The sequence below is a fragment of the Homarus americanus genome, unplaced genomic scaffold (assembly GCF_018991925.1).
Source record: "Homarus americanus isolate GMGI-L3 unplaced genomic scaffold, GMGI_Hamer_2.0 scaffold40856, whole genome shotgun sequence".
Taxonomy (NCBI): Eukaryota; Metazoa; Arthropoda; class Malacostraca; order Decapoda; family Nephropidae; genus Homarus; species Homarus americanus.
In genome coordinates, this window is record NW_024734615.1 from 5,446,701 (window position 1) to 5,518,789 (window position 72,089).

The 72,089-nt window shown below is 41.3% G+C and overlaps 1 protein-coding gene across 4 annotated transcripts; it reads left to right on the plus strand.

Annotated features, from left to right (window-relative positions):
• The first annotated feature begins 12,659 nt into the window (after window positions 1-12,659).
• LOC121870392 lies at window positions 12,660-55,241 on the plus strand. 4 transcript variants are annotated; one of them, XR_006089703.1, is made up of 6 exons: window positions 12,666-12,781; window positions 25,982-27,221; window positions 33,433-33,646; window positions 39,402-39,540; window positions 40,585-40,814; window positions 53,124-53,196. XR_006089703.1 is itself a non-coding variant. In XM_042372218.1 (5 exons), the coding sequence occupies exons 2-5, from the start codon at window positions 25,988-25,990 to the stop codon at window positions 53,292-53,294; spliced, it is 1,758 nt and encodes a 585-aa protein (XP_042228152.1). In that variant the 5' UTR covers window positions 12,660-12,743; window positions 25,982-25,987; the 3' UTR covers window positions 53,295-55,241. The 4 variants fall into 4 exon arrangements, 3 of the variants coding, with proteins under 3 accessions (XP_042228152.1, XP_042228150.1, XP_042228151.1); XM_042372218.1 differs by lacking the exon at window positions 40,585-40,814 and having other exon boundaries at window positions 12,660-12,743; window positions 53,124-55,241; XM_042372216.1 differs by lacking the exon at window positions 40,585-40,814 and having other exon boundaries at window positions 53,124-55,241.
• The last annotated feature ends 16,848 nt before the right edge of the window (window positions 55,242-72,089 follow it).

Consider the following 72,089-nt stretch of genomic DNA (forward strand, 5'->3'; position numbering starts at 1 on the left):
ACGTATCCTGTGGGTAGCCTAGACCGTTCGTGCCTCACGTCCACCGCCGCGCTGTTTTCGACCGCATCCGTGGTCTCAGCCATCCGGGCGTGCGGGCCTCCCAGCGCCTCCTCACGCAACGTGTCGTCTGGCCCGGCATCAAGTCTGATACTAAGAAATGGGCTGCCCAGTGCCTGGCCTGCCAGTCCTCCAAAATACATCGTCACATACGGGCCCCCTTAGGAACCTTCCCTATTCCCAAAGGACGTTTTCAAGTAGTACACCTCGACATCGTGGGACCTCTTCCATCATCCTACGGTAGCACCTAAATCTTCACCTGCATCGACCGTTTCACCAGGTGGACAGAAGCCATTCCCATGCCCAATGCTACAGCAGAGACTACCGTCCGCGCCTTCATGTCCTGTTGGGTTTCCCATTTTGGCCCCCCCGCAACCGTAATCACTGACCGAGGAGCCCAGTTTGAGTCACAACTCTGGCAGCACCTCCTACAGCTCCTCGGCACGTCTAGGCAACGCACTACAGCATACCACCCTCAAGGCAACGGCATGGTAGAGCGGTTTCACCGGCAGCTGAAGGACGCACTCAAGGCACAGCACGACCCTTACAGCTGGACTGATGCACTTCCCTTAGTGCTCCTCGGCATCCGTGGGTCACACAAGGAGGATATGGACTGTAGCCCAGCAGATCTTACACTAAGCGAGCCCCTTCGCCTACCCGGGGATTTCTCACTCCCTCCTGACCTCCACCAAACCACTCCTGCCGTTTGTCACCACTTACTCCAAAAGCTACGACAAGCAGTTTCTGCATTCAGAGCTACTGCTCCACCCCAGCCTCCTCAGCGCCCTGAACAAATCCCTCCTGCACTACTCATAGCCGAGTATGTTTTCGTCAGGCATGATGCTCACCGCAACCCACTACAACGCCCCTACGATGGACCCTTCCAGGTGGTTACCCGTTCAGCAAAGTTCCTGACGATTATCCGGAATGGCAGACACGACACCGTCAGCATAGACCGAGTCAAACTGGCCACCTTACCCGTTGGGCCCCCAGCCCAGCAGCACCACCAGCAAATTACGCCTGCACCAGTCTACCCGCAGTTACCACCGGCAGCAACACCACGCCCACGACATTTCTGGGCACCCTCTTTTCACCCTCAGGTACCCCCTGTTCCTATCCTGAACCCTGCTGCTGTTGTAGAACCTGCTCCTATCATAGACCCTCCTCCTGCCATAGAACCTGCTCCTGCCATAGACCCTCCTCCTGTCATAGAACCTGCACCTGTAATGGACCCTCCTCCTGACGTAGACCCCCCTCGTGTCATAGAACCTGCTCCTGCCATGGACCCTCCTCCTGACGCAGCCCCTGCAGCAACAGGAGCACAACAACCATTGCTTGTACAACCTCCTCTAATCCCAAACCCTCTTTCTCCCCTAATTCTCCCACAGGTTTTGTGTCACTAGACGGAGTTATTACACGTAGCGGCCGAGTCGTACGTACGCCTGCCCGGTATGTGTTATGTGTGGGACACAACCCGTACAACATCCAGCCTCCCGCCGCGCCGGGAGGGGAGGGGGAATATTGTAGTGGCTCCTCTCCCCTACAACTTCCAACTGAGCTCCGGCCGCGCGCCTACCAGCCAATCAGCGTACAGGCAGCTACGCCGAGAGACTAGGTTTATGCAGTGGACGTAGGGGTAAGATCGCCGACCTAGTCTCGACCTTCAACCTCCAGCTCAGGATCAGAGCGTTTCACACCTTAGGCTTAAGCCGCTGTGATTGGCCTTCTCGCTACGCTCACCCCAAATCCTGATCCTCGTAAATTGTATATATACGGCCATGCCTGGCCAGGGAGACTTTTTTTTTTGTTTCTTTTTTACCACTCTCTAACCCTCTCTCACCATGAACGGTTACGAGTTTGATAACGTGGCACGGATACGTCCGGATACACCGACCTGCCCCAAGAAATTAAACCTCCTAGTTCTCAAGAAGTTCTTCGAAACTAATGAGATCATGGGGGTCACCAAAGTGGAACGACTGAAGCTCCATGGTGACATCAAGATCACCTTCGCCGAGAAGGGTATGCCTGTACAGGCATCAACGGCATTCCATTTAAAATGATTGCCTACAAGTGGGACAACCTGAAGCTGGGTGTAATCTCCCACGCCGATATTGCCCACGTGGACCAAGCAGAGCTGAGTGAGCTCCTCAAGGGGCAACTCCAAGTTGTGAAGAAGCTGTCCGACACCACTGCCCTCATCTGACACCATACAACCTTACCCAAGGAGGCTCAACTGGCGTGGGTAACTGTGCCAGTCAAGCCCTACTGCAGACCGAAACGCTGTTACAAATGCCAGCACTGAGGACACACTGTCAACAAGTGTGAGGCGCAGAAGGACACCTACTCCCTGTGCGGCAGACCCGGACACCGCTACACGGTCTGCCCCTACACAGTAAAAAAATGCGCTGCCTGTGGCGGCCCACATTCCTCCGCCGATCGGACCTGCCCGAAATGGAAGGAGGAATGTAGGATAGCCAAGGCTCGATTCGACAAGAAACTGAGCTACAAAGAGGCCCTCCTTGCTGTACGCTCCCAAGACAAGAAAAAACCAGCAGAAAAGAAAAACCAAGAAAAGAAAACCCAAGAAAAGAAAACTCAAGAAAAGACACCCGCCACACAGAATCAAGAACACCACGAGGCCCGTGGAGCTGAAGCCCACGTGGTCAACCTCACTGTCTCCCACACCTATGAGGACATAAGACACGAGGAAGACGAACAACAAGACCCAAACACGAATGAATGGACACTTCAAGAGAGCAAGAAGAGAATGAGAGTTAGAAGAAAATCTACATCAAGCTAAGAAGAATACCAAGACATTTCCTCCACACAAGAAAACAACACACACAATCTAGCCGACCAAGCACTGAGAATCCATGGCCCAACCCAACACGCACCTGACGCTTGACCTGACGCTAGCCTGACTCTGTCCTGCCGCCTCCTGGCCGCGTCCGGGCGAGTTGCTGCTGCCTCCAACTTATACTCCCTCACGCAAGCGGTGTTTAGCCACTGCACCTATTCTCTTCTCCTAAAATTCACTTCAATCCTCCCTTTATTCTTCCCCTGAACCTCCTTCCCCCCTGTCACTAGCATTTCATGTTCATGTTCAGGGAGACCATTCTACACTCGGCTACTGGACCAGCAACATCTCTCACAGCTCCTCACCACCCAGCTTCCTCAGAAACTTCCTCGCCCTACAGGACCTCTGAGCAAGCTTCTCCACCAAGTCACTCCTAAACACTGCGCTATACAACAATATATATACAAAAAGCACATTGTGAGTTTCTATTCTACCTCATTCCTGAATGTGAGACATCTACATGTATGTACGTTTGTGTGCCCACACTAAGATAATTGACAACTGGCCACATACAGTACTGTAGTGGATTTCTCCCCTACAAACGCTGTTTGTCGCTGAGTAGCCGACCCCACCAATTCCCCAGTGTATGCCACGTGGTCTAGGTCAACCAGCGCCGCCATACATCACGGAGCGGGGGTCAACTACTAAGCCACGCCAACCCCCGCTATTTAAGACCTGACCTCGTGGTGATCTCTCCCTTTTCTACTTACAGCTGCAGCCAGCAACATCTCCTCCTCCTCCGCTTCCTGGCGGCCCTCGCTCCTCCTCCGCCGCTGTCTGGAGGCCCCCGCTCCTCCTCCACCTGCCTGGCGGTCCTCTCTCCCGCCGGCGAGCATGGCGACCCACAAGCTGTCCTTCTCTGAGCGTCCTCACCAACCAGCTCTCTCTACATCACGCTTGTAACCATGCTGCCTTCCCAGCACCAAGCTGCATTGTACATCCAATACAACATGTGTATAGAGAGCACATTGTGAGTTTCCTTTCTCCACCCCATCCTGAGTGAACCAAAACATCCTGAACCCCACAAATGGTGACCCCCGGAGATTCGCACTCACACAGGATGGAGGAGAAACTGATCACGCTCCCAGTCTTCAAGCAACAGGGAAGACTGGCTTATCCACACAGAAGCAGCTCTCATCGGTTCTACAACTACTGTCTCTACACCGCAGGTTAGACACCCTAGAGCAGCACTGCTTCTCTAAGCAGACACCAGCTCCTCTTCTTGCCCCAAGGACCACGTCCTACCGACCCCAGCACACCCGTCCTGCCTCAGACGCCGACCCCGGCCCAGCAGTAACCCCTGCCGCCCCTGACGCGGCCTCCGTTCCTGAGTGCGGACCCACACACCCCTCTTTTCTCCCTCAGGTACTCCCTGCTAATGTCCTGCACCCTGCTGCTGTCGTGGACCCAGCTGCTGTCACGAGCTCTCATCCGCTTCTGCTGATGCAGCCCCTGCTCCTGACCCAGGCCCACACACCCCAGCAGGCGCATCTGACGACTCTGTACCGGCCGTGAGGGAAGCACAACATTCATCGCCTCCACACACCCTTTTTCCCCCTCTCTTCTCCCACAGATAGTGTGTATATAGACAGTTGTATCCAGCGACCGGCTCATCCACGCCATCGCCGTTGTCTCACATGAGGCATGCACCACCCGTTCTGCCTCACATGTCCTAAGCAACCCTGCAGACAACAAGTCTCCTACACCGCCTGGAGGGAAGGGGGGAGTATTGTAGTGGATATCTCCCCTACAAATGCTGTTTGTCGCTGAGTAGCCGACCCCACCAATTCCTCAGTGTATGCCTTGTGGTCTAGGTCAACCAGCGCCGCCATACATCACGGAGCGGGGGTCAACTACTAAGCCACTCCAACCCCCGCTATTTAAGACCTGACCTCGTGGTGATCTCTTCCTTTTCTACCTACAGCCGCAGCCAGCAACACCTCCTCCTCCGCCGCTTCCTGGTGGCCCTCGCTCCTCCCTCGCTCCTCCTCCGCCTGCCTGACGGTCCTCTCTCCCGCCGGCGAGCATGGCGACCCACAAGCTGTCCTTCTCTGAGCATCCTCACCATTCAGCTCTCTCTACATCACGCTTGTAACCATGCTGCCTTCCCAGCACCAAGCTGCATTGTACATCCAATACAACATGTATATAGAGAGCACATTGTGAGTTTCCTTTCTCCACCCCATCCTGAGTGAACCAAAACATCCTGAACCCCACAAATGGTGACCCCCGGAGATTCGCACTCACACAGGATGGAGGAGAAACTGATCACACTCCCAGTCTTCAAGCAACATGGAAGACTGGCTTATCCACACAGAAGCAGCTCTCATCAGCTCTACAACTACTGTCTCTACACTGCAGGTTAGACACCCTAGAGCAGCACTGCTTCTCTAAGCAGACACCAGCTCCTCTTCCTGCCCCAAGCACCACGTCCTACCGACCCCAGAACACCCGTCCTGCCTCAGACGCCGCCCCCGCCCCAACAGTAACCCCTGCCGCCCCTGATGTGGCCTCTGTTCCTGAGTGCGGACCCACACACACCCCTCTTTTCTCCCTCAGGTACTCCCTGCTAATGTCCTGCACCCTGCTGCTGTCGTGGACCCAGCTGCTGTCACGAGCTCTCATCCGCTTCTGCTGACGCAGCCCCTGCTCCTGACCCAGGCCCACACACCCCAGCAGGTGGATCTGACGACTCTGTACCTACCGTGAGGGAAGCACAACATTCATCGCCTCCACACACCCTTTTTCTCCCTCTCTTATCCCACAGATAGTGTGTATATAGACAGTTGTATCCAGCGACCGGCTCATCCACGCCATCGCCGTTGTCTCACATGAGGCATGCACCGCCCGTTCTGCCTCACATGTGCTAAGCAACCCTGCAGACAACAAGTCTCCTACACCACCTGGAGGGAAGGGGGAGTATTGTAGTGGATTTCTCCCCTGCAAACGCTGTTTATCGCTGAGTAGCCGACCCCACCAATTCCCCAGTGTATGCCTCGTGGTCTAGGTCAACCAGCGCCGCCATACATCACGGAGCGGGGGTCAACTACTAAGCCACGCCAACCCCCGCTATTTAAGACCTGACCTCGTGGTGATCTCTCCCTTTTCTACCTACAGCCGCAGCCAGCAACATCTCCTCCTCCGCTGCTTCCTGGTGGCCCTCGCTCTTCCCTCGCTCCTCCTCCGCCTGCCTGGCGGTCCTCTCTCCCGCCGGCGAGCATGGCGACCCACAAGCTGTCCTTCTCTGAGCATCCTCACCATTCAGCTCTCTCTACATCACGCTTGTAACCATGCTGCCTTCCCAGCACCAAGCTGCATTGTAAATCCAATACAACATGTATATAGAGAGCACATTGTGAGTTTCCTTTCTCCACCCCATCCTGAGTGAACCAAAACATCCTGAACCCCACAAATGGTGACCCCCGGAGAATCGCACTCACACAGGATGGAGGAGAAACTGATCACGCTCCCAGTCTTCAAGCAACATGGAAGACTGGCTTATCCACACAAAAGCAGCTCTCATCAGCTCTACAACTCCTGTCTCTACACTGCAGGTTAGACACCCTAGAGCAGCACTGCTTCTCTAAGCAGACACCAGCTCCTCTTCCTGCCCCACGCACCACGTCCTACCGACCCCAGAACACCCGTCCTGCCTCAGACGCCGCCCCCGGCCCAACAGTAACCCCTGCCGCTCCTGATGCGGCCTCTGTTCCTGAGTGCGGACCCACACACACCCCTCTTTTCTCCCTCAGGTACTCCCTGCTAATGTCCTGCACCCTGCTGCTGTCGTGGACCCAGCTGCTGTCACGAGCTCTCATCCGCTTCTGCTGACGCAGCCCCTGCTCCTGACCCAGGCCCACCTACCCCAGCAGGCGCATCTGACGACTCTGTACCTGCCGTGAGGGAAGCGCAACATTCATCGCCTCCACACACCCTTTTTCTCCCTCTCTTCTCCCACAGATAGTGTGTATCTAGACAGTTGTATCCAGCGACAGGCTCATCCACGCCATCGCCGTTGTCTCACATGAGGCATGCACCGCCCGTTCTGCCTCACATGTGCTAAGCAACCCTGCAGACAACAAGTCTCCTACACCGCCTGGAGGAAAGGGGGAGTATTGTAGTGGATTTCTCCCCTACAAACGCTGTTTGTCACTGAGTAGCCGACCCCACCAATTCCCCAGTGTATGCCTCGTGGTCTAGGTCAACCAGCGCTGCCATACATCACGGAGCGGGGGTCAACTACTAAGCCACGCCAACCCCCGCTATTTAAGACATGACCTCGTGGTGACCTGCCTCTTTCTACCTACAGCCGCAACCAGCAACACATCCTCCTCCGCCTGCCTGGCGGTCCTCGCTCCCGCCGGCGAGCATGGCGACCCACAAGCTGTCCTTCTCTGAGCGTCGTCACCAACCAGCTCTCTCTACATCACGCTTGTAACCATTCTGCCTTCCCAGCACCAAGCTGCATTGTACATCCAATACAACATGTATATGGAGAGCACATTGTGAGTTTCTTTTCTCCATCCCATCCTGAGTGTGAACACTGTAGGGGTATCGAGATATTAATGTTGTCTAGCACTCAGGATGAAAGGAAACTCTAATGTGGTTTTCTTATATAATATAAGTTATATGATAGACAGTCTGGTGCTGGAGGTGCCGTGTGGTGAGGGGCTGCTCAGTAGAAGACGTTTGGTGAGGAGCGTGTTGAAGGAGGTAGATGTGCAGGAGCTTCGTTAGAGAAGATGTTGCCTGTTGCTGGCCTCCTGGTTGAATGAATGTTAACAGCGTGGAGCTTGCTGGAGGAGGTGTTGCTTGTTCAGGAAGATGGGCAGAATGAATCTCAATGGAGAGACAGAGCTTATATACCCAGCAGCAGCCGCCAGTCCTCTATGAATCATGTTGGGAAAACCCAGAAAGTTGCCGGTGACTAGTTTCGTTGCTAAGCAACCGTACCATCTGGCGTCAGCTCTCGCTTGGTTGCTAGGAGACGGCACGTCGGAATGCGGTAGCAGGTGGTGGCTGTGGCTACGCAGTTGTAGGCAGTTGTAGTATGAGGGCCTGAGCTTTCACCATTTATGAGGGCCTCTACTGCCACCATTTATGAGGGCCTCTGTGTGCCAGTAACAATTCCTTTTACTCTCATACTTATTACCATTGGTAGCGTGACGATAGGAGGCTCGTGGGTAGGTGTAATGATAGTATCAAGCAATAGGGAAGAAATAACGGTAAATACTGTAGGTAAATAATAGACACAATTATACAAATACAAAGTTTATTTAAACATGAATATGAAATTAGGAGAAAGAATTTATTTGTACCAACCGACGAAATCTAGCACTAGGCCCTCAGGCTCAACATACTCACACCATTACTGGGTGGACATAATAACACTTCCAACCCTACTGGGTGGACATATTCAATAACACAACTATTTTAGTCACTTAGCACCATAAAGACCAGGGCAACTGCCACTACAACACTCAGTCGTCGGGGGTGATACTCAAGCAACAGCCATGGGGTCCAGCCACCATGGAGTACTTTCCGACGAACTCTGGAGATCCCAGTGGATTAATTCCACCACACAAATAGCCCTACTGAGTTGGACACTCATCCACCAATGATGGGGGCTGGTAGTGGTGTGAGGCGTGGTGATCTGGGGCCACCTCGCAGACCGAGCGTTAGGGCCAGACGAGCCAGCTATGGGGGCTATAGGTAGTCTGAAGTGTCTGACGGCCGGGTCTCACGAAGGTAACTGATCCTACTGGACCTCGGACATCTCCCCAGACATAGTGGATACAACATCCACGCTACAGACACGACCTAGGCTGCGTTAGGGACCTGTATGGATGAAGGGACGGGCACTCACTGACTGTGACAACAACATCACGTTTCAGGGGACGTTAAAGACGTAAATATGACTTCACTCAGAGCATATCAACTACGTTACTGTAACACTTGCACAATCAACTATTAATTGGGTCAAATCACTTAAAGAAGGGCAAATTACAACACAGCGTGGAATGGCATTCCTGTATGGATGAAGGGACGGGCACCCACTAACGGTAGAAATGCCCGCGGGGCCCTCACTCAAACCAGACCAGGGAGCCCACCTACTTCTATTCCGATGAATTAATTTACGGTACACTCTGACGTTCAAACTGAGACTATGAACTCATTTTCATTCCCTACTATTATCTTCACTAACAATGCTCTGACTCAGCTGTCAAAAGCAAAATTAAATTGATTACAAAGGGTTGGATGGCAACAGGTCCCAGCATACAGCGTCTGCTACTAAATCCGTGGATTATATTCAAAGTTTCCATAAGACAAAGACGGGGAAACAGAGAAAACGGGGGATGTTTCCACTGGGGGACTCAAGAGGGTTTTGTGGACGTTTGAGCGTAATATGAATCCTTAAGGTTTTCAGGTTAGCCGTCATCACGATCATTACAGTAGGGGAGACGTCCACTACAACACAAACATCTTGAACCCCACAGTACGCTACAACCCCCTCTGAGCACCCTCACCAACCAGGTCTCCCTACTCAAGCTTGTAACCACGTTGCCTCCTCCCAGCACCAGCCACCAAGCTGCATTGTACATCCAATATAATATGTATACAGAGAGCACATTGTGAGTTTCCTTTCTCCATCCCATCCTGGGTGTGAACCAATATCCCGTACCCCACAAGGTCTCCCACTCCTGACCACCCACCTTTACAACGGGCCCGGTTTTTTTATTCTTATTTATTGTTGACTGATTGACTTTTTTTTCATTTTGTATTTCTTTCCATATCTTTTCGTATTGTGTCCAAATAATAGTTCTCCTAATTTTATTTTTTTCTGAAAACTGTATTATACAACAGTTATCCCCGAACTGTGGCCCAATAAATCAAAGGAACTTAAGAACCTTAATAAACAATGCGGCGATGCTCAACCCCAGCCACCTCCTTATCATGGGGGACTTTAACTATGGCGACATCGACTGGAGAAACGAGTCAACCCCGAATGACTTGAATAATCCTGCTACTCTTTTTGTAGAAACTCTGAGAGATAATTTTCTGTTCCAACATGTGAGAGACCCGACACATTACAGAGGGGAGCAAACACCCAAGCCACTTGACCTCATCATAACAAACGAGGAGGGTATGGTGGCCAAACTGGAACACCTTGCCCCAGTTGGCACCAGTCACCATACAGTGTTGTCATTCAGATTTAACTGTTACCTAGTTCAAGATAAGGCCAGGCCAAGGTGCAAATATTACAAGGGAAATTACAATGGGATGAGGGAAGAGATGAGGGGTATCAACTGGCCTGACTTATTAAGGTACAAGATCGCAGACACTACGCTGAATATCATAACTAGTAAAATGACCATTTGATCGATAAATATATACCCAAGACCAAACCCAGTGCTTCTAGGAATACGAGGGGATCCCTACACATGAACCATGCGGCGGTCGACAAAATTAAGAAGAAAACCCAGAAATTCAAGACGTGGGTTGGGTCAAACGATGAGCAAGACAGGAGGATGTATGCAAGAGCCAGAAACCAAGCAAAGATAGAGTGTAGGAGGGCTGAAAAGGAGTTCCAAAGGCTGGTTGCACGCGAGGTCAAGTCAAACCCAAAGGCGTTTTACCGCTATGCAAAGTCGAAATTGAAAACGCGAGTAGGAGTATCAGACCTGAGGCTTGAAGATGGTAGTTACGCAGATTCTGACCAGGATAAAGCTGAGGCATTGAACAGCTTCTTTTCCTCAGTGTTCACAAGAGAGGATGCAACTAACCTTCCTGCGTTTGAGGACAGACGGTTCGACACAGCACTGACCCACATTGTGTTCACAGAAGAGGGTATTAGAAATAAACTGTCCAGGCTAAAGGTCCATAAGAGTCCTGGACCTGACATGGTGCATCCTAGAGTGCTAAGGGAGCTGTGCAACGAGCTTGCAGAGCCCCTGAAGATTCTGTTTTGTAAATGCCTGGATGAACAAATGGTCCCCAGTGAATGGAAAGTGGCTTATGTGAGTCCTATCTTCAAGAAGGGCGATAGGCACTCCACGAACAACTATAGACCGGTGAGCCTGACCAGCATAATATGTAAAGTACTTGAGAGTATTATCAGAGATGCAGCGATGGAACATCTACTACGAAACAACCTTGTAAAAGATTGCCAACACGGTTTTATGCCGGGGCGCTCTTGCTTGACACAATTGCTCAAGGTATTGGATATTTGGACCTATATTCTAGAACGGGGTGGTAATATCGACAATATTTACCTAGATTTTGCCAAGGCTTTCGACAGTGTACCCCACGAAAGGCTGAAAATCAAACTGGAAGGGTACGGAATTCGGGGAAATGTCCTAGCGTGGATAGAAGACTTTCTACATGACCGCAAGCAATGTGTGGTGATTAATGGCACGAAATCGTCATCTGTACCTGTAACAAGTGGGGTACCGCAGGGTAGTGTATTGGGCCCGCTGTTGTTTGTTTGTTTCATAAATGATATGCCTGACGTTGTACACTCCTCCATACAAATGTTTGCCGATGACGCCAAGTTATTTCGGGAAATTAAGAACCAAGCGGACTGTGAAGAGCTGCAGAAGGACCTCTGTGGGCTCCAGGAATGGTCGAAGGAATGGCTGCTGAGATTCAATGTCACGAAGTGTAAGAGGATGCACCTGGGGCGTACCAACGGTAAGGAGGCGTACCATATGTCCCAACGGGATGAAGAAAATGTACTAGTTGAGACTGTGTGTGAGAAGGACCTAGGTGTGTATGTTGACAATGAGCTGAAGTTCTCGGGCCATTGTGAGAAGAAGGTAAATCAGGCAAATAAATTATTGGGTCTTATAAGAAGGTCGTTCAGATATCTAGACGGTCCGTCCCTCGTGACGATCTTCAGGAGTGAAGTGCTTCCCCATCTGGAGTACTGTCACCCCATCTGGTCCCCGAGATATGCTAGGGACTGTCAGTTGGTTGAAAATGTTCAAAGGAGGGCCACCAAACTGGTGCCTGCACTTCGGCATCTCAGCTACCCTGAGAGATTGGAGCGCCTGAACTTGCCTAGCTTATACTACAGACGGGCAAGGGGGGACCTAGTTGAGGTTTATAAGCATCTCAGGGGGCACTACTCAGTTGAGTGTCCTTACTTGGAGCTGGCGGACGCTCGCCCCACAAGGGGTCACAGCTCAAGATTGAAGAAGCCGCAAGTCCAGAAAACTGTGAGGGCAAACTTTTTCGGAGTGAGGGTTGTAAACTCTTGGAACAATCTACCAGAGAGTGTTGTGACGGCACCGAATGTGAGCTCTTTCAAGAGAAGACTTGACCAACACTGGAGCGGGTTCAGGTACATTCAGGAGCTGGTGCACGCCCAGTATTTGCCAACAGTGCGTGACAGAGACGTGACCGATCGCCCAAGCGGCTAACAAGCCGATCAGTGGCGAAGAGGATAAAAGTAAAGTAATGTCGTATTTCTTAATGATAGTCCGGGAAAGCTAACGCGTTAGCTGTTCCGTGCTTCTTAAAACACCTTACAATAAACACCTTATAGCTGTATGTTATGGTGATTGATTGTGATTGGTGGATCTATTTTCCGCTGTATCACTATCAGGATAAATATTAAACAAACCAAAGGAAGCATTTTTATATAAAAAAGCTATTCATCATTATTTAAGATCATGAGAAGTTTCCCAATGTTCGTATATTTGCTTAAATCACGAAGAAAATTATATTTTCGCTCCTGCGATATGGTAACACTGCGTGCAGGGTTACTCCCAGTCGTGTTATGGTAGTTTAGTTGTGTACCTTTTAAGCTTCAGTCACCTGGTGTACAGTACGTGGAGTTGGGTGTGACGACCGTTGGTGATCAAGGTGTAGTATGACTGGACTTTAGAATTATGCATTATGGAAAGTACAGTACCTGAGAGACGCTGCGATTGTTCCAGGTATAATATATATATATATATATATATATATATATATATATATATATATATATATATATATATATATATATATATATATATATATATATATATATATATATATATATATATATATATATATATATATATATATATATATATATATATATATATATATATATATATATATATATATATATATATATATATATATATATATATATATATATATATATATATATATTGCACCCTATCACCATTTCACAAACTTGACACGACAATCAGTAATGTCTGAGAACAGGACTACAACCAGAAGGGGTTGTTCGATTTCGAGTATTTTATTACGGGTCCGACTAATTACCCAAATGTAGCCGCAATGAAGTCAAATAATGGTCCTACATGAATAAATCGGACTGCCAATCACTTCTCGACTGGTATTTGGTGTCACGAAGCCACATAAAATTGGTAAATTTAATTTAATCTGAGTTAATAGATCGAGTGCATGTACCTAACCTAACCTCGACTAGTATTTGGTGTCACGAAGTCACAAAAAATTGGTAAACTTAATTTAATCTGAGTTAATAGATCAAGTGCATGTACCTAACCTAACCTAACCTAACCTAACACAACTCAGATTCAATTAAGTTTACCAATTTTTTGTGACTTTATGACACCAAATAATAATCGAGAAGTGATTCACAGCCTGTTTTATGCTTGTACGACCATCATTTGACTTCATTGCGGCTACATTTGGGTAATTAGTCGGACCGTTTTATTACATGGTGCCCATAATCTGTTTAATCACCACGTGTCGTTTGTTTACAACTGACCTGCTTGGTCTGAGATGGCTCACGTCCACAAAATATGTAAAATTATACCTTTACCCAATAAAGTTGCTTTCATTGGTACCAAATAACAAAATAGGTACTTTATGTCCGCCCCCCAGCTCGGATGTTAGGTAGGTTTCCTTGGTTGATTAGGTCTGGTTCTATTACATTCTCTATTATTTATTTGTGACAGAAATATAGAGAATGAAAGGTACTCAGAATGATGAGATATATCTAGAACTGGACCCCAAAACATTGTGGAACATTATGGGTAAGTTGTAAAAATCTACCCTATTTTATTAATTTTTTTCCAGGTATTATTGCGTTTAAACATTCCCACTTACTACCGCTAATCCGGTCCAACAAATTACCCAAAAGTACCCAAAAGTATATTAAATCAGGGTAAAATCTTAACGAATATATGTTTTACATCAATAAAACCTGATTAATAATGTTTTCATTGAAATGTAGTCAAAATAATGAAATAATAAACAGCGAAAAACGCTAAATTCCAAAGAGTCACCTATCCAAAATGGAGATATAATTACCGATGTTTCTGTTACTTTGGGGTATTTAACATAGCCGTAGGATTTACTTTTCGTTAGGTTAGGTTAACGAAGTGCATCACGATGGATCTGAGTTATCACCCTTGTTCACGAACTCTTTGGAATTTAGTGTTCGCCAATACTGAAAGTTTTTCGCTGTTTATTATTTCATCTTACAAATTATTTTTACAAAATTACACTAAAAATATTATTGGACATGTTTTGTGTATGTATAACAGATATTTGTTAAGATTTTACCCTGATTTAATATACTTGTGGGTACTTTTGGGTACTTTTGGGTAATTCGTTGGACCCCCGCTACTCTATTATCATATTCTGATGAGACGTCTAATTATAAGATCATTTTCATCTATTACAGTACCGCCGGAAATGTATGTTAATGGAGATAGGAAATTCAAAATTTTCTCGATTTTTTCTATAATCTTAAAAATAATAATAATAATAATAATTAACGGTTTATTGAAAAAATTCTGCAGCCCGAAGGCTGAAAATATACATTGGACATAAATGACTTATTACATACATTGGTGGTTTAACAAAAGCCTTCATTAGAGAAAGGTAAAGGAACATACAGTGAACATACAGATTAATGTAGGTGTTGAACAGCAAACTCGTAGTGTAGTAACTCCCTCCCAGATGGTATTAGGAGGAACTCACGTGGTGTAGTAATTCCCTCGCAGATGGTGTTATGAGGGGTCTCACGTGGTGTAGTCATTCCCTCACAGATGGTGTTATGAGGGACCTCACGTGGTGTAGTAATTACTTCACCTTTCACACTGCGTGTTTCTGCGAGTGTCCTACATAAATCATTACGCGCATGCGTTCCCATACACGTCACGTGACCAATCAAAAGCCTTTTTTTTTTTTTTGCAACCAATTAAAATGATTTTGGGTTTAATTTGTGGTATTTTTGGACCAATCAAAATCGATTTTTATTTTGGGTCTCTCAAATTTTGAAATTCAAGTTCAGTTCCGACCATGGAAGTCTGCGATGGGTGTCACTTGAATTATATGGAGCTGATTGCGAGTTTTTGGGGAAAAAACGAAGAAACTATAGCATTTTTTCGATCGCATGGTGTTCTTCCAACTTCAGTAAAGTGTACTAAGAGCAAGAGTGAATGTAAATATCGCAAAGACCAACATATGTGGCATTGTGTAAGAATCTCAGAATCCAATGACGAACAAGAACCTGGTCTCCAGGCCAACTAAAGTAAGGAATAGGTGATTCCATCATATGGTGAGAGTCAGTTAGGTTAAGTTAGGTTAGGTTAGGTTTTTCTAGTGTGTTTTGGTGTATTTTTTATTCACTTAGCGATTAATTTTTTTTTAAAAACGTCTCGAAAAAATTTGATAAAAAAAAATGGCCAATTTCCAGCGGAAGTGAAGGTCATATTCGGTCGAAACACACACAAATACAATAGAAAGATATATTTTTAACTTTGTAACAGATGGGGAGGTGGAAGTGCAAGTTTACCTTTTTCCACAGGTGTTCTTATCATTATAGTAAGTATTTTAAAAGAGGTGACGGTAAATATTTAGAAGTTGCCAACACCGACTTATATATTGAGTCTTATATAGGGAGAAAAAGAAAAACTATTTTGCCGTAACCTACTTTTGCTATTTTACCGTGAGTGCGCTCTGATTGGCGAAGTACTTTCTGTTTAATATGAAGGGTGGTCTGACCTTCGGCTAGGGAGTTAGGTTAGGTAGTTTTTTGGTGGTTGGTTAGGTCAGGTGCTATTAGCTTCTAGTAAATGTTGCCTTTTTTATAATGATAGAACATCTATGGAAAAAATAACCCAAAAATCGGTGAAGGTGTAGAAAAGGGTGACCACCAGAAGTTGTTTCTTGAACATAAGAATGGAGGAAACTGCAGCGGTCTATTGGCCCATACTGGGCAGTCCCATTTACACCCAACTCCTATCGCTCATATATCCAACCAACCTATGTTTGAAGCTATCCAGCGTATTCGAGTTAATGATGATATTTGGTAACTTGTTCCACTCGTCCACTACTCTATTTCCAAACCAATGTTTACCTATTTCATGCTTAAATCTAAATTTGTCTAATTTAAAACCATTGTTACGAGTTCGCTCCTGGTTGGATAGTTTGAGTACCTTTGTAATGTCCCCTTTGTTTAGCCCTGACTTCCATTTATACACCTCGATCATGTCGCCCCTCACTCTACGTCTCTCAAGGGAGTGCAAATTACGATGCTTTAACCTGTCTCTGTACTCAAGGTCCTAATGCCCAGGATTAGTCTTGTCATTCTCCTCTGAATTCTTTCCAAGGATTCTATATCCATTCTGTAATATGGTGACCAGAATTGAACTGCGTAATCCAAGTGAGGTCTCACAAGTGCAAGATATAGTTTTAAGATGACCTCGCTAGTCTTGTAACTAACACTCCTTTGTATGAACCCAAGTACTTTATTAGCTTTGTTTCGAGCAAATACACATTGTTTACTTGGCTTAAGATTCCTACTTATCATTACTCCTAAATCTTTCTTGCAGTTGGATTTCTCAATAACATCGTTGTTCATCTGGTATCTGGTTTCCCTGTTTACATCTCCTATACTGACTACTTTACATTTGTCCACATTGAATTTCATCTGCCATTTTTCAGACCATTCGAAAAATTTGTTTAGATCTTCCTGTAGTTTTGCGGAGTCCTCGTCAGATTTAATTACACGTCCTATTTTAGTGTCATCAGCAAATTTACTTATGTTGCTGTCTATTCCGATACGGGTATCTATGTCGTTTATGTATATAATAAATAATAATGGTCCAAGAACTGAGCCTTGCAGAACTCCACTAGTGGCGTTGCTCTAATGGGATTTAGTGCCGTTAATGCTCACTTGCTGTTTTCTGTCCTGTAACCACGCCTTAATCCATTTTAGAATATCACCTTTAATGCCATGAGCCTCCACTTTTCTTATTAGTCTTTCGTGGGGGATTCCGTCGAAGGCTTTGCTAAAGTCGAGATATACCACATCATAATTGTGCCCCTCGTCCACTGATTCGAAAACTGATGAAAAGAATGTTAATAGATTAGTTAGACATGAACGCCCACTTGTGAAGCCATGTTGGGAATCATTGATCAACTTGTGCTTCTCCAGGTGATTTCGAATAGGTGTTTGAAATGATTGCTTCCAGTAATTTGCCTACAATTGATGTTAGACTGATTGGACGGTAGTTAGAATATAGTGATCTATCTCCCTTCTTAAAAATCGGTATTACATTCTCTATTCTCCAGGATTCTGGTACTACACCTGCTTTTAAGGACATGTTAAACAACTTTGCTAAGGGCATACTAAGCTCTTCCTTACATTCCTTTAATACTCTGGCAAATATCTCATTGGGACCTGGTGACTTATTAGGCTTCAGTTTGTCTGTTTGCTTATTAACACTGTTACTAGTCACTACTATCTCGTTTAATTTATTTTCTTCACTTTCTCTGTATAGAGTCAGAGCTTCGGGTATCATATTTAAATTTTCGGTGGTGAAAACTGTTGAAAAATATTTATTCAGATTATTGCTCATTTCTCCGTCCTTATCAGTTATCTCGCCGGTATCTGACTGTATTGGTTGAATCTTTTCTCGTGTCTTAGTTTGATATACAGCTAGACCCCGACTTACGACGGGGTTAGGGACCCAAATCCAGGTCGTAAGTCCGACATGGTCGTAAGTCCCACATATATAAAAAATAAATAAATAAATAAATAAATAAATAAAAAAAAAATTAAAAATCTACAATGAAATACAGTACACTAAACGTAATAAATAATGAGGAATGGATACAGTACAGTAAAAGTAATAAATACTGAGGAATGGATACAGTGTGACTGAGCACTTACCTTAAATGTAGTCAGCTGAATGCACACAGGGCCCCCATAATTTTCTATGGAGACAATATTAATTGGAAGAAGCAGAAGAGGAGACAGGGCTGGGTGAGTCATCAATGTCGCTTTCTTCAGACAGGTTTATGTGCTGTGAAAACTTGCTGGTTGAAGGTATTGGTTCATCTTGAGGGAGTGAAGAGGCAGCACTGGTGGGGCGTGAGGAGACAGCACTGGGGGACTTCTTGAAATAGATGTCCAATTTAGACTGCACAGTTTGCCTTTCCTTTTCATTATAAATTTCTCTGTAACAAGCAAGTGCATCTTGGATCGTTCTGTCAACTTTGGCATAACGCTCATAATTTTGATCCATGCCATCAAACATTTGCATTGCTTTATTAATTGTAACAAATGCATCTGCCATTTGTTTCACTGAAAACTTTTTGGGGGGTGCAGGTTCTTCTTCTACATTTTGTCTCTCTTCTTCCTCTGCAATTTTCTGTGCATCTAGTTCAATAAGATCCTCGTTACTGAGCTTTTCTGCTACACTTTCAACCAACTGTCCAACATCTTCAGTATCAATTTCTAACTCCAGCTGTTTACCTAACTCCACTATCTTGTTACAAATATCCAAAATATTTTCATACAGTATTCATTAATTCCTTTGAAACTGTGCACATATCTTTTCAGGATTTTCTTCCATATTCCATTCATGCAATGTTTTGTAACCTGATCCCATGCTGTACTAATGTTCTTTATACATGACAAAATGTTGTACTCCTTCCAAAACTGTCTGACCGTTTTCTCACCTTCAGTAGCAGCAACAGCCTGAGCGAAGGTCGTGTGTAAATAATACGCTTTAAAGGCAGCAATAGCACCTTGATCCATGGGTTGGATGATAGAGGTAGTGTTAGATGGAATGTACACTACCTTAACATCAGGGTGCATGTCGTCCAGGAGTGGTGGGTGTCCCGGAGCATTATCCAAAATCAGTAAAATCTTGAATGGAATCTGTTGTTGCAGACAATACTCCTTGGCTCGTGGAATGAAACAAGTCATGAACCAATCCTCAAACAGTACTAGGGTCATCCAGGCTTTCTTGTTACTGCGATAAAACACTGGCAGTGTGTGCTTGCTCCCACTGCAGTCTCCTCCACCCCCGTGCTCATATGTTCCCCTAGCAGTTTAAAGACTTCGACATCTTTTGAACTGCCTTCTTGAGAGACCCAGTCAGGGTTGCCACCCCATCCCTAGACAGATGCATCCCATCCCGAGCATAAAGGTCCCTTCTGCCGTAGAAGTTGTCCCAGTTGTCAATGAATGGGACTGATATTGACTTGCAATATCTGTCAAGACGGCCATTGACACCAAATGCCCTTGACAACCATTCATTGCCAACTCTCCTTCTAGTCAGGACACCACATATGATAGGGATCCCTCCCTTAGACCTAATACGTTCTATAGCAGTCTTGAACTTATCAAGAAGCTCCACACTCCTACACCGGCCAGTATCATTGCCTCCTGCACTAAGGCAGATAATGGGTTTGTTCCCATTACCAGACAAGATATTGTCCATCCTGTCAATTATATTCCCCACCCCAGCTCCTGGGAAACACACCCTCATCCTATTTTTATCTTTACCACAAAAAACTCTGGCCATGTACCGTACCTGGGAGTCGCCAACAATCAAGATTTTCATACCTTCCTTGTCTGCGTTGTCCCTGACTATACTAACGTCCAATTCATCTATCAAGGGACTGAAAGAGTTGGTACACTTAGCTGTTGTTGTCGTTGTTGTCGTATCCTTGGTGTGTTTTTTCACCACCAGTTTGGTCGTCCCTCTCCTCACAACTTCCATTCGCCTGAGTTTTCGTCAGACACCGGCTTTCCATGCCTCGTTTCTTCCTTCATCCTCGCTATCTCTTCCTTTAATTTGAAGATATCTTCCTTGGCCCTCTCTAACTCGGCCCTCTGAAGGGCACAGCCCTGTTCACAAGTAGCACTAGCCATTACTGACAATTGATCCCGGGAGCTAAGCTGCTGTGACCTTTCCTCTAGTGAGGTTTGCTTTACTTATTGTTTTGATGATTTTAAGTATATTAAAATAAAGGACAACTTTCTCTTATGATTTTAAGTATTTTATTTTTTTATTTTTTATGGTAAAATGTTACTTTAGGACAGGAGTCCCTAGGGTTGACCAATATGTTTATCCAGTGTATTTTGGTGTGTTTTAAAAGAATCTGGCCTTCATTTTTGGTGGAAATTGCGAGGTTACCTCCTCCCCCCCGCCCCCCACAATAATGGGGGAGAGCCTGGGGAATCGGGGTTTTCTGGGTGGGGGAGAAAACAAAAATGAGTCATCTGACCTAACAAAACCTAACCTAACTCCTTGCCGGGGGCTCCGCCCCCTGTAGGCCTTGCTTAAACTAACCTAAATGTTTCAGTAGTTAAAAACTTTTGGGCACACCATGTCCGAAAGTTCAATACCTTAGTTAAAAGTGGAAGGACCAGGGATACCTAAGAATTCGATAGAATAATCATATTTTTCGTAAAACTCGGTGATAAACTTAAAATAATCGTAGGAGCACAAACGACAACCAATCTCCACCACGAACATTGTGAAACTGGTCAGTGAAATTAAAATCGTACCCAGGCTGCTTCCTTTGAAAAAATTGATTGTGATTGGTCGAAAATTTTTTTATGCATGATGCACCTATAATATCATCTCACAGATGAAGACTGAAAACTGTCGTTATTATCCATTTCCGCCATGTATATATGGGGCTCAAAATACTCAGAATAGGGAGATCTAAATATTTAACTAGTTTATAACTTTCGGGCGCATTATGTCCTAAAGTATAATAATACCGTTGTTCTTCACGCAGTGTACATTGATTACAGGTATTACACTTTGGACAAATAATGTTGTTCGGTAATACACCGTGTTTTCTAAAAAAAAGAAATTGCCTCACAATTTTTCTGATGAAACTCGGCAATTGACGTAAAATAATCTCTATCACAATGCCGGCACAGCTCTTCCACCTGTTCAGCCATACCTGGTACTGAAAATTCAAATCTCCGCTCCCTACCCACCCACGCAGTGTTTATTGGCTAAGACAAAAACTCTTGCCCAATAATAAGTCTCCTATCGCTATAGCCAATAAGAAACTCCCACACCACCCTCCACATATGCGCTGTAGACGCTTAAGAAGGGAAGACGGGGATAAGGAGCACTGCGTGAGAGGGGGGGGGGGTCAGACCTTCTCCGCAAAAAGTAAACAACACATGGCGACACTTGTGACCGACCAAATCTAACAATATTGAAAAATTAATATCTCGGTTATCCTTAATTTCCGGCAGAAATATCAAAGAAGAAAATTTTTTTAAAATTGTCCAAACATTACAAAATACATATTAATAAGAGCGAGAAAAAAACGGTGCTTTATTATAAATTCACCCTAGCAACTCCTTCTGGTTAGGTATGTGTATAGCTACACAACGATGGACTCACGGCAAAATATATGCCAAATGCCGCCAGAGTCACGGTCACATACAGTTTTCTCTCGTTGTGCGCAAGTAATGGATGATAAGCCAATCAGCGCACTCACAGTAAAATAGTGTTAATAGGAACTTAGCTGGTCAATGCAAAATATCCACTGCCAAAAACTAGGGCTAATATGGAGGACTTTACAGCCGCTTCCCCCCCCATCTCGGTAACAGTAAGTTCGCCCACGGCAGGTGATGTTAGGTGAACTTAACTTTAACTTTTAATTTAACACATTTTAACACATTTCCATAACTATGACAGTGTCCACTATAAAACACAGTGAAATTGCGGTATTTTTAAATTCATTTTCTCTACTTTTACTTCTATTCTTTTCACCACTGTTAGCCACTTGGGCAATCGGTCACATCTCTGTTACACACTGTTGGCAAGTACTGGGCATGCACTGGCTCCTGAATGTATCTGAACCTGCTCCAGTGATGTTCAAGTCTGGTCTTAAAACAGCTCACACTCAGTGCCGTCACAACACTCTGGCAGATTGTTCCAAGAGTTCACAATTCTCTCACCAAAAAAGTTTGCTCTCACAGTTTTCTGGACTTGCGGCTTCTTCAATCTTGAGTTGTGACCCCTTGTGGGAAGAGTGTCCGCCAGCTCCAGGTAAGGATACTTAACTGAGTAGTGCCCTTTGAGATGCTTAAACGGTGTACTACCTCCAACTCAGCCCACCCAGTTAGCCAACTCGGCCCATTTTAAATAACCAACTGGGCCCACACATTACTAATTTGGCCCACCTTGCACACTTCAAACAAGTAGCTGACTAGAGGTTCAGGAATGAGTTTGAGATTTGCTTTTATGTCTCTTTTTGGTTCTCTGAAATATGAAGAGTGTGAATGAGTGAATACTGAGGGTTCAATCAGTATGAAGGACGAATTTTTTGAGATTTTGTTAGTAGAACTTCATCAATGAACCATGATTCACATTCGTAACTTGTGCTTCTCCATGTGATATCAAATAGAGTGTGAAATTATTGCTTCCAGCAATTTGCCTACAATTGATGTTAAACTGATTGGGCAGTAGTTAGAGGATAGTGATCTATCTCTCTTGAAAATCAGTATCACATTTGCTATCTTCCAGGATTCTGGTACTGCACCCATTTTTAATGACATGTTAAACCAATTTGTTAAGGGCATTACTTTTACTTTTATCCTCTTCACCACTGATCGGCTCGTTAGCTGTTTGGGCGATCGGTCATGTCTCTGTTACGCACTGTTAGTAAGTACTGGGCATGCACCGGCTCCTGAATGTACCTGAACCCGCTCCAGTGTTGGTCAAGTCTTGTCTTGAAAGAGCTCACACTCGGTGCCGTCACAACACTTTCTGGTAGATTGTTCCAAGAGTTCACAACTCTCACTCCGAACAAGTTTGCCCTCACAGTTTTCTGGACTTGTGGCTTCTTCAATCTTGAGCTGTGACCCCTTGTGGAGCGAGCGTCCGCCAGCTCCAAGTAAGGACACTCAACTGAGTAGTGCCCCCTGAGATGCTTATAAACCTCAACTAGGTCCCCCCTTGCCCGTCTGTAGTATAAGCTAGGCAAGTTCAGGCACTCCAATCTCTCATCCTTCATGGCTTGCCTACTGAAGGTCATTTATGATCATAGAGAGAGAAAAAATTACAATGAAAATAAAAAGTTGTTGCCTCTTTTAAAATATTTACTATAATGATAAGAAGATCTGTGGTAAAAATTAACAAAATCTAAGAGTTCCTTCTGGTGGTAGTGTTGCTTTACATTTTTATTATAAGTATTTTTGTAAATACAGTACTGTATATATATATACCGGTAATAATAATAATTCATAGGTCTAGGTCGTGTTACTCACGTTTTATCTTTTTTTCATTTTTGTATTTCTTTAATATTATTATTATTATTATTTTATTAATACAGTATTATTGTTATCATTATTATTTTATTTTGGTGTATTTTTTAATTAAAATTTTTATTTACTATGAATAATTATTATTATTATATTTATTATTATTATTATAATTAGTATTACTATTACATTTTTGCCCCCCAGGCCCCGATGTGGATCAGTGATCTATGCCTGGGTGGGCTAATCCCTGTTAAAAAAAAAAAAAAAAAAATGCTCCACAAAAAAACTTTCAGTTTCTAGAGCTTTTCGGTTTTCGGACAAAGGGTTGTCAACCTGTACCAAAAATAAGTTTACCTTGTGTATTTTGCAGTGTTTCAAGCGAATCTGATGTTCATTTCCGTCACAATCAAGCCATTATGGATGTATAGCCCCCAAATACCAACAATATTGGATGTCCAAAGTGGGCAGGGCTTTGAAGTAAAGGGAAAATGTGAGGTAAAATATAAAAAGAAATAAAAAATTAACAAAAAACCCTTTGAAAGCCTTACTTAACCTTTCCTAACCTGTACAAAGGTTAAGTGTTATCGCCGCGGACTTATTATGCTGGTGTCAGTTGCTGACGATCGCTGCCTTGCCCAAACAAACATTGGATCTCTCAACCTGCTGTTGCCTTGTCAGAAATTGGCGGTTGGGGGGAGCGGTGTTTACGGACAAGAGATCCTGAATTTACTGAATGTATAGTTTAGGGTGGCGTGGCTCTCATGACGCAGATCGTCTTCCGAGTAATCCCCGCGACCTGTGACCTCGCCAGACTCGGCACCGCCGGGAGTGTTACCACCGCTGGCGTCAGTACTGACGAGTGAGTACTGGCGTGTGAGTGCTGGCGTCTGCTGCCTTACCCGAACAAAGATTGGGGGGTGGGCAGTGTTTACAGACAAGAGGTCCTGATTCCGCTAAAGGTATGGTTTAAAGGGTGGCATGGCCGCCTGGACTCCAGGAGATCGCTCTCTCGAGTGATGCTGTAAGGAGCAGCCCGCTGCTCGCATTGGTAAACACCGACTCAATCCTGTCCAAGAATTTGTACCGAGACAATTTACGCAGTACTGTTGTCTCTTGGAACACCATACAGTACTGATCTACATTGACCCACACTTGTAAGTACAGCATAAGTGATGACATACCACTCGGTACTGAAATATTGTTAACTAATTACGTCTACTCGTTTCTGCCTAACCTGGAGTAATAAGACAATGCAGAATGAAGTGAAGCTAAGATTAATAGAGTTATGAACTTTGTGTTATGTCTGTATGTGATGATGACCAGACTTGTCCATTATGATGTGGTGAGTGTTGTTTAATTGTTTTGTACTGATACAGTGGTCCCTCGGTTAACGAACGCCTCGGTTAACAAACGCCTCGGTTAACGAATTCCTTACGAATTATCCCAACATGTTTTCGTCTGTTTTCGGCTGTTCACCAGCTGTAGTATTAGTCCGCCAATACAGTAATCGGTTTTAGGGCTTAAAATCGTTACCATTTGGGTAAATATCAAGAAGGTTGTACTATTCAATAATTTTCCAAGTACGGGTATTATATTAAATTTTTTAGTCATTTTAACAATTATTTAACATAATTGAAGTACAGGGAACTAGTTTTTAGTTCGCCAAACAGCCACTTGACTCGCCTAGAATGGCGTCAGTTTGTGTCCCTGCTCAGTGGAGGAAGTATCTTGCTCGAGACTCTTGAACATAAACTATTTTTACGTTTTTACAGTACACTTATTGGTCATTCTGAAGTTTATTTGACATATTGACAATATATAATGCAGTGCAGTGTTGATTTAAAGAAAATAATCTTGAATTACACCAAGTGAACTAAAATTTTATGGGTGAAATGGAGACATGAAGCATGGGGTGACTTCTCTTCCACCCCAATGCCTTCTCTTCTCCCTTCTCCTCCACCTCCATTCTAATTCCCATCATCATCATCATCAACCAGGAGCCTTCTACATGCACACCTCGAAGTAAGTGTACTTTACTGCATTTATTTTTAGTTTGTATGTACCGGTATTTTTCGGTGAGCTGGAACCAATTACCCAAAATCCCATTGAAACAATGGTTTCGGTTAACGAAATTTTTGGCTAACGAACGACCTTCAGGAACGAATTTTGTTCGTTAACCGAGGGACCACTGTAGTAGTATTGTAGGATTTTTTTGTCTGTGATACATGTGTGTTTGGGGACTGGCTGGGAACATATCCCATTGAACCCCATATTTTAATGATCCTGATCTATTATATTTCACTTTGCGATGGGTTTTTCAGGAACGTAACCTAATTGTATCTCGAGGTTTACCTGTAGCAGTAGCAGGAGGAGGAGGAGGATGTGTGTGTGTGAATAACTACGTAATACAATATATTAAGAATAATTACAGTAAATTTATTCAAATTATCAATGACTACCCATTTAAATAACTTATTAAATGTCGAGATATCTTTATCTCCGGCAGAATATCTCGCTATTAACACATGTAATATTTGCAGATTATAATGTTGCTGAGGAACTTTGTGCATACAAGAACCTGGTGGTGCTGCCATCCAAAGCTGAACATTCCCAAGCTCAAGATTTTTAACAGAGGGTGGTGTAGCTCAGACACCCCTTTCAATGAACTTGATCTAGTTGTCACTGTTGAAGATGACACCAGTCAAGAAAATGTTTTTTGTGAATCAGAAATGTTGTATTTTATGGGGGAGTCCTCAGATTATAAAGGGCTGGAACAACTTAAATATGAGGATAAACCTGTACCAATAAAAAAGACTTTGGCCTACACAAATAAAGTGCTTTTTGGCCCTCTCCTAGAAACATCAGCCCAAAAGAAGAGAAGATTAAAAAGAGAAGAACTAGATATTGATGATAAAGATTGTAATGAGAAGGAAAGTTTTAGAACCAAGAAAGAATTGAATGCAAATATAAAGATAAATCCACTTGTATATAAATCAGAAAACTCACATTACCTTGGCATCTTTCCTGTTGGTAGAAATTCTAAGTCATCAGCAAATGACCAAAGAAAATCTAGAATTAGAATAAATTTACACCAACCTGAAGATATTAAGTATACCTCTCAAAACAGTAAAACATTGAAAGCTTTAGAGAGTTTCAACAAAAAACACTTGATTTTTAAAAAGCCTCCACAATACACTAAGAGTTTGAAAAATTATACAGGTAATAAAGTGTTTCAACATGCATGTACCAGACCTCAAAAATTGAAAGTTGCTTCTTGGATTAGTGACAAAGAAAGAGAAGCTGAGGTGAATGCCATAGAAAATACAAGTAATGGAAAAAACACCGTTCTAGAGAATGTAGATAATAATAGTATTTACAATTATTCTCAAGTAAACTTAGCTAAGAAGCAAAAAGATGAAGAATCATTAATTGTTAATGCCTCAGAAAATAATTCAAATTCTTCTTTTATTGTGGTTGATAATTCTAAGTTTTTAGCAGTGCCAGGTTCTCTGGATATGAACATGATCAAGAATTACCCCCTGTTTACTACAAACACATCAGCCAGTTTCATAAGCGAGCATACATCTGTGTCCAAACAACCACCAGCGAAGGAAGATATTGCGACAATTGGAATATTTGATAATGGTTATAAAAAATTACCCAGCGTCAGGAAAATATTGGAAGAAACCATGCCTCTTTCCAATAAGATAGCATTAGAGAAGTGGAAAACAAAGATGATCAAGGAACTTGGAGAAGAGGGATTTCACCATTATCGGAAAGGTAAGAGTTCAGGTTTACGTATCAGAAGAAATGAAGACACTTTTTATCTATACTGTAGTTTAATCAGAGACAGCCAGCAAAATATTTCATAAACTATTAACATACACATATTTATGTCTGAGAGTAGGAGGCTAGTGGCTTATGTATGATCCCTCCATAACAACAATAATGATATTTATTCATTGAAATTGTTGTACAAGTTTACAATTGTAGTACAGTATATAAACTATGTAGTTACAGTATATAGTTCAGCATGAATACAGTATAGACAATCAAGGTACATGTACAGTATATGGTGCATGTAGGCCGTGGGAGTATAGTGATCTCTCCATTAGCCGGAACAGTTGGTGCGTGGCACTTTTGGGGATGAGAGATATCCGAGTAACCGGACGACATTCTTAAATCTGGAATAATTCCTTATCCTTGGAATCTCTTCTGGTTACTGGGAAAATTTTTCTAGTGTCTAAACTACACATCTTGCACAGACAGACACTAGCCCACATCCTCAGAATGTTTCTCGGTGCTTGGGAATGTTTTCAGAGTCTAAACTACCGGAATTCGTAAAAGCAGTTCTAATAAAGTTCATCTAAACGTTTGATGAAATAAGTTTATTTAAAAACTAAAAAGCTAGATGATACAGGCATGAATGAAGCTGTGTGTTACAGCAAAGACTGGTATTTTCCACTCCCATAGAGCTGTGGGGGATTAGTGGGTCTCGTGTACCTGACCTGTCCTGAAGCAATTGTCAGGTGGAGGTAGGGTGGGGGATTAGTGGTCTCATTACTGACCTTCTGATGCAATGTCAGGTCACCCATTGTTGGGTGGGGGTTCAGTGAGTCTCATGAGGTGAAGACGTCTTGAATACAGACGAAAGCTAAAGTATTTTTAAGGGACATTGTGATAAGTGGTGAGAAGGTGATGCATCTATCAGTTTCTATGATAACACTGTGCCTGCAGCACTGCCACACACTATTGAACAGCTGATATCTACCCACAAAATTGAGTGTAAGTATAAATGAGCAACGTTGTATCAACGCTATATATCCCGACCATACTGTACAGTGTGATAGTGACCCCTGCTGTAAGCTGGTCTACTAAAAGCTCTCTCACAAATGCATCTTGAGTAAACAACCTTCTGATACAGCTTATCCTTTTATTTTCAAGTCATGTACCTGTATTTTAAATTGCACATAGTACAGTATTGTATTTTTTCTCTATTACTGAAGATGTTATATTAATCATGAGGAACCATAAGAGGACAATCATATGAGAATATAATACAGGTTGTACCTCTCTAGTCCGGCATTCTGTGGTCCGGAAACTCTCGTGGTCCGGAACGATTTTAGTTTGTCCAATAGGTAGATAGGCAGCTTTTTTTTTTTTTTTTTTTTTTTACTTATCTGAATTATTATTATTATTACAGGAGTATTAAATTTTTGCCCCTCAGGCCCCAATGTCGGTCAGTGACCTATGCCCGGGTGGGCTAATCCCCTTAAAAAAAAAAAACAGCTGCGGAAAATTAAGGTTTGTTTTCATCTGGCAGTTCGGCTGCTCTCTCTCTCTGCTTGTCTATACAGAGTACAACATTTAACCCTTCAATATATATGAGCAGTAAATAAGTGTTGCTTTCATATTCTTATGTAGAGTAATGAAGATATGTTTTCACATGTGCGCACTTACATATGCACAGTCTCACTTTTTTTTTTACCATTAATGGTAAGCTACTTATATTGTTCCATTTATTAGCATTAAATAACATTACAGGTACTTCAAACAACCATATTAATTTTTTTACATTAATTTTACTACAGCTAAAATCAGGGTCTTATTTTCTTCAGTTTTATATGTAGAACCAATCAGTCCCTGGTTTTGTAAGCTTTAACATAAACAATGCCGGCAGCCGTCTCGTCTCCTCTAATATTCCACGAATTATTAATAAATTGTATTGTTAATTTTGCACACACACACACACATTAATTCAATAAAAACAAATTCAGAAACATTAATTAAAATATATATGAACAGTAAATAAGTGTTGCTTTCATATTCTTATGTAAAGTAATGACGATATGTTTTCACATGTGCGCATGCGCACTTACATACACGATCTCTCTTTTTTCTTTACCATTATCATTAGCTACTTCTATTGTTCCATTTATTAACATTAAATAACATTACTTGAAACAACCATATTAATTTTGCTACAGCTACAACCATATTAATTTTACTACAGCTACAACCAAGGTCTTATTTTCTTCAGTTTTATATGTAGAACCAGTCAGTCACTGGTTTTGTAATCAACGAAAACAATGCTGTGTCATTTCCTCGTGTGTTTTAATATTCTACGTATTATTAATGAATTGTATTGCTCATTTTGCGCACATAAACATTAATTCAATAAAAAAGACATTCAGTAATAAACAATAATGAATCTTTTGCACATAAGAGAAATGACGCTGTTTACACGATTATGCACGTCGTCTGCACGTTGGCGGGCCGTTCAAACCCATCGAAATTCAAGTTTCCGCCGTCAAAATTTTTATTTATTTTTTTTTGTGTGTTCCAATAAAATACGTTAAGAATTAAAAACTCGCGAAGCTTGAGAAGCTACTACTGTATACGACATTTAACCCTTCAAAGAGACCATGATGCAGAGAAAGTGTTGCTAGTGCTTCCAAGCATAAGCACAAGTCATTATCTATCCAGGAAAAGGGTGAATTTCCATGGTCCGGCAATTTCCATGGTCCGGCACTGGTCAGGTCCCGAGGTTGCCGGACTAGAGAGGTACAACCTGTACTGAATCAATAAATAAATAAACTTCACGAATGCGGCAACACCTGATCAACCCCAGCCTGCTTACATACTCAAGTGTCTTAGTTCTCAGTAGGCCTATGGCAAATCTGATTAGACCACTGTACAGTATTCAGTAAGTGTGGTTCATTTCATAAGATTTTTTTAACACCCCCCCCGATATATTGAAGTCTGATTTGTCAAGGTTTTACTGTACAATGGAAGTGAAATTTGATGTATAATTAAACGTTCTGAAAAAGGTGAAACACCCTCAGTGATCGGTAAAGTGTTGGGTTTCAGTTGTTCAATGGTTGGAACAATTTTAAAAGACAGAGAAAATTCTTGAATATGTCAAAGGATCTACACCATTGCACTCAACTGTGATAACAAAACAAAGAAGTTGATTGTTAATTGAAATGGAAAGATTGTTAGTGATATGGGTGGAAGATCAAAATGGGATTTGCCTCTTAATTTTAGTCTTGATTCAGGAAAAAGTGAGAAGCTTTCATGCTGACTTGAAGGCTGAATTTGGTGGTGAAAGTGATGGGGAAGATTTTTTTGTTAGTAGGGGCTGGTTTAACCAGTTCAAAGTAAGGGCAAATGGTGTTTGGAAAAAACACTGCCCACAGTTTGTCCACGATTTCAGGGGCTCTGAAGATGATGTTGGGGAAGTGACACAGACAGTGGTAGACCTTGGGAACCAACTCCAGCTTGATATTCATGAGGATGATGTCACACAGTTGCCCGAGTCTCATGCTGAAGAAGTAAGCAGTCGGGATCTGATTGAACTGGAGAAGGAAATTTTGTCAGAGGATGTAGAGGAAGCTCAAACTCCAGAATCAAAGGGATTCATTACAAAAGAAATGGCAGATGGTTTTGGGCTTATTGAAGAAGGCAGCAACATACCAACACAGAAAGATTCACCGGGATTTATAGAAGTACAATCGACCCTCGTTAATTCGGACCCCTTTAATCCGGATTTCGGATAATTTGGACAAAATGTTAAATGTAACATCTCCACCACTAGTGTAGGGGGGGGATGCAACTTTTAGCTTCAGAAATGAAAAATATTTACCATTTACTGCCAGTAAACAATGGAAACGTAAAATATGTACCAATTAGTAATGAAAAGTTGTGCAGTTTCTTCAGCAAATGAAGCTCACCAACTTACAATAGGCTAAATTACCTTACAACGTGTTTTCAGTAGTCTATGTTGAAGTTCTTAGCACAGGCTAACTTATCATATCACATACGGTATCACAGTTCTCATTGATCTACAAAAAATACCGGTAATAAAAACCTTTTCGATATTTCACACTTAATATAATACCCGGTAATCTACTTCAAACTCCCATTGTTTGCAACGACGCATGACGCACCACCAGCTGTTGTGTATCAGCTAGACGGTACACGTGTTTTTCGAATCGTTTTCAGTTAAAAAACTGTTGCATCACATATATATTTTACCTTAACTGTGCCTGAATGAATATATTCTCGGAAATAAATAGTAGTTTTGCTGAAACATGATGTATTTTAATGTAAAATAGGATAAAATACATGACGAAAACAAAAGATTTTACCTAACCTTCCGATGTTCAAGAGAAGTTACTCGTTTTTTTAATAGTTCTTGGTTAAAATACTGTTATATTACACTGGTATTCTATTCATACTGTGCTTGATATACTACATTCACGGAAATGTAATATTTTTGCTAAAATGACGTACGTATTACAGTGGAAAGTGGGATAAAATCGTGACGAAAACAATGACTTTCGCTTTCTTTCGTTCAAAAGATGTTACCATAATCGCTTTTCGATTCGTTTTCAGTTAAAAAACTGTTGTATTACAATAATATTCTATCCTAATTGACTTGAATAAATACTACAATGCCATATTTCGGAATATTTTCATTAAAATCCATCCAAATCATTTTCCTTGTCATCGTCTGCAGCACCAAACAGCTTCTCCCAGTCCTCTCCTTGAACAGGGCTAGAGGGTACGTGTTTTTTGAATCGTTTTCAGTCAAAAAACTGTTACATCACACGTATATTTTACCTAAACTGTGCCTGAATGAATATATTCTCGGAAATAAATAGTAGTTTTGCTGAAACGTGATGTATTTCAATGTAAAATAGGATAGAATACATAACGAAAACAAAAGACTTTACTTAAGCTTCCGATGTTCTTGAGATGTTACTCGTTTTTTTAATAGTTTTCGGTTAAAATTCTGTTATATTACAATGATATTGTATTCATACTGTGCTTGAGATAATACATTCACGGAAATGTAATATTTTTGCTGAAATTACATACGTATTACAGTGGAAACTGGGATAAAATCGTGACGAAAACAATGACTTTGAAATATAATGCAATATTAACCCCTAAATCGGTTAATTCGGACAATCGGCTAAAACGGACACCCTTCCCCCCCTATTAGTCCGAATTAACGAGGGTCGACTGTACCTGTATTATTGAATTTTCACAATGCTATGGACAGATTTATGATGGAAAGAAGAAAGTTTTAGTTCAACCATCCCAATAAAGCCTCTGTCACTCCTACAAATTTCCATCTCAACATGCAAGCCAGTCCCAGGTTTCAATGAAAGTGTTAAACCTTAATTTTTAGTATCCTTTACTCTATTTTGTCATTCAGTTACCTCTTTTCTGTTAAATTAAGTGATTCAAGATGTATAAAAGGACTTAGGCTATGATATAGAGCACATAGGGTACGTGTTCTGACTTACATACATTTCCGACTTAAGAACGTCCTCAGGAACGGAACTCATTTGTAACCCGGGGACTCCTGTACAGTATTTTTTGTTGTAACTTATTTATCGGTATTATTTTTACTTATTCCCTACATTTACTAGTACTGTCTATATTATTTTAAGAAAAATACGGCTACAGGAAGGAAATACACACAAAAGTTTTTTCCTAAATACTCCCTGCTAAAAGGGGGTGTGTGTCCTATATACCATAAAATATGGTACGTACTGTATTTTTGGTGTTTTTTATATCATTATTTGTCATTTTTATACATTTAGTTCATTCACCAGAAGATATGGATTATCGGCTTTTTCAGACAGGTGGTCCAACCTTTTAGTCCTTATCTTTGAGGGTTCACGATGCTTCATTCCTTGGAAAAATACAAATCCTAACTTTTCATTCTCTTGTCTTGTAACTTACTGTTCATGTATACAGTAGTGCGAGTCAACAGACAAACAGAGTAAGAGATTTAATTAGAAATACTGTAAAGAACAGGAAATATGACATGTGTTCATATGAGGACAGCTAGTGATACAAAGATTATTTGAATTGGTTTTTAATCATAACCAGCATTTTTTTTTTTTTTTTTTTAAATAGAGACAATATAGTCATGTAGATGAGACAAACCTTAACATATTTATCTTTTATACAGGTTTATTAGACCGTGGGATGTTGCTGCATGGTTGCATACAGTCAGAACTTAGTGGAGTGACCCCATCTGTAGAAGAAATGCCAAGCTTAGGAGGTCTTTGGACGAGTCTCAAGCAAGTTTTACCAAATGTGTCTGATGTAACGGTGTTAGAGAGTCGCCTCATCCACCCGTATCTCTATTACCAGGGAGCTGTTGACTGTGTTGGTTCTTACAGGTATGAACATGATGGCTAAAAATGTTGGACCCATTGTTTTGAATAGACATAATGTGGTTGTAGTGCATGTTAGGTGGTGGAATGGGCGTTAATGGGAAGGAGATGGAGCAGCAGTATGATTGTCTGTCTCGCCTTATCAAGCTGTCATAAATGCTTAGCTTTACATCCAGGGTAACAGCTTTCTTGACACATGTTACCTCTGTTTACCTATTGTAATCACTGATGATTTTTCCTGGAGTTTCAGCAAGTTAGGTAAATTAGAAGTTACAACAATAAATATTTTTGGGTTAAGTTTGCAAACCCAAATGGTCTTTGCTCCATTTATTAAGAAAATAAATGCACAAAACACTTAGGATATCACTGTAATTAACACTATGAGCCATGAGTGTTAAAAGATTACCGTAGAAGCGAGTTGTAGCGAACTTTGTGAACACACATGTGGTGTGTTTGAGAGGCCTGAGGTGACTGAAGTCGCCAGTGGATAAACTGATGACCCGGCTTAGAGTGGTGCGCAGAGGTCATTTGAAAGACAATGAGGTTATGTGATATACATCACTTGCTTCAGTATTGGAAAGTGTTTACTAGACACTTCCTCATAGTTCAGTTACCATGGGTGTATTAAGTATATAAACATAATGTATGTAGCTCACATTTATATAACCATTACTGTCTGTTAGACGGGTCAATCACACATTGATCAAAGGTGACCCTGCGCAGTCCTGAATATGATAATTATGAAAACTAAAAGAGCATAGTACAGTAGCTCTACTGTACTCCAAACAAGCTGAGTCAACTATGAGTTCAAATCAAACAAACGGGTGAAGAATCGCAAGATAAGGCGACTTCGGACAAAATTGGAAAGAACTCTGTAAGTTGAGAAGACCCTGGCAGCTCAAAAAAAAAAGTACAGAAAAGAATTAAACCTGCAAAGTTTAGTAACTTAGATCAAGCTGTGTACAAGTAGTACAAGGAAGAATGTGCATCTGGCATCAGTGTACACGGCCTGAACATTCAAAATGCTGCAGCTCGCTTAGCACAACACCTCAAGATACAAGGCCTCAACACAAGTGCTGGTTGACTTTTCGATTTTAGAAGCCATCATTGCTTGGTAAACCGAAAAGTTGGTGGCCAGTCTGCCAGTACTGAGGAAGGAAGTGTTGAACCTTTCAGGAAGTGTCTTGTGAAAATTATTATGACGCTCAGTTATTGGTCAGTTAGATATATAACAATGACGAAACAGGCTTTTTATGGAGGCTCCACCATCCAACACCCAGGCTTACAGACACAAGACACACGTAGCTGGCAGGAAGATGACAAAGGATCGAGTCTCGATTCTTGTCTGTGCCAATGTTTACCGCACCCACCGGCTGAAACCAAAGGTTGTGGGAAAGGCAAACGAGCCCCAGGCTTTAAAAAACATCATGAGCAGCTTTCCAGTGATCTACAAAGGGAATAAGACTGCCTGGTCCACTCGCGACATCTTCCACACCTGGTTTCACGGCCACTGTGTACCTGTTGTCATCAAGTATCAGACGGAGGTGCTGGGTATTTCGAGGGATAATGTGAAGGCCATCCTGCTCCTTGACAATGCCCCTGCACATCCTGCCTGGAGGAGCTTGTGGGACATGGTGGTCGTATCAAGGTCTTGTATCTTCCTCCCAACACCACCTCCTTAATACAGCCAATGGACCAGGGAGTGATAGAGGCCTGCAAGTGACACTACAGGTACAATTACTACTGTACCAGGGAGAATGTCTTGTGGTGTTGGAGGACGAGGGTGACATACTATGGGAGCTCGCACTTTTGAAAATTACCAAACCTAAAAACTTCCGTAATGCAGTGTTTAACTGGGCAGAAGCATGGGAAAGTCTTAGTGTAACTACCCTAGCTAATGCTTAGAACAGACTTTTGAAAGGCACTGAGGTCAAGATCAACTTTGCAGGGTTTGACACTGACGATTTTGTTAACTTGTTACACCGAGGTGGCAAAACTGGGGTGTCTGAGGACAATGTTGTGGATTGGCTGGAGGTAGACAATGCAGAACAAGGATTTCATCACGACACAGAGGAGTTAGCTGCAAGTGTCTCTGAAGAAAAGACAGAAGAACAAGATGACAAATGTGATAACGAAGATCTCAGTCCACGGCCTAAGCTACCGTATATGCCTACTGTATAAGTCGACTCCCCAACTCCAGCAGCTGTCAAGTGTTGTGAAGGACCAAGTCAACCATCAACACATACATAAACAGGTAAACAGTCAAACAAGCCACTCTATACAAGACGTCACACACAACGTCATTAGTGACTGACCCAACAATCACAACAGCACTGAACTCAGTTGACTTCCTGCTCATTCCACCACAGTCCACACACAGCTATTATATTAAAGGTAAATATGAAGGTTGTAATACTAAATACTCTCACTTACGGTCATGATTTTAGAGGTCATCATTTTATACCCATCGTATAAGTCGACCCCCTAACTTTGGACACTAAAAACTTGGCTTCAAAGGTTGACTTATACGCCGCCATATACGGTATGTGATCTCAGAGTTTATGTAGACAAGGCCTTGGAGGTAATGGGGCAGTTGCCTGACCTATTTAAACACTACAGTATTCAGCTCTTAGAGACTTCAGGGTAGATGTCATAAAACGTCAGCACACCAACTTCAAGCAAGGGAAAATATCTGACCTCTTTAAACCTGTGTCAAGGGACCCAAGAACCAATCTACCTTCCTCCAGCAGTGAAGCCTCCTAAGTGATACCTTCAGTATCAGGATACTCTTCTTCAGACACCACTTCCAACAGTGCCAGTTTCTTACATAGTACAGTAATATCTCCATTAGCCAGAACCCCCCAAACCCAGGAGTCTCCAATAGCTGGAATGAAATTTGTTCGGAATTTTTCCAGAAATTTACCTAAATTCCGGGCTTGGGAACAAATTCCACGATTGAAAATCAGGAGCATTTTCTGAAAATTAAAAAAAATCTGAAAAATCTGTCCAAATGTTTATTTCTGGGTCTGGCAGCAAATATCGATTATGAAATAATGTGTAATTACCAGAAAATCTGAGAAAATTGCAATAAAATCACTCTAAACTTTTCTGTTCAGGGCCTGGGACAAAGGTTCCCAGCGTTTTAAAAGGCTGCACCATGTTTAGCAGCATCCTCACATGGTTGGTGCGTGGGTGGGAAGACCATCCACCTGGGTAACGCTGGATTTTTCTGCTCTGGGTCTATTTATATTTACTGCACAAACATAAATATTTCTTTAAATGTACATACAATACTAAAAAGTAAAATAATACAGTAATAAATCAATGTATTTCCGAGCTGAGCTAACGAGGCAAAGGGTGAGATGACAAAGTCAGGTGGTTAGGTGACGAAATCTGGTGGTGAGGTGACGAAGTCAGGTGGTGAGGTGAAGGAGTCAGGTGGCTAGGTGACGAAATCAGGTGGTGAGGTGACATGCCAAGACACTTACACAGCACACACATTAACAGCACTACTAAACCATTGTCTTATAACATTTTACTTTATAATTTCTAATTTAAAATGAATTGATTTGGCTACACCCTGGGTGTGTAGCACTGACCTACAGTACAGACTGGGTGTGTAGCACTGACTTACAGTACACCCTGGGTGTGTAGCACTGACCTACAGTACACCCTGGGTGTGTAGCACTGACCTACAGTACACCCTGGGTGTGTAGCACTGACCTACAGTACAGCCTGGGTGTGTAGCACCCAACTCAGTGCAGCTGGGTGCCACTTGCTTTTTGACCTACAGTACACCACAGGTTGTGTGCTTGACCTACAGTACAGCCTGGGTGTGCTTCCAGTGACCTACAGTACAGCCTGGGTGTGCCCACTGACCTACAGTACAGACTGAGTGTGTAGCATGACCACCAGTACACCCTGAGGTGTGTACCCACAGCCTGACTTGCACAGTGCTTCAACCCTATCACTGACCTACAGTACAGCCTGGGTGTGTAGCACTGGCAGCCTACAGTACAGCCTGGGTGTATGGCACTGACAGCCTGGGTGTATACCCACTGACCTACAACAGTACAGACTGAGTGTGCTGGCACTGACTGCAAGTACACCTGGGTGTGGCACTTTGACCTACAGTACAGCCTGGGTGTGTAGCATAAACCTGCAATACCCATTTGGAACGTAACATAAAACCTACAGTACAGACTGTGAGTGGCTGCTGACCTGTACAACCTGGGTGTGTACTTTAGCCTACAGTACCACCCTGGGTGCTGTAGCACCCAAACCTACAGTACAGCCACTGGGGTGTGCACTGACCTACAGGCTGGCAGCCTGGATGTATGGCACTGGCCCTACAAGTACACACGATTATAGCACTGACACAGTACACCTGGGTGTGTGCTTTTAGTAAGCCTACAGTACAGCCTGGGTGTGTGTGCTTTTGCAAGCCTACAGTACACCCCCTGGGTGTGTGGCACTGACCTACAGTACACCCTGGGTGTGTAGCACTGACCTACAGTACACCCTGGGTGTGTAGCACTGACCTACAGTACACCCTGGGTGTGTACCACTGACCTACAGTACACCCTGGGTGTGTAGCACTGACCTACAGTACAGCCTGGGTGTGTAGCACTGACCTACAGTACAGCCTGGGTGTGTAGCACTGACCTACAGTACAGCCTGGGTGTGTAGCACTGACCTACAGTACAGCCTGGGTGTGTAGCACTGACCTACAGTACAGCCTGGGTGTGTAGCACTGACCTACAGTACAGCCTGGGTGTGTAGCACTGACCTACAGTACAGCCTGGGTGTGTAGCACTGACCTACAGTACACCCTGGGTGTGTAGCACTGACCTACAGTACACCCTCTGTGTGTAGCACTGACCTACAGTACAGCCTGGGTGTGTAGCACTGGCCTACAGTACACCCTGGGTGTGTAGCACTGACCTACAGTACAGCCTGGGTGTGTACCACTGACCTACAGTACAGCCTGGGTGTGTATCACTGACCTACAGTACAGCCTGGGTGTGTAGCACTGACCTACAGTACACCCTGGGTGTGTAGCACTGACCTACAGTACACCCAGCCTGTAACTCAGACTTTTGGGACAAGGAACAAAACACTGTTAAGTACAGTACTATCATAGTACAGGTATCCCCTGCCTTGAGACTAGATATTCACATGCAGTAGAAATACTTTATTAAAATAGGCTGAGGTTATCACCAGGGAATATCTGTTGCCATAATATCCTTAGGTTTTATGCCTGGAACACCATTAAATCTTAACCTGGTCCATTAAACAAATGTAAACACACTTGCTATGTGATATATTTTTGGAAAATCCTGTGTGTTGACACTAAAGTTAAGAATTGTGCTGCACCAGTCCAAAACTTAACAACCATACTGGGTGGTGATGGGGCAAGAATTGATTAGGGCTTGCAGGAAACCTTCCAAGATGGCTGACTCATTTGACGTAATAAGTTGCATGCCATTGTGATGTCATGACTCACTATTTTCAGTGCCATTTAATGCCTTTGAGAGCAATCTCCATTTCATTTGTGGCCTTGCTTGTGAGGGGAAGATAAGCTAATTAAAAGATTAATCCGAGTAATGCTAGTTTTAGAGATTCATAGGTCTTATCCTAACGCCAAAATCCTTGGATGGTGCAATATTTGAGCTCCCAAGTGTTAGACATAAATTGGGATTCTGCATCATACTATAATCCTTTCTTTATTACCAGTTATAATGTTGTTCTATAATTGCAGAGGAACACCAGTGCTCATTGAATGGAAGACTTCTAGTAAGGCAAAACTCTCCTTGAAGTCTATGTTTGATGATCCACTGCAAGTTGTTGCATACTTGGGAGCTTTGAATTTTGATAGCAATTATAAGCTTCCACATCATGTAAGTGAAGACTCCTCTTGTTGATTATTTATTGTAGTATTGAACTGTAATAAGTTTAGAAGTTTTCTAGAGTTTCAATCTGAAGTTTAAAGAATTGTGTACACAACAGAAGGATAGACTGTTAGAAATAGATAAAATTTTGATTTATAGAAGAACTTGTTATTAAGAGTAGAGGGAAAATTAAAAATCGTTGAGGAGAGAAGATGCAAAGAATGATGGCCAAGGAAGTGAAATGTAGTGTAATTAAGTACAGTGGGGTCTAATTTTGAATGGATATATCGTACTGTTACACGTCCATGTATGTATATGTATGTATATTATGTATGTATATTATGTATGTGCTCCATTTATATACATTATTTATTCAGCCTAGCTAGTAGCATGTGGCAATGTATTTACCATGTCCCACATGCTTAATTAAGGTGCCTGGCGACATATGGAAGCTGTTAATGTATCACTTACCATACGTCGCCTAGAGAGCAGTTGACCACCGGACAGAGTAAGGAGCGCTACTTCCCTTGTGTACATATCTCTTATCCAGTGAATAGAACCTATAAAACTATCCAGGTGTTTGTGTTCGCTCCTGTAGATAGTATTTGATACCCAGAACACGAACAGTCCACGCATTGGAAATCCGCGCAAGTGATACCCTTTAACATGTGTTAAATTCATTATAATATACTGGACTCACCTGACCTTTACTCTATAAATGTTGTTGCCAACCGGTCGATCGCGATTGACTGGTCGATCTTTGAGACTTTCCAAGTAGTTCTCAAGACAGTTTTCACACACTTCACCAACCTGTAGAACATGTCACAGATCATTGCAGACAAGGATGTTTTTAACCCTGAGCAGTACTGTGCTGACCTAGATAAAGTGACAGCAAAGTTAAACCAGTGTATTCAGGAGTTGAATGAGATGGAGGAGGTTGTTGCATTCATCTCAAGCCCTTTCCTGTCTATCGATATAGAGAAGGTAGCTGCAAAATTTCAGTAAGTATTTGCTTTCTCAAATGGAGTTGACATGGAGATGGTTGATTTGCAGAATGACATTGAGTTGAAAGCCAGGTCAAGGGACATTGACTTTTGGGGACTTGTCAGCAGTGAAGTTTACTCTCCTCTCTTCATATGCACTGAGAGTAAAAGCCTACTTTGGATCCAGCTGTCTCTGTGAGATCGCTTTTTCACAGATGAAAATAATCAAATCAAGAACAGTACAGGGGCCACCTCACTGACAGACACCTCACAGACTAGTCTCAGACTGGCTGTGTCCAGGTATGAGCTAAACTACAAAGCAGTGGCAGATAATATTCAGTCACAGCTATCACATTAATTTGAGTATTGCTAGTTTTGACTTCTGATGTCAATGTGAAAGTTTTTCTTGATAGGAGTCTTAATTCACAAAAAAAATTGCACTGATCTTAATTGCACTGAATGAGAATACTGTAGCATACATTACAGTTCTGTGGATTCTGTCATCCTCTTAAATGGTACAATGAAATTGCACTTAGTAACTCAAATGTTACACTGGCAATTCATAATGTTCATTTGATCTGTACATTACTTACAGTACAAATGTCAAAAGTGTGTTAAAATCATTTAATTTCTTGTACAAAATATTTTGAGATCTGTTACAAATGGAAAATATTTTTTTGTTAATTGTGTGTCTGAATTGAAAAATGAAACTGGGCATTGAGAGTATAATTACTGTATGCATGTAAAGGTGTGTTAAAATAATTAGATTTTTTGTACAAAACATTTTGAGTTCTGCTACAAATGGAAAATACATTTTAGTTTATTTATGTCCAGGTTTAAAAGTGAAACTGAACATTGACAGCATAATTTCTTGCAATATTGTTAAAAGTTAGCAAGTTAAAGCCTATTTGACATGCTGCAAGTGATAAATGTAAATGCAAGTAATGATGTTTTCTTGGTTATATCAATTTGAAAGGTGGAATTTAATGATCTTAAAATGGAATAAAGACTTAAACTTAGAACTACAGTCAGGCTTTTTCACTTTGGCTTGGGAAGTGATCTTGAGCTAAAAAGGTTGGTGACCACCACTCTAGAATGATTTTAGCTAACTAACTTAACCTTCCAAAAATGACACATAATGTCACATAAACTGCATCTACATTATTAAATAAATACTTTAAGACAGCTCAGGAATTTAATTATGTGATACTGTACTCACTGAATAGTGGAGGTGTGGGAAGCTCTGGGAGATGATGGGGGGTCTGAGGCAGGGGGTGAAGGCTAGTCAGATTCAAAGTCTTCAAAGTCAACTGCAGACACTTGTAAAGCAACTTCAGCTTCATCACCAATCACCAGAGTGGCAGGGTTATCGTCACTTGAGTCTTCTTGATCCTCATCACATTGTTGAGGCATAAAATAGGCAGTGGTGAGAGCTTGGTGGCAGCGTTTAATAAACAATTGTTAACGTTGCCTGTAGGATTCCACTAAACTGTTTAACTGTGCACTGAGTGTATCACTGTGATGTAGGCTGGGCTCATCACACACTAAAGCATCCTTGAGTTCTTCAACCTTGCTGAGAGCTTGCATTACCTGCTGCTGGGTCATGCCTCCCTTGTTCTGCTCTCGTACCGCTACACCACCAACACTTCCTTCCACCTCTTGAAACACCTCTTCAAACTCACTCTTCTCGTCTTCCATCTCTTGTAGCATGTCGTTTAGTGAAGTGGATTCCCCTGTTACTTTGATAACTTCCATCACATCGTCCGAATTCACCTCGCTAAAGCCTGGAGATGCTACCTGCCTCGTTATCACCACACACGCCACATTCTCTACTAACACATGAGTGTCGGTCACCACACCCACCACAGGCAGCAGCTTTTGCCCCGCATCTTTCAACATAACTACCGGTGTCTCCTCCATGTTCCAACCAAGTTATTAACTGCAGTTTGCACACTGAACTCCTTCCAAAAACTGTTTGCAGTTCCTCAGAAATATCGGTGACTTGATGTAGTTGTTCAAAAGTCTTGTGGTAGTACGGCTCCTTCACGTTACATATGACTTCTCAGTCCAATGGTTGGAGCATGGAGGGAAGAAACTCGACTCTCAAGATGGGATGGCTGTCCAGCAACAGGCATGGGTGACCAGGCTACACCATAAGAGGCCACTGTCGTCGCAGTTGTACTGAGGACTGTAGCCGCCATCGGACACATGCTTCTGAAAGTATGATGAATACCTGCTTGCTGCTCTGCTGTCTGCACTGGCACTCTCTTCGGTAAGGCTCCATTTGTGAAGGTTGTGGCATTTCTTGAACAGCTTCAGCCACCACCTTAGATGCCTTGAATCTTGGGGCATCATCCTGGTTGTAGAGATGCTGTATCCCCTTGGCATAGTACGATAGTACGCCATAGCCTTGAAATGCACCTTGGCTCCATAAACCGGCATGTTTTCCTTGGCAATTCAATGAACATACAGACTCAGAAGTTTCTCCACCTTCCATAACACAGAATTCCCAACAACATTCACAGACTTCTGAATCTCCGGGTGGGTTGTGCGGGCAGCAGACCATATTTTCTCCCGATATTTCCTGACGGTTCTGATGGTGGATTTGTTGACTTTAAATGGCGTGCTACGTCTTATATCCTCATCCCAGCTTCGAGTTTCTTCAAAATTTCATCCTTGCCTTCCTACAAGAGGGCCTACCACTTCCCACTTCCCACCTGAGACCTACTGGTGTTCCCTTCTTGGTCAGCCATGGTAACATCCAGGGAGCAAGGATGGGGAGGTGGGGAAAGTTCATTGCAAGCACAAACAAGAGTATGTACTGGTGCCTGAGTCTAGACTCTTACGACGGTCACAGGGTGGTTACCAGTAACAACTCGTGGACACGTCCAATACGGGTGAGTAAACCATATTGGAACGGCCCATTGTCCTCATACTAAAAATCGAGAATACAATATGCAGATTTTTAATTCATGGATGACACCCTGGATGTACCCAGGAATGTCTGCAGGTAGTTTTTAGGTTGGCAGCTTTTTCGCGGCTGGGACGAAGAGCCCGTGAGTTTTATGGCGTCCAGCAAGGTGTCTCTCTTGTCCCAAGCGGCTGGGCCATGAGCACTCACTCCACCTCAGTCCGGGTTAAGCACTTGTTCATTTTACACTCTTAACAACTGTGCTCCTCTTGCTTGTGATGGGAGTAAGTGACTGCTAGTTAGCGCTTCATCTGCAGTTGTAACTCTCCTCGCTCCCTGCCAAATTTTACTGGATTTACTGTTATTATTAGTGTTTACTGATAGAATAGTGTTTAATAGTGATTAATCATGGTATTGGAGCTAGGTTAGTTCGTCATTGTAACCATCAGGCTACTGGACCAAGCTGAGAGATGTTATGTTTTTTTCAACTCGTATTTTCAGGTAAATATACAGTATTTTCTCGATTTAATGAACTAATTCGATCCACCCCATTCCGTTAAATTTCCGTTACCTTATTTTTCGGCTTGGAAGATGCTGCATCGTGGAAGACACACCCTGATTTTGGAAATGTAATTCTATGAAAAAAATAATTTTATACTTACTGACCGACACCAGTGAAACCGTTGCTTGATAATTATACAGCCCTTTTGGCACAAGTACACACACCTCTTTGAATATCATCACTTAGAACTGCTTATCAGTCGTCGTTTTCATCAATTTAAAAAAATATATCTGTATAAGAAGTGGAAATCTTTAATACAGCACTCATTTTATACACCTGGTCACCTCTGCATCTAGGGGGCTGTAGTGTTTACATTCTTTCTCTTGTTTTTGTCGGTATGACAACGACGGGAAATATTTTCCAACAGTAGAAGGTAAGCAAATGTAAACATGTATATCAACGTCTAAATAAAACAAAAAATCTTTATTTAAAACAAAAAATTAAAAGTACAAAACAACTCTGTAAAAATCAGTTGGATTACAAATTTTGGTAAGCAAACAATAAAAATGACAAAAAACTCTAAATCTCTAAATATCATGTCCAGTAAAACAGTCAAAAGCATTTTATTCATCTTCAAATCCTGAGAACTTGTCACTGTTGGATTCATCACCAAGCTCTGAATCATCATGGGAGGAAATATCATCATCATCACTACTGTCAGTCTCATACAACAAGTTGTCTTCAGTACCATCCATAGCATTACTGATGCCACATTTTTTGAAAGACTTAACGATAACTCTAGTTTTATTATCACACCATGACTTCAGCACCCATTCACACACTTCAGATATTGATGGATGTTTCATCCTTCCAGTCAGCGTCATATCATGATTCCCCTCTGTCATCCATTTATTCCATTGCTCCCTCATGTTATTCTTAAAGGGCTTATTAATGCTGACATCTAGCGGCTGTAACTGGGAAGTCAGGCCACCAGGAATTCCTGCCAGCTGTGTGTTGAGCCCCTTTGCTAGCCTTTTGGTGTTTTCAGTCCTGTGAGAACTAAACTGATCCCATACTAGCAGTGAATTCTTTCGTAGCAGACCACCAGGATGCTTGGACCACTTTATCCAACGGTACCTTGACACCTTCTCCATCCATCCATCCCTTGGGTTGTACAATGGCATGAATTCCATTTGGCAGTTTTTCCTTCGGTAATGTTTTTCTCTTGAAAATTAACAGAGGCGGTAGTTTGGTCCCGTTGGTACAGCAAGCTAAAACTACCATGTAGTGAATTTTTTCGTGTCCAGTGGTTTTAACATCAAAAGTCAAAGGTACTTCATCCATATTCCCAATTTGACTGAATTCGGGACAACTCTGTTTTCTAACATTAATAATATATTTCGGGAAATCTAACATTTTCTCTTCGTATTCTGCAAGCATTTTCTGTGCTAACTTTGTTCTTGTTCGCAAACTTAAGCCATTTCGTTTCATGAAGCGAAAACACCAACAAGCAGTTCCCTTAAAGTCATCCACTCCTGTTTGCTGCAAACCATTTTGCTTACAAAATGATCATCTTCGTCGTCACCGCCAAACCCAAGTTTCTTTGGTTTAATATCCGTGTTTTCAAGTTTTCTTCTAAGTAAGGCTATTTTGCTGATACTGTACGAAGATTATGCTTCTGTTTATTCGCTTTTTTTTAATTCTTCCTCCTGCTTCCTCCACTGGCGAATCATCTTCTCAGCAGGTGGTGGTCCGAAGTTTCTCTCTGTTGCCCTGTTTCCATGTTCTTTGGCATATCGCACTACTTCAAGTTTAAATGCGATATTATATTTATGTCTCCTTGATACACCTGCCATAGATGAGGCAGATAATTTACAGGAATGAAAATGGCTTGTGACACCAGTGAAGGCCTGGTAGTGAATGAACAAAGTTCTAGACATTCAAGTACAGTAGGTTCTCAAATTTCGCGAGTTTTTAATTTGACTTTTTTATTTGGACACCAAAAAAACACTACACAATTTCAAATTTCGACAGGTTTGAGTGTGCAAAATGAACAATACAATTCATTAATAATATTAAAACATACGCGGAGACGAGACGGCATTGTTTTCGTTAATGTTTACAAAACCAGTGACTGACTGGTTCTACATATAAAACTGAAGAAAATAAGTCCCTTGTTGTAGCTGTAGTAAAATAAATGTAAAAAAATTAATATGGTTGTTTTAAGTAATGTTAGTAAATGGAACGATAAAAGTTGATAACCATTAATGGGAAAGAAAAAAGTGAGACTGACCGTATGTATGTAAGTGCGCACATGTGAAAACATTTCGTCATTACTCTAGATAAGAATATGAAAGCTACACTTATTTATTGTTCATATATGTTTTAATTAATGTTTCTGAATTTAAAACAAAAATTCTACCCACCAGTGGTGGTAAAGTTGAAAACAAAAGGACAGTCAATGTTGTTGTGTGTGTTTTTACTCGGATGACGAAGTTGCCAAGTCATCAGGATCAACTCTAGCTGAAGTTGTTGAACATAAGAAATTTTCTGTGTTGTTTTTAGTTTTCATTTAACTTTTTCTGTGTTATTTTTGTTGGTTTATTTGGATGTTGCTTTATTACAGGTAGTAATTCGCCAAAAAAAGTAGGGTAAATAAGGCAAAATTTAGCCAAACATCGAAAGTACCAGACTCAAATAAATTTTCTCCATCGGAAGTTGTATTTAAATTTGGACGATTTGAATTTTGCGAGGTTTTTACAGTATAAATGGGTGTCCAAATATGAGAGCCTGCGTGTGAAGAAACAAACATTCCTGCGCTTTGAGACCAGCAGACAACCTTTAGCAATTCCTTAATAGATGGCGCTGCCGCACCACTGCCATTAGTAAACAAACTGCACAGCAGCAAGGGTTGTGTAGCTGCAGCCATTTATTTTTTTATTTTTTACAGACCGAGTAAGTAAATAATCGTATTTTTCGTAGTATATGAACAATATTAGTTAAATCAATTGTTTTGTAGTACTGTAATGAGGTAAGTCTTGGTAAGGGGCTGATTTCAGTTGACCCTAAGAAAACCTCTGCTACAACTCATCAACTAGCGTCCTGGAAGACGCCTGGTAATTTTCAAGGTATACTTTTGTTATAAAAAGTGAGTCTTCCAACCGAAAAATACGGTATTTCACTTGATTAACTAACTATAGTATTTCCATGCGAACCTGGCCCATAAGCTGCGCCTATCATCTATAGCTACAAATACTGTAGCCGATTGGTTCCCCTGAGCATTTTACTTCCCCTCGGACTGCGCATATATGAGCTTGTATTTATATCAACCTTTTATGATGAATATTTAAATTTTTCTAACATCCTCTCTGAAGTGCTAATGCCTTCAAATCATTTACATTTTGATAGTGCAGATATATAACTTTATTTTAGATAATAACAGGTCTGCTTCCAATTTTGAACACATTTGGGTTAGAATTTTCTAGGGACCAATCGGCTATTAGTATAAAAGAAGGGCTTTGCTTACAGGCCAGGTTAGCATGGAAAGGGTATAGTTCGCTAAATCGAGCGTAATTCCATTAAATTCTGTGCCGAATGAGCTGCTTGGCGCGTGGGGTTTGTTTACATCCGCTCAGTCTGTGTTCTGCTGCCACTGAGTGTGTTGTTCACTGCTACCTTTTGGTCTACATCTCAGTCAACTAACTACTGTACTTAGACATCATGTTGAAAGTCTCAGAAGTCTCAGAAAGGAAGTGGTGTTTGGGAGAAAGTCAAAAGAATGTGGCTATCAATTGGAAAAAAGTTTGGAAATTATAGAAAAATTTTAAAACAAACACCGAACCCCCGAGTTTAAGGTAAGCCATGAATATTGTTTCTGATATTTATATGTACATATGATGTGTCCGAGGTATCTCCGTAGGTGTAAGCGTATTAACTAGTTCACCGAATCGAGTGAAAGATAACGGAAAAAATTCCTTCCTCTAAATCGAGAGTTCGTTATATCGGAGTCTGTTAAATCAAGAGTGTACTGTACGTAACTTTCATCACTTATTTTTACTCAGTTTCAGGCACATACCATCCTAAATACATACAGTAATATCCCCGTTAGCCGGAACAATTGGTGCAGAGCATTTCTGGGGATGACAGATTTCCGGGTAACGAGGCGACTTTCTCAAACCCGGAAAAATTCCTTATCCCCGGAACCTTTTCCGGTTACTGGGTGTCTAAACTAGACATCTTGCACAGACGGACACTAGTCCACTTCCCCAGAATGTTTCTGGGTGCTGGAGATGTTTTCCTTGAGTCTAAACTACTGGAATCCATAAATATAGTTCTAATTAAGTTAGAAACTTCATTTCTTTATTATAATAATCCAGAATAGTTTATCTAAAAGTTTGTTAAATAAATATATTTAAAAATTAAAAATCTATATGATATGGGCGTGAATGAAATTGTGTGACAGCAAAGACTGGTATTTTCCACTCCCATGGAGCTGTGGGGGATTAGTGGGTCTCATGTAACTAACCTGACCTGATACAATGTCATCGAGGAAATACCGTAATATCTCCATTAGCCAGAATCCCTCTGAACCGGAACACTCCAATAGCCAGAATTGAAATTTGCTTTTAATTTTTCTGGAAAATTCTCTCAATTCCAGGTTTGGGAAAAATTCCAAGGTTGAAAATCAGGAGCATTTAATAAAAATTCATAAAAATAATGGAAAATCTCAAAAGTTTTATTTCTAGGTTTGGGAGCACATTTTAATAATAAAATACAGGTTGTACCTCTCTAGTCCGGCATTCTATGGTCTGGAAACTCCCGTCGTCCGGAACGATTTTAGTTTGTCCAATAGGTAGATAGGCAGCTTTTTTTTTTTTTTACTTATCTGAATTATTATTATTATTACAGGAGTATTAAATTTTTGCCCCTCAGGCCCCAATGTGGGTCAGTGACCTATGCCCGGGTGGGCTAATCCCCTTAAAAAAAAAAAGCCGCGGGAAATTAAGGTTTGTTTACATCCGGCAGTTCGGCTGCTCTCTCTCTCTCTCTCTGCTTGTCTATACAGAGTACAACATTTAACCCTTCAATATATATGAGCAGTAAATAAGTGTTGCTTTCATATTCTTATGTAGAGTAATGACGATATGTTTTCACATGTGCGCACTTACATACGCGCAGTCTCACTTTTTTTTACCATTAATGGTTAGCTACTTATATTGTTCCATTTATTAACATTAAATAACATTACAGGTACTTCAAACAACCATATTAATTTTTTTACATTAATTTTACTACAGCTAAAATCAGGGTCTTATTTTCTTCAGTTTTATATGTAGAACCAATCAGTCCCTGGTTTTGTAAGCTTTAACATAAACAATGCCGGCAGCCGTCTTGTCTCCTCTAATATTCCACGTATTATTAATAAATTGTATTGTTAATTTTGCACACACAAACATTAATTCAATAAAAACAAATTCAGAAACATTAATTAAAATATATATGAACAGTAAGTAAGTGTTGCTTTCATATTCTTATGTAAAGTAATGACGATATGTTTTCACGTGTGCGCACTTACATACGCGATCTCTCTTTTTTCTTTACCATTATCGTTAGCTACTTCTATTGTTCCATTTATTAACATTAAATAACATTACTTAAAACAACCATATTAATTTTACTGCAGCTACAACCAAGGTCTTATTTTCTTCAGTTTTGTATGTAGAACCAGTCAGTCACTGGTTTTGTAATCAACGGAAACAATTCTGTGTCATTTCCTCGTGTGTTTTAGTATTCTACGTTTCTATGAATTGTATTGCTCATTTTGCACACATAAACATTAATTCAATAAAAAAGACATTCAGTAATAAACAATAATGAATCTTTTGTACATGAGAGAAATGACGCTGTTTACACGATTATGCACGTCGTCTGCACGTTGGCGGGCCGTTCAAACCCGTCAAAATTCAAGTTTCTGCCGTCAAAATTTTTATTTATTTTTTTTTGTGTGTGTGTTCCAATAAAATACGTTAAGAATTAAAAACTAGCGAAATTTGAGAAGCTACTATACGACATTTAACCCTTCAATATGTCTTCAAAGAGAAAATCTGAGAAAATGGTGACCAAATCTCTCCAAATTTCTACCTCCCCATGTTTCTACCTCCCCATATTTCTACCTCCCCATTTGGAGATTCTGCACATATCTGCAGTGATAGAAGATGATAAAAGCTGTAGAAAAAGATCTAGTTTGAGAGTTAGGGTGAAGGGAAAAATGAGAAGAGTGAAGAGTAGAATCATCAACATAAGAATGGATAGATTTAATAGTACAGTACAGTGGAGTCTGCATTTACGCGGTCAATTGAACCCGTGGAGGCCCGCGTAAAACGAGAAACATGTAAATGAAATAACAGAACATATGGGATTAATTGAAATAGAGACTGGGCCGACCCCCAAACTCCACTTTTTCCGACACAATACATACCTTGTAGTCAAAATAGCATCTTAATTTTATGATGGTATGCACACACAATTAATAATTAAGAGAAATATCAATAATATTAGGTTTTTTAACACTTACGTTAGTAGAAAAGATGGCTGGGCACACAGGGATGGGAGGTTGGTTCCGAGGCAGAGGGTAGATTATTGGCCCTCACCTGTATCACTTGTATCAATTGTATCACTATCCACCACAGAGGCTTGCAGGGCCTCTTTGTCAAATCCCTCAAAGTCCATATCCTCACTATCACTGACTTGGGCCGGCTGTGGTGGGTGGCGGGTGAAGAACTCGGTAATGTTTTGATGACTGGGCAACCTTGTGCGCACCCTGCCCGCTCCGCTTCCTGTGTAAATGACCAAATTTACCGCGTAATTAAAGCATTTCATTCTGGCAAGGCACCGCGTAAATGACCAAACACATAAACAAAAGCCGCGTAAATGCAGACTCTACTGTATACTTTTGCTTTTACGGAATCTGATATGACGAACTCTTGATTTAGCGGAAGGCATTTTTCCATTATTTTTCTCTCGATTTAGTGAACTAGCTCGCTAAATCAAGATTAAATCTGTTAATAGGCTCACCCCTATGGTGTTGGAGGGTGTGTGTTGGTGGTGTTGGAGGGTGTGTGATGGTGGTGTTGGAGGGTGTGGGTTGGTGGTGTTGGAGGGTGTGTGTTACTGGTGTTGGGGGTGTGTGTGTATGTGATACTGAGGTGTGTTCCTGACACACACACACGCGAGAATTAAGACAATATGCATTCAGTGAGGGTCTTGTTGTGACTGCTTGGAGGAGAGATAAACATCAGCTATTGAGGATCTTATCGCTTGGCAACACTGGTCCATGTTACCATCCTTTCCACCCCATCTCTCTAATCACCCACACCTTTCTGCTTTCTCACTCCATATTTTAAAATGTTATGTTTCGTAATGTTGATGGGATACAACTTTGCTCATTTATACTTATATTTATCACAATCTCCCTAAAAATACTTAGGCTTTTGTCTTGATTCAAGACATCTTCAGGTCATGAAACCCACTAATCCCCCATCCAAGAAAGGGTGACCTGGCATTCCATCCCTGTAAATTTATTTGCCTCTAAAGATGTCTTGAATAAAAACGAAAGCTAAGGTGCTCTAGTGAAGTTAGTTGATCGAGAGGTAGTAGTTAACAACACACTCGGTGGTGGCAGGACACAGACCGAGCGGATGTAAACAAACTTGATGCGCCAAGTGACACGTGGTGCATTTGGCACGGAATTTAATGGAATCATGTTCGATTTAGCAAAATAGTTCGGTAAATTGAGCATACATAATGGAAAGCTCGATTTAGCGAAAATTTCAATTTGACGAACCAGGGTGGCTCGAATTAGTTCATTAAATAAAGAAAATACTGTAGTGTGAAGTAAATCATTGATTAAAAGAAGGAAGAGAGTAGGTTGAGAAAGAGTGAGAGATCAAACCCTTTACAACAACTGCCATCAATCTGTTCTCAAGGAAACTAGAAATGAGAGAACAGAGTGGAGGAGAGATAGCCAAAACTTGTGCCTTACCCTATCAAATGCTTTGGAGATGTCAAGAGCCATGACAAATGTTTCCCCATAATCCCTAGGAGAGGGTGACCAAAGATCGGTGTGATTGGAGAGCAGAGCACCAGTAGATCTCGCCTTGTTAGAGAAAGGCGTTCAAGGTGATGGGGAAAATGAGAGTTTAAGATCGTTTTGAAAATCCTGGAGAGGGATGAAGTCAGGGCAATGGGGCAGTAGTTAGAGGGATTAGAATGGTCACCCTTCTTTGGGATGGGCTGAACCAAGGCATGCTTCCAAGAAGAAGGAAAAGTTTGGGTTTTAAGGCAAAGGCAAAAGAGGCGAGCAAGCACAGGGGCCAGAATCTCAGCTCACTCCCTCAGACTATGAGGGGGTATTGTGTCTGATTCATGCACCTTATTCACATCCAGATAACCTTGATAAAGGTTGATAAGCATCACATTTTAACCATTTCACTACAGGAACACCACTTTTAATATTTTATTTGGCTAATGTCAGACAATTTTTTTCAGTAGAGAAGGGACCCCATACACAAGAGATTAGTAGATTATCTCCCCTAACCTCTTCACTAAGGGAATGCCAGTTTTAATATTTTATATGGCTAATGCCAAATGATATTATACACTAGAGAGGGGACTCCATACACAAGTGGTTAGGGGTCATAAAACATCGGAACTTCGTGTAGCTCCTACCAACCCACTAGGAATTCTTCCAAGAACTAAGTGGCTCAATTCACTCCTACAAGTGAGCCCTGTTGTACGTTTTATCCCCCGACTGTACCTTAGGTCAACCACTGGATCAAGTGGAAACAAACATACAACCTTTTTGTTTCATTGGTTGTGACAACAATGTTATTCTACCTTATCTGTCTAGATACTATGTCTGACTGTGAATCATATCAGACCATCTGGCTATAAATGAACTATATTGGTAGGTGTTTTGGTAGTACAGTATGGATTGCACAAGCAACTGTGTTTCTTCTCCATGATCATAAAATGGGATTTCAATTACAGTCCTTCATTTTTTGCCATACAGTTCTTTACTATTGGCAGACTTTTTTCAATATACAATTCACTTCGCATAGAATCAGAATGTTATTTTGGACATAATGTCAAAATATTTTTGCCACTGCCATCTCAACAATAGTATTTTTTATTCCAGGTTGAGACTGCAATGCTGGTTGTAGCCTATGATACTGGATTACCAGCTCATGTTCACACCTTGAAGAAGGAAGACTGTGAACGCTACTGGAAAATTTGGTGTACTAGGCTTACTCAGTTTTGGAAACAGCTTGAATTTCAAAAACCTGAATTGAAAACTGAAGAAGGGTAATGTTGATGCATCATATTCACAGCTGCAATTAAAAATTGATAATTTGAAGTAAGATATTATGGGTCAATTTTATAGAGCTGTATTGTACTGTTGCTTGGAAAATTTTCAACCAAATTCTGCCCTGTATATTTGTCATCAGAGGGGTAAAGGAGAGGTATGGAGTCCTGGTAATTGAGAACCATACCATATATTGTGTACTGAAGGAGCAGTCATTTTATTTTGCCATTACGTTTTCAACCCATGGAAAAGGGATCATTTAGTTGGATATACCTTCTGTATATTATGTTTAGGAAGCTTTGTACAGGGTAGTGTTCTGGTATTTCATTGTCTGATAAAGTTTTAGTTATACATTTATTACTCAACTGTTCTTAGTGAGGTATGGAGCAGCGATTATTTTTTTAATACTGCCCCTTGGATTTTATTCTTACCTATTTTATAGGAGAGGGAATCAAGCCATTGAATTAGATGGGGTATTTTCCTAATCACATTCCAGGCCTGTGAGACTTTAAATTTAACAGACCTGAGTAATTTTTTATTAGTTTGGGAAAACATATACTGAACAGCAGGGCATTTTTTACCAAATTTTCACCGGGGGTGGGGCAATTCTCTAAAAGGGCACTTTTAAAGACCAGAGCCGGTATACTCAAAACTTTTAAGTGCTAACAAACAGCTGTTAAGGTTGACATTTTCCTGTTAAACACTAACAGTACATACACAAAACTTTTAAGGGCCTTAATAGTACTGTTAAGTTAAAAGACCCCTGGAGCACTTTTAAGTCCCGTGATAGTCGTCGGTTAGTTGATACCATGGCAAACCAACAACAACATAAGCGGCGGCAATGCATTTATCGGGAAAGGAGAGATATATTTAGTGAATATAGTGTGTATATATTGAATATACAGTAGTGTGAATATATTGTGTATTCCCTCTTTATAGCAGAGATCTTCTTTCTTGACTTAGAAAATACTGAGAACCAGCATGTCTCACACTCTGCCACTGACCTTACCACACCAGGAAATGCAGCATTGACTCTAATGGTGATTTCCAGCCAGGCCCTCTTTTTGTCTTTATTATTCAGGAAAGGCTTGAAGCAGTCATTCAGTATTAGCTTATTCTCTTCAATGACCTCCACCAATAATAAAGTCTGGTCTGCTGTCCAGTTGGGCTTCCTTTTCTTTCGTAGTGTTAAGGCTTCCATTTCCGCGATGTTCGTCTTGTCCGCTCCTCAGTAACACGTGTGTGAGGGTTTGTTTACAAACAGCACGGCAAAGCCAAGCCACCGATCACTATCCTTGGTTAATATATCCTCCTTCAAACTGCATAGATTAGATTTTTCTTTCTTTTTAATTCTCAAAATGTAAATAAATGTAAGTATTGAAATTAAATTTCATAATTTTATTGAGGTTATTCAGCCATAAGACCATTTTATATCATGAATTCCTGCTATCCTTAGTGCTGTTTAGCAGTACTTAACAAACAACTGTTTGTGCTGTAAAAGTTTGCAGGTTAAGCTTTGTGTATACACTTTTAAATTTTACTGATACTGTCATTAGCAAAACAATTTTGTCATTAGCAGAAAAGTTTTGTGTATACCTGCCCTGGTTGGGGACATTGAAAGTTATTTAATTCAGTTTATGACTATTTCTGGTGTTACAAAGTAACAGATGGCAAAGCATGCATACAAATATACTGTATACCCAGTATATACTGTACTGTACAGATGTGATATATGCTGGCATATGTTACTGTACCATGTACTGTAGAGCACTACATGTATAAAAGATGTCACTATACTGTATGTACCATTATTGAACATGCAACAAGCTTAGGTTTGTTTGATGGAAATCGGTTTATAGTACTTTTTCTAACAGATATAAATAAAATTCTATTAACATTCACTAAATTTTATTTGTGTGAAATCAATCAAAAATAAACATATAATACATTTATGAAGTATTCTTGAGAAATTTACTTCATGCTGTATTTGTTGAAAAATAAAATATTAATAAAATAAAATTGATATGCACATTGTAACATAATAAACTAATAACAATATAAGTAACTATGAATTTGCATATGCAATCATGTAGTTGTGAAAAATCAAGTAGCAAATCATGTATAGTACCCCTGTATACATATACAGTGATATCCCCTTTCTCTTCGCCGCAATATTGCTTCACTCTCTCTCTTTATTGGGGAATGTCCGGTGGATTTGACATCCTGTGTACCACCGTCAAGGCCATGGGCTCGTAACACTAGTCTTGCTCGCGGTGCCAACCATTACTGTGTGGAAGTTGGTCACGCTCGAATAACTCATTATAGTACATCCTTTTTTCCTCACACTGCCAAAATGGGGAATGCTCTGCCTTCTTCTGTGTTTCCATACTCTTACAATATGTCTCACTTCAAAAAGCTGGTTTTCCAGCATCTTTTTGGTGTAGATTAACAAATTCTTTCTCTTCTATTTTTAATTCCTTTTTACTCTTATTTTTGTGCCCCCCAGGCCCCGTTGTGGGTTGATGACTTGTGTCCGGATTGACCATTTCCCGTAACGAAAAAAAAAAAAAGGTCAGAACAATTGGGGATGAGAGATTTATGGCTTACCAGACGACTTTCCCCAACCCGGAAAAATTCCTTATCCCCTGAATATTTTCCGATTACTGGGAAAAGTTTCCGAGTGTCTAAACTAACATCTTGCACAGGCAGATACTAGCCCACTTCCCCAGAATGTTTCTTTGTACTGGGGATGTTTACCTTGTGTCTAAATTACCAGAGTTCATAAATGCAGTTCTAATTAAGTTAGAAACTCCATTTCTTTCCTATAATAATTCAGAATAGTTTATCTAAAAGTTTGGTTAAATAAATACTTTATACGAGAATTCGATGATACGAGGTTAAGGAATTTGCACCTTATATTTGCTATACGAGCGATATTGTTCGATGATATGAGAAGCAAGTACGGTGACCACTGGGGTTAATTATACAGTAAGTCCTCGCTTAACGTCGAGGTTACTTTCCTGAAAATGCGACGTTACGAAACAACGTTAAGCGGATCAACTTTCCCCATAAGAAATATATAAAATATGGGAGTTATGTTCCTGAGCCTCCCTTAAGCATGCCCTCTAATTTACCTTGTAAATCACAGGAAGGTGATCCTTGGAGTAACCTTTCAGGACCCGTGGGTTGGCTGCGCGAGAAATCAACATAGGCTTCAGCTAGAAGTCGCCAACAGCGTTCACTCCAAACAGCAGCGTCAAGCGGTCTTTTGCCGCTTTAAAATCTGGCGCTCTTCCTTCTTCCTTGGAGAGATAGGTCCTTTCAGGTATCCTCTTCCAAAAGAGACCACTCTCATCCACATTGAAGACTTGCTTCGATGAGTAGCCTCCTTCCTGAATAATCTGTTTGAATTCAGGCGGGAATGTCTCGGCAGCAACCGTATCTGAACTAACAACTTCGCCAGTCGTCTTTATGTTGTGGAAGTTATAACGATGCTTAAATCATTGAATCCATCCTCGGCTGGCCGTAAAGGTCTCTTCCTTCAATCCTTCAACATCTGTTTCCTTTAGGTTGTCAAACAGGATCTGGCCTTATGCTGGATAACCATAAGGCTCACAAGGGCATTGCATTGATTCTCGTCCTCCATCCACATAGCCAGCATCTTTTCCACCTTTTTTTATTAAAGTGCTTCGAGTACGATTTGTCTTTGTTGCACTGAGAGTAGTACCACTTCCAGCACTAACCTTAATCTTGTTCGCATTGGTCTGGATAGTACGCACCATTGTAGGGGTTAGACCAAGCACAGCGGCTATGTCCACAGCACGTTCCCCTTTTTCAAAACAGGTTTAATACGTCCATTTTCGTAGCAAGGCTAATGGTCTTACGTTGCTTCTTCTCAACATGAGCATCAGTAGCACTTGATGGGCGCTTGGACTCCATTTCGAATGGTTAGAGTGCAGTATTTAGTGCAAAAACACTAAAGCACACACGAATGATGTGGAAGCATAACAGAGACTTGCTTGGGGACGCTGTGACGTTCCGCAGTGAGAGGTAGCTCGCCTAGCCGAGAGAGCGTAGAGCGGCCAGACGAGAGAGGGTGATGCACCATAAAAAGTAGTACGTGACGACACAAAAACGATGTTAAATTGATTCGTAGGCATGTTAAACAAATTATTTAAAGAGTAGCGACTTAGTACCGAAACAACGTTAAGCGGGATGATGTTATACGAGAACTTACTGTACTACAGACTTTTTCATGTGAAAGCCATAATTTTGAGCAACATATAACTGTACAGTACTCACTTTGTACTCAAATGTACTACACTAAAGGACTAAAATTTTTATCTTGTGCAAACTATGTGATGTTTATACTCAAATTAATTCCTATCTTACAGGGATTCCAGCAATGCAAGTTATATTCTGTTAAGTCTAGTCGGCGGCATTTTATGAGATAAAAACTTTAAGCCTAAAACCACCTTCACCCTGGCTGGGAGGATGGGGAAGGTGGAGGCGAGGTGTTGACAGCCAGCAGCGAAGGTTACCTAGTGCGTATCTATCTGTCATATAGAGGAGTTTAAGTTTTTCTCTTATAAAATGTCACTGAATTGACTTGGCAGAATATAACTTACATTGCTGGAATTCTTGTAGGATAGTGACTAATTTGAGTACAAACATCCCATAGTTTGCACTTGACATAAAATTTTTAGTAACTAACTTTGTATATTTGAGTACAGGTTTGCCCTTATGACAATTATTTCTTTTACCTTTTCACAATATGTATTTTGGATGATGTGTGCAGGTAAATGAGTAAGAATAAATGAAGAAAGTTACGGGCAGTGTATTGGGCCTGCTGTTGTTTGTTTGTTTCATAAATGACATGCCTGACGTTGTACACTCCTCCATACAAATGTTTGCCGATGACGCCAAGTTATTTCGGGAAATTAAAAACCAAGCGGACTGTGAAGAGCTGCAGAAGGACCTCTGTAGGCTCCAGGAATGGTCGAAGAAATGGCTGCTGAGATTCAATGTCACGAAGTGACGGTAAGGAGGCGTATCATATGTCCCAACGGGATGAAGAAACTGCACTAGTTGAGACTGTGTGTGAGAAGGACCTAGGTGTGTATGTTGACAATGAGCTGAAGTTCTCGGGCCATTGTGATAAGAAGGCAAATCAGGCAAATAAATTATTGGGTCTTATAAGAAGGTCGTTCAGATATCTAGACGGTCCGTCCCTCGTAACGATCTTCAGGAGTGAAGTGCTTCCCCATCTGGAGTACTGTCACCCCATCTGGTCCCCGAGATATGCTAGGGACTGTCAGTTGGTTGAAAATGTTCAAAGGAGGGCCACCAGACTGGTGCCTGCACTTTGGCCCCTCAGCTACCCTGAGAGATTGGAGCGCCTGAACTTGCCCAGCTTATACTACAGACGGGCAAGGGGGGACCTAGTTGAGGTGTATAAGCATCTCAGGGGGCACTAATCAGTTGAGTGTCCTTACTTGGAGCTGGAGGACGCTCGCCCCACAAGGGGTCACAGCTTAAGATTGAAGAAGCCGCAAGTCCAGAAAACCGTGAGGGCAAACTTTTTCGGAGTGAGGGTTGTAAACTCTTGGAACAACCTACCAGAAAGTGTTGTGAGCTCTTTCAAGACAAGACTTGACCAACACTGGAGCTGGTTCAGGTACATTCAGGAGCCAGTGCATGCCCAGTATTTGCCAACAGTGCGTGACAAAGACGTGACTGATCGCCCGGGCGGCTAGCGAGCCAATCTTTTGGTGAAGAAGATAAATGAAAAGAGACGTGACCGATTGCCCAAGCGGCTAACAAGCCGATCAGTGGCGAAGAGGATAAAAATATATCTACCCGAAAATACGAGTTGAAAAACAACCATAACACCTCACAGCTTGGTCCAATAGCCTGCCTGGTGGTTGCTGTGATGAGTCTAACTTGGCTACAGTGTTGCTCAGTTTACCCGGCTAAGTAGACGGAACAAATAATGACGTGGTCTGTGACGTCTCCTGATGTAGATGTACAGAGACGTGTTTGTTAGCGACTCAGCCAGGCCGCGCACCCCTCCCCTACATTCCTTCCGTCCTCTCCCCAGCTACCCTCTCCCTTCTCCAGTGTTTGAATCTGCTATCCCAGTTTGTCCGCTCGTACTGAATTTCATTTATTTATTGTCATCAGTATACTCAGTGTTCGGAACTGCTTCCCTATTTAACCCATGTATTATTCCCTCCGTTATACGAGTTTTTGCTCTACGAGCAGACTCCAAGGAATGTATCTACTCATATCATCGAGATTTTACTGTATATTTAAAAATTAAAAATCTAAATGATATGAAGCTGTGTGTTACAGCAAAGACTGGTATTTTCCACTCCCATTGAGCTGTGGGGGATTAGCGGGTCAATGGAGTCATGTAACTGACCTAACCTGATGCAATGTCAGGTGGAGGTAGGGTGGGGGATTAATGATCACATATTACTGACCTTCTGATGGAATGTCAGTTAACCCTTTCTTGAGAGGAGGATTAGTGGGTCTCATGTCCTGAAGATGTCCTGAATAAACATAAAATCTACAGTATTTTTAGGGAGATTGTGATAAGTATAAGTATAAATGAGCAAAGTTGTATCTCTTCAACCAGTGGTGGGCACAGCTAAACGAAAAGTTAGCTTCGCTAACCGCTAATCTGCTAACTAAAAGGTTAACTTCACTAACGCTAAACAGCTAAAAAAAATAGCAGAAGCTAATGCTAACCGCTAACTTTTATTAACCTATATGAATTTAGCTTCTTTTTTTGTTTTGCCTCTAAAACCCTTAAAAACAGACCTAGAGAGCTGAAATTTTCATATGCTGTCTTGTAGCTTAGACATAGAGCTTTCCAAAAAGGTATAGCATGCCATGATCAGATGATGATCAAGGTGTACACAAATAATTAAATGAACAAATGAAATTAAACATTAGTTTACATTCAAGTTTCAACATACACTTTATATTCTTTATTTACTGTACAAAAAGACAGAAAGTATTAAACGAATCCAAAAACTCTAGTACTGTATAGCATAGGTAGCAAATAGCATCATGCCAAGATCAGATGATGATCAACTTAACAAGGTGTACACTGTACACAATTTCACAAATAATTACATGTAATTTGCATTCTCATACAACCTATCGACCTTATTCATTATTCATATAAATATGCAATACCAACCACATACTGTACACATTATACCAGTACATTTTTATATAACTTATTGTTGGCCTTAGTCATTATACCAGTGCATTTTTATATAACTTATTGTTGGTCTTAGTCATGTAAATAAACAGAAAACTCTAAACTTTAATGAGAAGTAAGTTTTTAGAAAATTTTGTTTGGCGCACACCTTGGATGACATCCTGGTTATGAACTTATGCAGTACTTAGCATAATCAAATATATTGACACAAAAAAAATTCTAATTAAATTAACAAATAAATGAGAAATGAAATTATACATTAGTTTACAATTACATTCTATGATTCTTTCAACATACGCTGACAGCGCAGCGTCGACAAATCATGTCTTGTCACGTTTACACCTACTAACACGCAGTCAGCCAAGCATGCCTGACTGGCTGTTGGAGACACACGTCGCGGCATCATACGCTTACAACAGACAGGAACAAACATGAATAAATTTTGTTAGCGGACTTAAAGTTAGGGGAACTAAATTTAGCGGAAGCTAATTGGTCCACTAATGGTTTCCAAAGTTAGTGAAAACGCTAATCTTCTAACGAGAAAGTTAGCTTCGCTAATTAGTGGATTAGCAGAACCGTGCCCACCACTGCCTTCAACAGTACGTTACATAACATTTTAAAATATGGAGTGAGAAAAATGTGGGTAATTAAAGCAGTTTACACACTCAAATTTGTCATACAATAAGACGCTCACTCCACATGCTTGTTATCTTAATTCCCTAGTTGGGGGTGTGTGAGTGGTGTTGGAATGTGTGTGTGTTGGGGATGGGGGGGGGGTTGCTGGAGAGAGTGTGATGTGCGAGTGGTGATGGTGTGGGTGATTGGGGAAAAGCTGGTGTGTGTAGGGGTGTGTGAGTGGTGTGTGTGGGTGATTGTTGGAAGGTGTGTGTGTGTGATATGGGGGTAGTGTTGAAGGGATGTGTAGGTAATGTTGGTGTGTGGAGCACAGTTTGGGTGATGTGAGGTGAGAGTGTTGTTGGAGGATGGCTGAGGGAGGCAAACCTTTTTGGGGGGGAGGGTCACATGGTCAGTTCCCCCCTACTTAAGCGTGGCTAATTGTGATAGGGAGACAAATTCGATACCATAATTATCCTGACTCATTTCTCTATGAGACGTTTCCAATAAGATATCCTTAAATGAAATATTTCAATATGATATAATGATGGGAATTCCATTCTTAAAAAAAATAAAGAAATCTTGATACCGGAGTCAATAAAATCAGTTCTAATTTTGTAAGACTCGCCAATTTTTATATCAATAATCCTGAATACTTTATCTAAAATTTTGCTTAACTCTTTCACAGTGGGAGGTTACCCTAAGGTGAATAAAATTGACTGGCAGTAGCCAGAATTGAATGGCAAGTGCGTGACACGCGCTGAAAGGGTTAAATAAATATATTTTAAAAAACAAAAGCTCTATATGATATGGGCATGAATAGAGCTGTATTACAGCAAAGACAATGTGGTATTTTCCAAGAGTAAACAATGCAGCTCATAGGAGCTGTAGTTATTTACTCAAACACCACTGTACACATACAATATTTTTCATCCTATACTGGAAACAAAATAATGTATACTTCTGTACTACTATACTGTGTATATTGTACTCACCAGCAGATCCTATCATCTTTAGCCTAGAGTAGGCAGACACTTCACTCAGCTGACTGTAATACATAACTGTAATCATGTCTTAACACTTGTGATGGAGGTTGGGTGGTAAATTATACTTGTAGAGTCATGTTGTCATGGTCACAATGGCACTGCTGGTCTGTTTGAAACCTGAAGATTCATATTATGCTCTACACCCACAAAACATGTGGACAACTGGTGAGTTATCCCTAGGAAGAAACGCGTTTTTTCCCTGGCTTAGGTGCCGTCCATTTTCTCTGACTTCCTGAAACCAACCTCTCAACTTAGATATGTCTGATTACAGTTAAAGCATTCAAGATCCTTTGTGAGTGATGTTGAGAGCTTCAACTGTCTTTATTGTTTGTAACGCTTGTCAAGTAAGTGAGCGTCGAGTCTGCCAAGACGAATAGCATCTCATGATGTCGTCCTTGGGGATAGCCATGAGTTTCCAATTGCTACTGAGGTTAGATTATTTTGAATCCCAAACCTCAGAGAATCTGATATTTGCAGTTTGATTATTGTCAGTTGGCTATTTAAGAAAGTCATTAATCTCCTGAAAAGAATGTCATACTCTTATCTCCAAGATCTCAACATATACCCATAGATGCTCCTTGTCTAGAAATCCCACTGATGTTGTGAAAACAGTGTTGCTAGTGTGTGTATTTGATGTCTATTTCACTTTTTCCTGGCAAGCTCAATCTCTCATTAGATTATAAAAACAGACGTAAGAAATTCATCTGACCCATGGCATTGATTTTTATAGTTAAATGTACAGCAACTGAGTTGAATGTAATTTCTGTCATTGCTTGATTAGCCTCTCTGGCATGTGTAGCGCACAGGCCTGAGTTGTCAGTTAGCCGTATATAAAATCGTGCACAAGGGGCAGCGTCACATCTCTGACGCTGTCCATCACATCTCAGGTATGTGTCCATTCTCACGCCCGCCATATTAAGTCAGTTTAACTCAGTGAATTTTGTGAATATCAGTGTTCATGTTGTAACAGTGAAATTGTCATTTGCCCAGTGAAAGAATTAATGGAACATAAATACCGTCTGTCGTTGCTAGACGAAAGATTGTTTGTGATTGAGTTTTTTTTATATATCTGACGCTGCTCCATCATTATCTCGGGTACAGAGTGGGTGTTAGCTGAATACCCAGCAGCTACCGGGACATAACTGAAATCACGTCTTAACACCTGTGATGGAGGCTGGGGTGATAGATTATAGGGTCATGTTACAAACCTGACCTGATGCAATGTCAGGTTACCCATTGCTGGATGGGGGATTAGTGGGTTTTATGACCTGAATATATTTTGATTGACATTAATTTTTACCAATGAGATATATACATGGTACTATACTGTATTGTATATAGCCGGAATCCCTCAAACCCGGAACTCTCCGATAGCCGGAATTTAAATTTGCTCGGAAAAGCATCCCTAAAGCCAGAATTTAAAAAAAATTCTGGCTTTGGGATCAAATTTTCCGAGGTCAAAAATCGAGAACATTTTCTGAAAATGTCTTGAATAAAGACGAAAGCTCAAGTATTTTGGGGAGGGACCTGACCTGACTCAATGTCAGGTGGAGGTAGGGTAGGGGATTAGTGGTCTCGTATTACTGACTTTCTGATGGAATGTCAGGTCACCCTTTCCAGGGTAGGGGATTAGTGGGTCTCATGACCTGAGGATGTCTTGAATAAACATGAAACCTAAAGTATTTGAGAGAGATTGTGATAAGTATAAGTATAAATGAGCAAAGTTGTATCCCTTCAACATTACATTACATAACATTTTAAAATATGGAGTGAGAAAGCAGAAAGCTGTGGGTGATTAGAGAGATGGAGTGGAAAGGAGTGATAACATGCACCAGTGTTGCCAAGCGATAAGATCCTCAACACTGATCTTTTAATTCGCTTCCATGCAGTCACACAACAAGACCCTCACTGGATGCTTGTTGTCTTAAGTCCTGTGTGTGTGTGTATGTTTTTTTTTAGCTTGCCGAGCACATTGTAGGATTTGAAAAAGTTGATGAAGAGTTTGTTCAGGAGTCGGGTGGTGAGGTGACATGCCAAGACACTTACACAGCTCACACATTAACAGCACTACTAAACCATTGTCTTATAACATTTTACATTATAATTTCTATTTTAAATGTGATTGATACATGATAGCTCGACAGGGCTACTTTTGCACTTAGACAATTGATCAATAAATAAACCAGGGCATACGGAGACTCATTATACATTAGTGATGTCACAAAGCTTTGAAACTACAACCACATAAATTATCACAACCTGTACTCAAATGTACTGTACTAAGTTAATTACAAAAATTATTATGTATGGTGCAATATATGGAAGTTATACTCAAATTGATTGCTATCTTACAAGAATTTCAGCAATGCAAGTTGTATTTTCATAAGTTAGTTACATTTTATAAGCAAAACAATAAAACTCCTCTGCCTTTATCCTTAAGTACTGTATGTGTTAATCTCCCCACCTCCTCCCATTCAGAGGAGAAGGGTCTATTGCAGGTAAAAGTGACCGCGACACCCCCCCCCCCCCAAACTGCTAATTCAGTGTGTGTGTGTGTGTGTGTACACATAAGATAAATGACACTGTTTCCATGAGTGCATGCGTACATACGTTGGCCTCCCGCGCAGCCTTATTATTCGACTTCTCATGTAATTTTGAAGCCAAATTAATAATTATACATTGTATTTTTTCTGTGTTTAATATTTTACATTAACCCTGATAAAACATACACCATAAGAGACTGATCATACGAGAGTATATGACAATCAATGTTGGAGGAGTGTGTATTGCCTGCCTCCCTGCCAGCACCTTGCCTCCCCCCGGCCCCCATCCAACTCAGTGTCTCACACAAAAGATTTTATGTATGATGTGGTGTTGGGGTATTAATTAATGAATAATAAACAATATTGTATTGTTTATGACAGTATGGAGTACAGTAGTTTGATGAATAGTAGTGACAATTGTAGTACACTGCTATTCTTCAAACCACTGTCATTGACGATGCAATATTGCTTATTTATTAATTAATACCACAACATCACACCCAGACACACCCATATTGTATGACATAAATTTATGCGTGGTTAACTATGTGGTGGTGAATTAAAAGATCAACTGTTGAGGAGCTTGGCAACACTGGTGCATGTTATCACTCCTTTCCACTCCATCTCTCTAATCACCCACAGCTTTCAGCTTTCTCACTCCACATTTTAAAATCTTATGTAACATAATGTTGAAGGGATACAATGTGATAAGTGTAAGTATAAAAAATACTGTATTTTAGCTTTCATGTTTATTCAAGACATCTTCAAGTCCTGAGACCTACTAATCCCCCACCCAACAGTGGGTGACCTGACATTGTATCAGGTCAGTAATATGAGACCACCAATACCCCACCCTACCTCCACCTGACATTGTGTCAGGTCAGGTCTGTTACATGAGATCCACTAATCCCCCACAGCTCCAAGGGAGTGGAAAATACCAGTCTTTGCTCTAACACACAACTTCATTCAAGACCAGTAACCGGAAATATTTCCCGGGATGGGGTATTTTTTCGGGTTTGAGGAAGTCGTCTGGTTACCCGAAGATCTCTCATCCCCGGAAGTGCTCTGCACCAGTTGTTCCGGCTAATGGGGATATCATTGTACAGGTATTAATAAGCACAGATTATTATAGTAACACATCTTTACTAATTAATGAAAAACAAATAAACAATATTGTATCATGAATAAGGCAGTACAGTGCTGTAGTTGGTGACAAACAATCAGTGAGGCTACCCTTTGGTGGTGGTGGGGGAGGGGAGAGTGGCATGGTCACATTTACCCTGCCATTGACCCTTTCCCCTCTCCCTCCCTTCCTCACAGCATTCGTTATAAATTTCTATTTGTTTTAGAGAGATGAATAAAAAGACCATAATGTTCCTGAATAAATTCTCTATGAGATGTTTCCAATATGATGTCCTTAAATGACAAGCTCAATAATAAGGTAAAAATAAGTATTGTACTGTATATGAAGGGTACTGGTATTAATAAGCTCAAATTATTACAGTAACATATCTTTACTTATGAAAAAACAAATAAACATTATTTTGACCAGTAAGAATGACAGAGGCAGACAAACCTTTTTCGGGGGTGTGCGATCAGTTTCTACCCCTAAGGGTCTCCTCCACCACCAGTACAGAACTAAATGAAGAATTTATTTGAAATACACTGTACTTACTTTGTAACATTCAATACAGAGGAGTGGGAGGTGGGGAGAGTAACACTTACTCAAGGGTTATAAAAGGCAGGGAGTTTAAGTTGTTCACTTATAAAATGATACTGATTTGACTTAGCAGAATATAACCTGCATTGCTGGAATTCTTGCAAGATAGCAATTAATTTGAGTATACAGTATAAACATCCCATAGTTTGCACATGGCAGAAAATTTTAGTAATTAACTTAGTACAGGTTGTGATAATTTATGCAGTTGCTCAGCAGTTGTGAGGCTTTGTGACATCACCAGTGTATAATGCATCTCCTTATGCCCTGTTTTATTACTGTTCAGTTGTCTAAGTGCAAAAGTACCCAAATCTAACCATCATGTACAGGTATCAATTAATATTAAAATAAAAATTATAAAGCAAAATGTTATAAGACAATGGTTTAGTAGTGCTGTTAATGTGTGTGCTGTGTAAGTGTCTTGGCATGTCACCTCACCACCTAACTCCGTCACCTAACCACCTGATCCGTTAGCTCAGCTCGGAATTACATTGATTTATTACTGTATTATTTTACGTTTTTAGTGTTTTATGTACATTTAAAGAATATTTGCACAATAATTATAAATAGATCACAATTATAAAAATCCAGCGTTACTCAAGCAGCTGGTCTTCCCAACCATGCACCAACCATGTGAGGATGCAGCTAAACATGATGCAATCTTTCATAATGCTGGGAAACCTTGTCTCCAGGTCCTGAGCAGAAAGGTTTAGAGTGATTTTCTCCCCATTTTCTCAGATTTTCCAGTACAGCATGCCCTTCAAATTCACGGGGCTTAATGCCCATTTCCACTTGAGAGCGGACTCTCAATAGTTACTGTCGATAGTTCTCTTATCTGTGTATCCACATGAGAGCAATCTTCTGCGAGTTTCAGCTGTCGAGAGTCTTCCCGACAGTAGCTGTCGGTGAGAACTCTCAGTGGTGTGTCCACCTGACTAGAGCTACACTTTATGGTGACTCATCAGTCGGTAGCAATGGGTGGTAGAGGTCGTGACAGAAAGTTTGCTGCAGCAGTAATAGTTATGCTGATGCTGGAGAATAAAAACAAAAACAAAAGGTGTTGGATAAAGCACTGGGTGGAACAATGAGGTGAACTGAGAGCTAACAACAGGCTTGTGAAAAAATTACAGATAGAAGATGCTCAACAGTTTCGTAATTTCATCTGTATGTCAGCAATTCAGGTGGAAGAGTTGGTGAAATTGGTTGGACCATTAATTTTCAAGAGACACACACGGATGAGGGAAGCCATTTCAATTCACAAGTGAGTTATGGTGATGCTTCAGTTTTTGGCATCAGGTAAGTAAACAACAAAAATACACCCAAACCTCCTGACCAATGCCAATAATTAGTTGTGGTAGTCTTCCCTCTTGTGATCCCACAGATCAGGATTCTCTTCATACAAGGATATCAACTGAAAAGTCTTCTCCTGTGTCCAGAGCACCATGCTTCACCTCTCGAGAGCACTGTCAGACTGCGAACCTGGTTCGTTTAGCTGAGAGTTGACGTGACAGTTGAGGGTTACCATGTGTCCACACGATAGCAAACTAGCAGAGAGTAGCTGTCCGACAGTAAACTCAAATTTTATGACAATTACTCTCAGAGCCATGTCCACTTGATAGTAGCGTTATGGACAGCACTTAACACTCAAGTGGACACGGGTCTTTAGGTTCTCAAAATGTCCGCGAATCGCCAAATCCGCAAATGTCATTTGCTAACTGGGGGGAGAGGGGGGGGGGTGTTACATTTTTACTTGTGTTCCAATAATGTATATTCCCTTTGTGTTTGCCCTTAGGACAATTATTTCTTTCAATTGTATTGTATATATATGTGTGTGTGTGTGTGTGTGTGTGTGTGTGTGTGTGTAGACACACACACGCAAAACACATAAATGATAATGAGAAAATCCTCCCACAAATACTGGTTATCAGAAACAAATTTATTAAAAATGTGACAGTCTACCCTGAAGTCTACTCCATGCTTTGTTATTAATAGAGCACAGAGTAGACTTGACTGTCACATCTTTAATAAATTTGTTTCTGATTATTTGTGGGAGGATTTTCCCATTATTATTCATTTGTACGCGTTTGGTCATTTACGCGGCACCTTGCCAGAATGAAATGTTTTAATTATGCGGTAAATTTCATCATTTACATGGGTGAAGTATAATTTGTTTACTGTATTTACTGAAGATATTTGTTTTTAGCTCATAAAATATATAATTTACATTGCTGTAATTCTTATAAGATTGTGATTATTTTAAATATAAACATCATAAACTTTGCATTAGACATACAAATTTTAGATTTAATGTAAGAATTTTATTAGAAAGAGCAAAAAAATTTTCTTTTGTGCAAAATATATGACGTTTACTGTATATTCAAAATATCCCTGGTCTTGCAAGGAATCCAGCAATGTCAATTATATTATCCTAACTTTAGTCTGAGGTATTATTTATTACTAAAAATGTAAGCCTACTGTTTATCCCCAAACATTTCTCTGGTAGGGAGGGAAGGTGGGGGGTAGGGAGGGAGGGAGGGACCCAGCGAGCGTGGGAAGAGGGGGGCTATTTTGATTGACAGATAGTGTCTGGGTGAAGTATAATTTGTTTATTTACTGAAGATATTTGTTTTAGCTCATAAAATTCATACAAATTACTCGGCCAGACTATAATTTACATTGCTGGAATTCTTATAAGATTGTGATTATTTTAAATATAAACATCATAAAATTTGCATTAGACATACAAATTTTAGATCTAATGGAAGAATTTTATTAGAAAGAGCAAAAATTTTATCTTTTGTGCAAAATATATGACATTTATATTCAAATTATTCCTTGTCTTGCAAGGAATCCAGCAATGTCAATTATATTATCCTAACTTTAGTCTGAGTGTAACGGGCCGAGTTTTCTCTTTTTATATTTTACCATCCAGATATCCTTTTCTGTTGTGATTCTTCAATTCTTTAGTTATAAGTATACTTTAGATTCTTATACAAGTAATTCTCTTCTCAGTTATGTATGTTCTTTATGTAAACTTTCATGATGTATTTATTTAATAATTTCTATGATGTGTCGTTAGTTCCACCATAAACATATATGTCCTATCTTTCTTTTCTTGTACTTTCCAAGTCTTTCATTTCTTTCATATATATTATATTCTCAGTTTCAATGTTCTTACCTTTCTGAAGTATACTTTGTTTTATGTCTATTCTTATACATGGGTTAGTCTGGGGAACCATGTTACTCTTAGTACAGCACTTTTTATACTTCCAAAGGGTAACTGCCACCACCCAGACTTTTCATTATATAACATAACTCATGGAAGGGTTTTGGGTAGTGTGGTAGATGTATAGGCACGTGAGTAAGTATTATTTTCTGGGAACCAATGTTTAGAAGGAGTAGAGTGGTGATACTCGTAGATTACTAATTCAATATTTATTAACACAGTGAGTGGATAAGATGCATCTTAGATTCACTCAGACAAAACAGAACCGCAATTAACTTATTAAGTCATCAAACACTTCAAGAACTTATTACCTCATTAAACACCTCCAAATACTTATTGTTTCATTGGACAATTGTGGTACTGTTACCTTGACAATGGGATTCCGTAATTATTATTCACAAGAGATCACTGGACCCTCAGGCCTTACTTTAACAAGTAACAATTTACCTCTTCAATTCTTGGTTACAACATTACACTCTCAGGTTATTCTTTCACGGTCACTACAGACGAATACATGACACACTGGACCACTCCACACTTATAGTAACATACAATACCTCTTGTCAGGTCACAAGGAACAACCTGGTACCTTGAACTCTCATTCAGTGGTTCAATACTTAACCCGGGATACGATATTTCTGCTAGTTATCCCTCCAAACATGGGACGATACTGCTCCATGCAAATAGAGGAGGTACAATCACCAGGTGGAGTCAGCGGGCACACTTGTTTACAGCGACCGCCAAGCTGAAAGCTCGCTCGCTAGGTGCACCCAGGGAGGTTGACTCGTGACAAACTGGCAGAGTGTTGAGGGCGCTTCCCGGGGGAATCGTGTCCTGGGATTCTACTCGCGCCCCCTTAGAGACATCCTCCAAGAACCATCTTGCCCAGAGGTAGCTACCGAACCTCAGGAGAGTTGCTAACACACCCGCGTCTGGAGACGTGGAGGAGAAATCACAGAGGGAGTGAATACTTAATTTCACAATACAAAACATACGTCTGGCACCGGTTCAGACGATAGCTAGATCTCTACTTTACTCGACTCAATTGGCACAGAAGGTGTAGCGTACTATATGTGGCCAGTTGTCAATTCTCTTTGTATAGGCACACAAACGTACGTACATGTAGATATCTCACACTCAGGAATGAGGTAGGATAGAAACTCACAATGCGCTTTCTGTATATATATTGTTGTACAAATGTACAGCGCAGTGCTTAGGAGTGACTAGGTGAGGAGAAACTTGCTCAGAGGTCCCATAGGGTGAGGAGGTTTCTGAGGAAGCTGAGTGGTGAGGAGCTGTGAGAGATGTTGCTGGTCCAGTAGCCGAGTGTAGAATGGTCTCCCTGGCCAGGCATGGCCGTATTTATACAGTTTACTAGGATCAGGATTTGGGGTGAGCGTAGCGAGAGGACCAATCACAGCGGCTTAAGCATAAGGTGTGAAACGCTCTGATCCTGAACCAGAGGTTGAAGGTAGAGACTAGGTCGGCGATCGTACCCCTACGTCCTCTGCATAGACCTAGTCTCTCGGCGTAGCTGGCTGTACGCAGGGGGCGCTTGTGGTAGAAGCGGTACCGCTCTTGCCTCGCAAGCAAGATGTCACGGGTTCGATTCCCGGGCAAGCGGAAGTTGTTTGGACACTCTTCCTAGCCCCCTTGGTCCCTGTTCACCTAGCAGTAAAGTAGGTACCTGTTGTAAATCGAAATGTTGCGAATTCGTATTCAGGGAAAGTTGTTGGAGCTTCTAAACTTGAACTAACACAATCCGGAGGAGTGGTGACCCGAGGATCACACACCCAACACAGACAAAACCAAATACGTGCGCTATGCGCTAACCAAATAAACGCAGTCGTGTAAAGCCATGGCACTATCTCTCCCACTACAATTCCCTTCCTAACCTCCTGCTCCTTCCTCTGTCATCTTCCCCGCTCTGACTTTCGCTACCAACAACTTTTTGGAGCTTCTAAACTTGAGCTGTACGCTGATTGGCTGGTAGGCGCACGGCCGGAGCTCAGTTGGGAGTTGTAGGGGAGAGGAGCCACTACGAAGGTACTATGTTAAAACATGAACACTGATATTCACAAAAATTACTAATTTAAACTGAGTTAATATGGCGGCGTGGAACACACGTGAACATACCCGGAGACGTGGAGGAGAAATCACAGAGGGAGTGATTTTTCCTCGCGCACCGGCATATATACGGGCCTGAGGGCATATTCCTACTAGAAAGACTAATTTTACTAACAATAGGCCCTTTATTCAAAGTAGTCGTTGGACACCTAGCTGTGACCGTCAGTGTCACAGATGAGGCTAATTTTCTACATCTATATTTATGATCTAATCAGAGATTGAGTTTGCCAGTAAAGAGGTGAAATGGAGTTATATATGCGTTTGCAACTCTATTGGCCTGACCGCAAACC

What these genes read in the sequence shown, in the direction of transcription:
- LOC121870392 (XM_042372218.1), top strand. Translation starts at nt 25,988, where the DNA reads ATGTTGCTGAGGAACTTTGTGCATACAAGAACCTGGTGGTGCTGCCAT. An exon ending in ATTTCACCATTATCGGAAAG is followed by an intron (nt 27,222 to 33,432) that starts GTAAGAGTTCAG and finishes TCTTTTATACAG; the next exon opens with GTTTATTAGACCGTGGGATG. An exon ending in ATTATAAGCTTCCACATCAT is followed by an intron (nt 39,541 to 53,123) that starts GTAAGTGAAGAC and finishes TTTTTATTCCAG; the next exon opens with GTTGAGACTGCAATGCTGGT.